The sequence below is a fragment of the Nicotiana tomentosiformis genome, chromosome 6, assembly GCF_000390325.3.
Source record: "Nicotiana tomentosiformis chromosome 6, ASM39032v3, whole genome shotgun sequence".
In the NCBI taxonomy this organism is placed as follows: Eukaryota; Viridiplantae; Streptophyta; class Magnoliopsida; order Solanales; family Solanaceae; genus Nicotiana; species Nicotiana tomentosiformis.
In genome coordinates this window covers 145,239,171-145,311,259 of record NC_090817.1, presented here as the reverse complement: position 1 = coordinate 145,311,259, position 72,089 = coordinate 145,239,171, and the positions used below count along the sequence as shown (strand labels likewise).

Here is a 72,089-nt window from a genome sequence, read left to right as displayed (position 1 = left end):
AATTAAAAGGGCTTAACGATGCCATAGTCTGTACACGCCTGACTTATCCCTTATTCAGGATTGGTTATTTTCTTTATTTTACTTAAAATTAAAACATTTTTTTTGAAATGCCTATTTGGTTCTAGTAGTTACTTTACTAGATTTTTCTTGTTCGCCACTTTGTTCTCAACTCTTCTCACCTCCTGGGCGAGACCGTGAAACACTTTGGATCTAAAAAGTTTGATCAATTCCAAGAAATTGCCTTTTCTTCGCTTCAATAGTGAATCACCTACTAAAGGGGCAGGCCTGTACGCCTTATTTGAGTCTACCTTTGTAATGTCAGGCTGAGAAAGGGGGGATAGCACTAGAGAGTCGGGAACTGCCTATCCTCCTACTTCTTATTCTGGGGTCTCCGCTCGCCCTCGATCAAACTATCAATTGAATAAGAGAAGAAAGCTCAAGATTCACCGTTTTCGAGCTCCCCCCCTTTTTCCTCAATTCGTAGATAGAGAATCGATTTTAATGGCGACCGGACTCCTCTTCTCTGGAAGTCTAATGGTTTGGGAGACGTCGATTCCCTGGATTTTTTGTAACTCAAAACCAAGAACGCTTCATTCGGCATGGTTATTATGGAGGACATGCTGATGTCTATAAGCCCGAGAACAAGATTCGGAGCAACGACCCCAACAGCTGCATAAATGACTAGAATTTATTTTTCAACTGTGAAACTAGCTCTCGCTTGATGACTGCTTTACTTTTAGCTTTTTCCTGTTATCTTGGCAAAGGTATGATCTATACTAATATTTAGTAGGCAAGGATCGGAACGGGCGGATCCCAGGTCGAATTCCTGATCTATTCGTTTCAGCCTTAGAGGATTGAGCTTTTTGAGAGCACCGCACTGCGATTGAATGGCGGATTTCAATAATGAAGAGAAAAGTCTAGTTCTCTTTTCATTTGAAAGGGGAATGGATGTCTTATTGAGAGTGATTACGGAAGAACCTTTTCATAGAGGAGAGCGATAGGCCGGTTTGAAGAGCAAGCTTGAAAATAAATGGAGAGGTCATTCATTCATAGCAGAAAAAGCGCTCACTCACTCGTATCTGAAAAGGCAGGCGGGGGGCTCTCTATCCTTAAGATAAAAAAAATTTCATTCTTAAAAGCCTTCTTTCATAGATAATCAGTAGTATTCCTCTCGCTAGCTATTCTGAGTAAGAGGGGGAGGACTTGATGTGACTACTATTAGACCTCCAACCCCGAGAGACTCTACAATTATTATGAGCGGATAACCCTTTCCCTTCCCTTCTATAGAGAGGTTGCCCCTTTCTCCCCGGGTAGTTCACTCACTCCCAGTGCGGTGCTCTATTCAGCAATACAGGAAGTCCCTGCATAACTTCTTGAAGGATTTCCCAAACAATCGGCTCTTTTTCTCGAAGTACATTCCCGATTCCAACATTTTTGCTGATGTCCGGATTCCTCCAAAGTGTCCACTATATGGTGAAGCATGGCAAGCCTGCAAAACAGAAGGTTGATCTTTCTCGGGGATACACCTCCGGATCATGTTATCTACACATATTTTAGACAATAGAGGTTCATCCCAAAAAAAGGCTCGACAATTGCGGAAGAACTTTTTCTTTTGAATTAAGGAGAGTTCATAACGTACAATACCGCTTGCTAAATAGTTAGCAATATCAGCATACTATGGCGCCCCCTCCATTGTCACAGCAAGTAACTGTTCATCCGAGAATGTCTCTGTTATGTCTTCAACCTCCATTCTTTTTTCAGCTCCCTCCAATCTTGGGAGGTGGTCTGCCACTTGATTGTCTGTCCCCTTTCTGTCACGAATTTCCAGATCGAATTCTTATAGCAAAAGAACCCAACGAATCAAGCGTGGCTTTGACTCCTTCTTTGCTATCAAGTACCTAATTGATACATGGTCAGTATAAACAATAACTTTTGAACCAATTAAGTACGACCTGAATTTGTCAAAGGAAAATATTACAGCTAGCATTTCCTTTTCTGTTATAGTGTAATTGAGCTGTGCACCGCTGAGCGTCCTGCTTGCATAGTAAATCGGGTGCATCGTCTTGTCTTTTCGATGTCCCAAGACTGCTCCTATAGCATAATAACTGGCGTCGCACATAAGCTCGAATGGTTGCTCCCAGTTGGGTGCAACAATGATGGGTGCAGTTATTAGTCTCTTCTTCAGCTCCTCAAATGCCAACCTGCAATCATTGGAAAACACAAAGGGCTGATCCTTTTCAAGAAGTTTACATAAAGGGTTAGCAATCTTGGAAAAATCTTTTATGAATCGCCTGTAGAACCCGGCGTGCCCAAGGAAACTTCTCACTGCCTTGACCGAAGTTGGCGGTGGCAATTTCTCAATCACATCAACTTTAGCATGGTCGACCTCAATTCCCTTACTGGACACTTGATTCCCCAAAACTATTCCTTCGTGTACCATAAAATAGCACTTTTCCCAATTCAGCACCAAATTTGTCTCCACACATCTTTTGAGCACTCTTCTTAAATTGTGAAGACAATCTTCGAATGAATCCCCCACCACGGAGAAATCATCCATAAACACCTCCATAATATCCTTCACCATGTCAGTGAAAATGGCTAACATGCATCACTGGAATGTAGCCGGTGCATTGCAAAGTCCAAAGGGCATTCTCCGAAAGGCAAAGATGCCATATGGACAAGTGAAGGATGTTTTCTCTCTGTCTTTCGGGGCTATTGAGATCTGGTTATACCCCAAATATCCATCCAAGAAACAGAAGTGGGACCGCCCAGCTAACATGTCCAACATTTGGTCAATAAAAGGCAATGGGAAATGGTCCTTTCGAGTGGCTATGTTCAGTTTTCGATAGTCCATGCAAATCCGCCACCCCGTGACTGTACGAGTCGAGATCAACTCGTTATTCTCATTTTGTACGACCGACATTCCTCCTTTTTTCGGCACACATTGGACAGGACTGACCAGTTGCTATCAAAGATGGGGAATATGATACCCGCATCCAGCCACTTGATCACTTCCTTCTTTACTACTTCTTTCATATTTGGATTCAGACGTCGTTGATGTTCCTTGGAAGGTTTGTGCCCCTCTTCCAGAAGAATCTTCTGCATGCAAAAGGCTGGGCTGATACCCTTTATGTCTGCCATGGTCCAACCAATGGTAGTCTTACATTCTTGCAATACCTTTAATAGTTGCTCCACCTGCACAGCTAGCAAACCAGATGATATAATAACAGGCAAAGTAGAATTAGGCCCCAAGAAAGCGTACCCGAGGTGGGTTGTAAGTGGTTTCAAGTTCAGCTGTGGTGGCTCCTCTATTGATGGTTTTGCAGGTGGTATTGCTCTCTCTTCTAAGCGTAGGGGCTCGAACTGAGGTTCCCTTTTCCAAAATCCTTGACCTTCGAGAGCCATGACCCACTCTGCCAACCCTTCATCGTCCATCTCTTCCAAATTCATCAAGCATGCTTCTAGTGGATCCTTGACATTAAGGGTCTCGTCCTCTTCTTGCAATATCACATATACAGCCTCCACTAGTGAGCAGTTTGCAAATTCACTGGGTCTCCTCATGGATTGTTGAACGTTGAATATTATTTCTTCATTGTTCAACCTCATTTTCAACTCTCCAGTCTCACAATCAATTAATGCTCTCCCAGTGGCTAAGAATAGCCTTCCCAGAATGATGGGTATCTCTTCATCCACCTGACATTCAAAAATAACAAAGTCTGCAGGAAATACAAATTTCTCCACTTGCAAAAGCACATCATCAAGAATTCCTGTGGGTCTTTTGACTGTGCGATCAACCAGTTGCAACAACATTGAGATCGGTCTAGCTCTGCCAATGCCCAGTTTCGTATAGATTGCCAAGGGCATCAAGTTTATGCTGGCTCCCAAGTCACACAATGCTTTACCAACATCATAACTCCCAATAGTGCATGGGATAGTGAAGCTACCTGGATCAGACACCTTTTGGGCCATAGGTCTTGTCACTACCGCGCTGCAGGTCTGTGTTAAAGTTATAGTGGACAGGTCCTGGAATATGAGGATTATGAGTTCTGGGCTACCGTAATTACCGTTCGATCAATTACGATAATTTACTAGAACTGTCGAACTACTCTAGTAAACAATTTATGCAACTCAGAATTATCCTACCAAAGTTTCGTTATTTCTAATCCCACTTTTAAATTCAAGTAATTAATCTCTTAACTTCCCCAAAAGTGGTATTGTTCAATAACAATCTAACCAAGTGTTCTTTCTCAAGCAACACAAGGTGAATAGACACGATTAATCTAGGGCCCTTTCAATTAACCACAATACAATACGTAATTGAACAATCATAGAACAAACACAGCTCAATTATAACAAAATAGAGTCAAGACTTCATCCAACAATTGGTTCCATCAACCCTAGATAACAGATTTAGCTACTCATACTAATGGAAAATAAATCACTAAAATAATTCATAATTAACAAATAGAAGTTTGAAGAAGAAGATGAAAACTCTTAGGAATTTATCCGTCTTCTCTCCCTCGTTCTTGCCTATAAAATCTTCTAAAAACAGCTATCCCCCACTTCTGGGCGAGTTTAGGTTTCATATAGGTTTAGGTTAGTCGCCTAAGAAATTACATAATTAACCTTGCGTGTTTGGCTTTCGTCCGCGGCCGCGGATTCGACCAAGGATCCGGCCGCGGATTTGGACTGCCTCTCTGCCTTGAGTTCGCGGACCAATTCGCGGCCCACTCAGCGGCTGCGCACCTAGAGGGGTCGTTTTGCTTGCTTTTCTCGCTCCTTTTCGACCGGGCTAACCTTCGATTGCCCTTTCACATTCCATGTTGACTCCAAAACACTCGTTAGCTCCCTCCTAGCTCGGAGTAGCTCCTGCAAAGCATCAAATTCTTAATTAGAGTATTTTGTTATCTTTTAGCATTCAAATATCAATAAAGTGCGGCTAAGTTAGAGTATAAGTAGTGTCTAAATTGCATGAATATAGCCTACTATCATTCCCCTTAAAGGAACATAACTTACAAAATTGAATTCTATGTTTTAGAGTTTTTTTGTTTGTTAGGTAAGGTGATATTTGGATCAGTTTGTACGTACTTGAATGATTCATCTAAAAAGTATTATGTCCACCAATATACGTACTGAATAACTTTATCCACTTAAGCATAACATCGCGGATGAAATCTTATAATGGAGTAGTTTATGTCACAGCGCAATTCCACCTATAGGTCATGATGGCGCCCAACACTACAGCTAGATAAGCCAACTAATAAGTCAAACGTACATTGGTTAAACTTTTATTCCAAGAAAATAATAAAATACTAATTTCTACCAATGTGTGTGCCAAGACCCGGTATCACAAGTGCATGAGCATCTAGTAGATTATACAAAACTCCAAATACTGTCTGAAATGAAGTAGACAGAATATAAATATAAGAAGAGACACTGGTAGCTGCAGAACGGCTCAGAAAGGCAGCTCACCACTATGCCTCGGGATGACGTGGGTATGTGATGATAGGTCCTCCACTAGTACCTGTCTCAGATCCTGCACAAAAAGTACAGCAAGTGTAGTATGAGTACGTAAACAACATGTACCCAGTAAGTATCAAGCCTAATCTCGAAGTGGTAGAGACGAGATGGCCGACTTTGACACTCACTAAGGGTCAATAATAATAACTGAAATAAAACTAGGATACTTAAATCAGCATGATTTACAGAATTTACAATAACCTATTTAATCAGCAGAAATAATCAAATTTCCTTCAAATGTAACAATTCTCAATATATTAATTAAATTCCCTCAATTCAAATAATTTCCAATGTATCAATTAAACCTCATTCACCGGAGTAAAAATTAATTCCTTAACAAGAAAAAATAATAATTCCTTAAATTTCAAAGATTTTCTAATTTATTAATTAGCTTCACAAGCTGAAATAAATTATTAAAGTATCGTGTAATTATTATTATTAAGCACGATTTCTGTCGAGGACGTACGGCCCGATCCAGAGTGTCGTGTACACTGCCGAGGGACGTGCGGCGCGATCCATAGATGCATCTATCTTGCCGAGGCATTCGGCCCGCTGCACAAGAAAGGAGGATATTTTCTTATGTGCCTCCGGAAGGAGAGTATATTTATTATAAGATAAATTCGGGAAGAGAACAATTTCTTTTAACAATTAATTGATTTAAACAAACAATCAAGCCTGTGAGATTTTCACCCTTTAATATCTTTATATAACAATTCACAATATATTCATACAGATATCAATTAATATAAATAAATTAAAGAATATAATTTTCACAAGTAAGGCATGTTTTGAGTCCTAAACTACCCGGACTTTAGCATTAATAGTAGCTACACACGGACTCTCATCACCGCGTGCGTACGTAGCCCCCCACAATTAGCAATAATTATTTAATTTTAATCACCTATGAGGTAATTTCCCGCTCATAAGATTAGACAAGAGACTTACCTCGTCTTGCACCAATTTAATCCACTATAAGGCCTTTTCCACGATTATCCAACTCCGTCTGGCTCGAATCTAGCCAAAATAATTCGATACAATCACTAAATATTGTAGAAATCAATTCTATAAGAAAATACTACATTTTAAAGAAAAGATCCCGAAATTAATTAAAAATTCGCCCGCGGGGCTCACATCTCGGAATCCGGCAAAAGTTATGAAATCCGATAACCCATTCAATTACTAGTCTAACCATACCAGTTTCACTCAAATCCGACTCCGAATCGATACCGAAATCTCAAAATTTCGTTTCTATGAGATTTCTAAACTTTTCAAAATTTCAATCTCAAAACACTAATTAAATTGTGAAAACAATGATATACTTGTATATGTAGACCAAATCCGAGTTAGAATCACTTACCCCAATATTTTTCCCTTGAAAATCTGCCAAAAGTCGTCTCTTCTCAAGCTCAAGTTCGTTAAAAATGGCAAATGGGACGAATGCCCTCTTTTTATAAAACTGCCCAGCAGCCTTCGGAACTGGTCCTCGAACTGGGCCTCGATCGCGGCTTCGATCACAGGCTCGAGCCTGGACCTCGGTCATGGCCTCGATCAGGGCATCGAACATGTGCCTTCGATCAGGGTATCGAGGTTGTGCCTTCGATCAGGGCATCGAGGTTGGGCCTTCGCTCAGGGCATCGAGCTTGGGTCTCGATCTTAGTCCTCGAGCCTTACCTTCGATCATGCCCTCGAGCCTTGCCTTCGATCGATGCTTCGATACTGGTGCACCCCAAGGCGATACACTCGGTCTAACAAACCCTTTGGCTAGTAACTCTTAAAGCTGTTCTTTCAATTCTTTCAATTCTTTCGGAGCCATGCGATACGGTGGGATAGATATAGGCTGGGTATCTGAAGCCAAGTCAATACAGAAATCAATATCACGATCAGGTGGCATACTGAAAAAATCTGACGAAAATACATCAGGGAACTCCCGAACTACAGGTACTAAATCAATAGCCAGAATCTCTGTAGTAGTATCTCGAACATAGGCTAGATAAGCCAAACAACCCTTCTCAACCATGTGTTGAGCCTTTATAAAAGAAATAACTCGATTAAATGAACTAACAGGCGAACCCTTCCACTCCAGCTTAGGCAATGCTGGAATAGCCAAGGTAACAGTCTTGGCATGACAATCTAGAATAGCATGATATGGAGACAACCAGTCCATACCCAGAATAATTTCAAAATCGGTCATCTCAAGCAATAGGAGATCTGCTATAGATTCATAACCACAGAATGTAATAATACAGGACCGGTAGATCCGGTTCACAATAACAGAATCGCCCACAGGAGTGGACACATAAACAGGAGCACTCAAGGACTCACGAGAAACACCCAGGAATGGAGCAAATAGAGATGACGCATATGAATACGTAGATCCTGGACCAAATAATACTGAGGCATCTTTGCCACAAACAGAAATAATACCTATAATCACGGCATCTGAGGCCTCTGCATCTGGTCTAGCCGGAAAAGCATAGAACCGAGCTGGAGCGCCAACTGTCTGGCCTCCGCCTCGCTGACCTCCACCTCTAGGACGACCCCTACCCACCTGTCCTCCACCTCTTGGTGGTCGGACTACTGGTGGAGCAACTGGTCCGGTAAGAATAGGCTGCTGACCCTGCTGTACTGGTCTACCTCGAAGCTTGGGGCAAAACCTTCGCATGTGACTGGGATCCCCGCACTCATAACAACTCTTCGGTGCGATGGACTGCTAACTAAGTGTCTGGCCCTGGGGACCTGAATACCCACTGGGAGGACCCTGAATAACTGGTGGGCGGTAAGAACTCTCTGGGATAGCACTGAGATAAGGTCACACTGGAGCACCTCGAGGAGGTGGTGGTGCTGGATATGGGGGTCTGCTGGACTGCCCCCTCACGAACTGACCTCTGCCCCCGGATGGAGCACCTCTGAACTCTCCAGAGTACCTGAACCGCTTATCTCTCATAATCTGCTCTCGGCTCTGCTGACGTACACCCTCAATCCTCCGGGCTATCTCCACAACTCGCTCATAAGAAGTACCCATCTCAACCTCTCGAGCCATAGTGGCCTGAATACCAATATGTAAACCGGCTACAAACCTTCGCACTCTCTCCGCCTCAGTAGGGAGTATCATTAGTGCATGGCGAGATAATTCAAAAAACCTCGCCTCATAATCAGTCACTGACATCTGACCCTACTGGAGCTGCTCAAACTGAAACCGCAACTCTTCCCTCTGGGAGGGTGGAATATATATGTTCAAGAAGATACGGGTGAACCTGTCCCAAGTCATGGGAGGAGAATCTGCTGGTCTGCCAAGAGCATAAGACTGCCACTATCTACGAGCTCTACCCTCTAGCTGAAAAGTAGCGAAATCAACCCCATGGGATTCCAATATCCTCATGTTATACAGTCTATCTTTGCAACGATCAATGAAATCCTGTGGATCCTCATGTCGCTCACCCCCGAAGACAGGAGGATGTAGTCTAGTCCATCTGTCCAATAGTTTCTGAGGATCGGCGGCTACAGCTGGCCTGGGTTCAGGTGTAGCTGCTGCCACTGGCTGGACTCCTCCCACGGGTAGTGCACCCTGGGTCTGATATACAGCAGCTGCCTGTCCATGAGCCTGCGCGGTAGGGGTCTATACTCCCCCGCTCGCCTGAGATGTGGCTGGGTCTGCCGGAAATAAACCGGCCTGAGTCATATTGTCCATGAATCGCAGCATACAACCCATGACATCCTGAAATCCCGGTGCAGATGTGAAGCCCACCGGAGCTGGCTCTGCCACAGGCACCTCACCCTAATCCTCAATAATGGGATTCTCTGCTGGATCCACTGGCGGCATAACTAGAACAGTCCTGGGACATCCTCGCCCTCTACCACGGGCTGGAGCCCTCCCTCGGCCTCTAGCAACTGGGGGAGTAGCTCTTCCCTCGTCTGGAATCTCATTAGAGCGTGTTCTCACCATCTGTAAGAGAATAAGAGAAGGATATTTAGTACTACATCAATTGCACGATGGAATATGAAGAAAGGTAGATTCCTAACACCATATAGCCTCTCGAAGATAAGTACAGACGTCTCCGTACCGATCCGCAAGACTCTATTAGGTCTGCTCATAACTTGTGAGACCTACGTGAACCTAGTGCTCTGATACCATGTTGTCACGACCCAATTTCACCTATAGGTCATGATGACGCCCAACACTACAGTTAGGCAAGCCAACTAATAAGTCAAACGTACATTGGTTAAACTTTTATTCCAAAAAAATAATAAAATATCAATTTCTACCAATGTGTGTGCCAAGACTCGGTGTCACAAGTGCATGAGCATCTAGTAGATTATACAAAACTCCAAATACTGTCTGAAATGAAGTAGAAAGAATATAAATATAATAAGAGACACTGGTAGCTGCAGAACGGCTCAGAAAGGCAACTCATCACTATGCCTCGGGATGACGTGGGTATATGGTGATAGGTCCTCCACTAGTACCTGTCTCAGATCCTACACAAAAAGTGCAGCAAGTGTAGTATGAGTACGTAAACAACGTGTACCCAGTAAGTATCAAGCCCAATCTCGAAGTGGTAGAGACGAGATGGCCGACTTTGACACTCACTAAGGGTCAATAATAATAACTCAAATAAAACTAGGATACTTAAATCAGCATTACAATAACCTATTTAATCATCAGAAATAATCAAATTTCCTTCAAATGTAACAATTCTCAATATATTAATTAAATTCCCTCAATTCAAATAATTTCCAATGTATCAATTAAACCTCATTCACCGGAGTAACAATTAATTTCTTAACAAGCAAGAACAATAATTCCTTAAATTTCAAGGATATTCTAATTTATTAATTAGCTTCACAAGCTGAAATAAATTATTAAAGTATCATGTAATTATTATTATTAAGCACGATTTCTGCCGAGGACGTACGGCCCGATCCAGAGTGTCGTGTACACTGCCGAGGGACGTGCGGCGCGATCCATAGATGCATCTATCTTGCCGAGGCATTCGGCCCGCTGCACAAGAAAGGAGGATATTTTCTTATGTGCCTCCGGAAGGAGAGTATATTTATTATAAGATAAATTCGGGAAGAGAACAATTTCTTTTAACAATTAATTGATTTAAACAAACAATCAAGCCTGTGAGATTTTCACCCTTTAATATCTTTATATAACAATTCACAATATATTCATACAGATATCAATTAATATAAATAAATTAAAGAATATAATTTTCACAAGTAAGGCATGTTTTGAGTCCTAAACTACCCGGACTTTAGCATTAATAGTAGCTACACACGGACTCTCGTCACCGCGTGCGTACGTAGCCCCCCACAATTAGCAATAATTATTTAATTTTAATCACCTATGAGGTAATTTCCCGCTCATAAGATTAGACAAGAGACTTACCTCGTCTTGCACCAATTTAATCCACTATAAGGCCTTTTCCACGATTATCCAACTCCGTCTGGCTCGAATCTAGCCAAAATAATTCGATACAATCACTAAATATTGTAGAAATCAATTCTATAAGAAAATACTACATTTTTAAGAAAAGATCCCGAAATTAATTAAAACTTCATCCGCGGGGCCCACATCTCGAAATCCGGCAAAAGTTATGAAATCCGATAACCCATTCAATTACGAGTCCAACCATACCAGTTTCACTCAAATCTGACTCTGAATCGATACCGAAATCTCAAAATTCCGTTTCTATGAGATTTCTAAACTTTTTCAAATTTCAATCTCAAAACACTAATTAAATTGTGAAAACAATGATATACTTGTATATGTAGACCAAATCCGAGTTAGAATCACTTACCCCAATATTTTTCCCTTGAAAATCTGCCAAAAGTCGTCTCTGCTCAAGCTCAAGTTCGTTAAAAATGACAAATGGGACGAATGCCCTCTTTTTATAAAACTGCCCAGCAGCATTCGGAACTGGTCCTCGAACTGGGCTTCGATCGCGGCTTCGATCACAGGCTCGAGCCTGGACCTCGGTCATGGCCTCGATCAGGGCATCGAACATGTGCCTTCGATTAGGGCATCGAGGTTATGCCTTCGATCAGGGCATCGAGGTTGGGCCTTCGCTCAGGGCATCGATCTTGGGTCTCGATCTTAGTACTCGAGCCTTACCTTCGATCATGCCCTCGAGCCTTGCCTTCGATCATGCCCTCGAGCCTTGCCTTCGATCGATGCTTCGATACTGTGCCTCATCCCTGGCTTCGACTCAGAGCTCGATCGTGGGCTCGATATCTGGGTTCGATCACAGCCCAGAATGTTCAGGGCTCGATCGTGGACTCGATATGTGGGCGCGATCACAGCCCAGAATGTCCAACAGAAGAGGAAAAATTGCAGCAGCTTTTTAACTCAAATTTTTGATCCGTTAACCATCCGAAACTCACCCGAGACCCTCGGGACCTCAACCAAATATACCAACAAGTCCTAAAACATCACACGAACTTAGTCGAACCTCTAAATCACATCAAACAACGCTAAAACCATGAATCATACCCCAATTCAAGCTTAATGAAACTAAGAGTTTTCAACTTCTACATTCAATGTCGGAACCTATCAAATCAACTTCGATTGACCTCAAATTTTACACACAAGTCATAAATTACATAACGGAGCTATAAAAATTTTCAGAACTGGATTCCGACTCCGGTATCAAAAAGTCAACTCATCGGTCAAACTTCCAAACTTAAATTCTTGTTTTTAGCCATTTCATGCCTAATTTAACTACGGACTTCCAAATAAAATTACGAACACGCTCCTAAGTCCAAAATCACCATACGGAGCTGTTGGAATTATCAAAATTCTATTTCGGGGTCGTTTTCTAAAAATGTTGACCGAAGTCAAACTTAGCACTTTAAGGCCAACTTAAGAAACCAAATGTTCCGGTTTCACCCCAAACACTTCCAAATCCCGAACCAACCATTCCCGCAAGTCATAAATTATTACAAGCACCTACGGAAAGTTTTATTTTAGGGAACGGGATTCTAAAAGTTAAAATGACCGGTTGAGTCATTACAGTTTATCTCTGCTACGATTTTAGTTCTAAGTTTCTAAAGTCTTTACAATTTCGTTAATCAATAAACAGTGCAATTGACTGCATCTGCCTTAGCACGATTTCAAAATAAGAAAGTTTTAAGTAACTATTTGGCCCCCTTCGACCGCTCTTTGGTCGCCCAGTAGAGAAAAAAGGTAAAAAGTTCATAAACTTTTAATAAGACTGAAGCCTTACACCAAAATAATTGAGGTAGAATTGCGATAAAATCCAACAAACTCCTGTTTTGGGAAACTAAGAGCCCGTTTGAACATAAGAATTTTTTTTTTTTTTTCAAAAATATATTTTAAGATAATGTTTGGATATGAAAATTGTACAATTTTTCAAATCCAACTTGAAAATGCATTTTCGAATTTAAAAAATTGTTGGGAACCAGTTTTTCAATCGAAAATTTGGAAGTTGGTATTTTTAAGTTTTACAAATTTACTCTATATTTTTGAAATTTATAAAAGGACCCCAATCAGATTAATCTAGGTAAAACCTATAACTACCCTCCATCTGATTGAGTGGACTTGGAGTATATTTTGACATCCACCGTTGAGATCTATGATTTACACTTTTACTTGAAGGAGCCACTACAACTTCTATTAGAGATTGTTCGTACAGTTAAACAATCACTATGTTTGACTGTTTGTTTCAAGTAGGATAATCAAGCCGGGGTGGTATTGATATTTTTTATAAATTGTGGGGTAGAAATCATATTTTATGATTTTGAAAATAATATATCCAAATATGTTATAAAAATTATAACCAAACACAACTTCATTTTCAAATAAAATTTTAGTAAAATTTTAAATTTGAAAAAAATTCTTGAAATTTATGTCCAAACGCTACTAAAACTAATACTGCAGTCGAAGATCAGCTAGCCTAGAAATATGGAATGAATAGAGGGGGCGGCACCTAGGTTAAAGAGAATGCTTAGTAAAAGTAATAATAAGGTGTACGGTTTCCAAGCGGATATACGATTTGAACATTTTGATTTTGAGTTTGAAACTTTTTTCAAAATTCTTTTTTTTTATTGGATTTGAACTCTATTTTATTTATGAAAGCTGCTAAACGGCCACATTAATTTGGCCCAAATGTGGCCACACTCGTAAAAAGACTATCATGACCTTATTCAGTTTTGTAATCTTTCCCCCAAAATAATTTTTCCTCCAAAACACACTAATAAATACAGTAATTTATCTCTATTCCCAAAATACATTGAGCAACTAAAATTGATACATGTTTCCATACATATGAAGATGAAAATTCTCTATATACTTTGTGAATTTTATGTGTATAGCAAATTATACTGTATATTTAATAAAAATTAATTATATACTTAATTTAATAAAATATACGATCTACACATCAGGAAAACAAACCTTTCATTTTTTTATCCTTAAACTAAACATGAATTCAAACCAAGAAACTTGGTAGTACAAGAAACATTAGTTTGTTTAATTTAATATTTATTGCACCACACTCATTTTAATATAATACAAATAAAAACTAAAAATTATTTTAAAAGAAACTTTGATTCTATTGCTCATATCAAAAATATGATTTTTCTTATTATATTTTTAAAAAAAAATATCTCATCTCAAATTCAAATAAGTCATATCCTTTTATTTTTTAAATTGGACCCCATTTTTAAAAAAATCATCTTATGCGTTCAGACTTAAAGTAATCGCTCTCAATTAAGATATTAATTATAAAAAACTATTTTCTTTTTTTTAAACACATTATATACAATATTGTAACAACGTTCCTACTATTATTATTTTTCTCTATATAATATTTTTTTAAAATTATTTTAAAAAAAAAAGTGGAATGGAAAAAAACGGATCACATGGTTAGTGAATAGCTATTAAAATAAGAATCTTAATTTTTGAAAGCTTGCAAAAGCTATTTACTATAAAAATAGGAGTCCATCATAATTAGTTTTTACCATAAATGAAATTTGATCAAAATTTATTTTCTTAATTCTTATTAGATTTGTCTAATTTTTCTTAGTCAATGGACTTATATGGTTGCTATGAATAACTAGTGGCCGATGCGTATGACCTTAATAAATGAAATTATATATTGGCTATTATATAAACGGTCAATTCAATATAAGAATGAATCGTGATGATGTAATTAACATAAGTTATATGACTAAGACCTTAGTCAATGGACTTATATAGTTGCTATGAATAATTATGGCCGATACGTATGACCTTAATGAATGAAATTATATATTGATTATTATATAAATGGTCAATTCAATATAACTATGAATCGCAACAATGTAATTAACATAGCTTATATGACTACGACCTAAGTCAATGAATTTATATTGTTGCTATGAATAACTAGTGGTCGATACGTATGACCTTAATGAATAAAATTATATATTAACAATTATATAAACGGCCAATATAACTATGAATCACAACGATGTAATTAACATAGGTTATATGACTATGACCTTAGTCAATGGACTTATATGGTTGCTATAAATAACTAGTGGCCGATACGTATGACCTTAATAAATGAAATTATATATTGGCTATTATATAAACGGTCAATTCAATATAAGAATGAATCGCGATGATGTAATTAACATAAGTTATATGACTAAGACCTTAGTCAATGGACTTATATGATTGCTATGAATAATTATGGCTGATACGTATGACCTTAATGAATGAAATTATATATTGATTATTATATAAACGGTCAATTCAATATAACCATGAATCACAACGATGTAATTAACATAGGTTATATGACTACGACCTAAGTCAATGAACTTATATGGTTGCTATGAATAACTAGTGGCCGATACGTATGACCTTAATGAATGAAATTATATATTGGCTATTATATAAACGACCAATATAAATATGAATCGCAATGATGTAATTAACATAAGTTATATGACTACAACCTTAGTCAATGGACTTATATAGTTGCTATGAATAACTAGTGACCGATACATATGACCTTAGTGAATGAAATTATATATTGGTTATTATATAAACGGCCAATTCAACGCAACGATGTAATTAACATAGGTTATACGACTATAACCTAAGTCAACGAACTTATATGGTTGCTATGAATAACTAGTGGCCGATACGTATGACATTAATGAATAAAATTATATATTAGCTATTATATAAACGACCAATATAACTATGAATCGCAACGATGTAATTAACATATGTTATATGACTACAACCTTAGTCAATTGAGTTATATAATTGCTATGAATAACTAGTGGCCGATACGTATTACCTTAATGAATGAAATTATATATTGGCTATTATATAAACGGTCAATATAACTATGAATCGCAACGATGTAATTAACATAATTTGCAAGAAACGTTGAATGTAAAAAATTCTTTTTTTATTCATGTCATAAATAATCATGGCAATAGTTTGCTTAATAACTATAATTATTTGTTATGATAAGATAATATAACCACAAAATTCGAAGAGACAATAAACTCCGCTAGCTAGTTATAACTTTCTGTTATGCATTTACCATATCAATAGTATTATTTAACTACAATAAATAGTTAAATAAATATTATTCTTTGATTACCAAAGTCATTACAAGAGCTAGTCCAAAAAGAAAATAGAGATATTTTAGGAATAATGAATTTTAAATATAAAAGTTAGATTTTTCTAAAATATAAACTATTTAGTAATTGTATTTAATCAAAGAATTTACTAATTCTCAAATAATAAATTTTAAAATATAAAAAATAATCCTAAGCAATAGATCAGTATACTTAAGGCCTCAAAGCTTATCAACTGACTCCTTGACTTATCAAGCTCATATATATATATATATATATATGAGTGTGTGTGTAAGTTTGGTCCTTTATTATTTTTACATAAGTATTTAGAGTAATTTCTTATATCTAAACTCTTATTTTATTAAATAAGTATTTGGAGTACCTTTTTTATATCTAAACTCTTAATTTAAGTACCCATATGGTGAAGACTTTATATATTTATTTATGTATATGTGGTCCTGAATTATTTTGAATAAGTACTTAAAATAATTTCATATATCTAAATACTTATTTTAAATAAGTACTCATATATTAAAGAATTTTATGACAGTTTTAGTGCAAGAAAAACTAATTTTAGTGGTTGATGACGTTTCATAACTAATTATCTATGAAATAATGTTAGATTTATGATTTCATCACTAAATAAAAAGAAAATATATTAATTTAAATATGGATTTTTTTTACAAAAAAAAGTGAAATTCATCGCTAATATAGTGGCGCTAACATTTAGCAATAAAATATCGAAGCTAACAATATCTTATTATTCATCTTAATTTTTAATAACTATCTTTTTATTATTATATCAAATATAAAAATATATTTTCTTTACACTAAGAATTAAGAAGTATTATAACTCTCTTTACTAAAAAGAAGTATTATAACACTAAGAAGTAAGAAGTATTATAAATCTCTTTTCTAAAAAGAAGTATTTTCTCTAAAAATATATGTATATAGATGAATAAATTCGAAATATATACGTGTATATTACAAAACAATGATGAAAAAATACGTAAAAAGATTTAAAAAAAAGGTTTGTGGGAAAGAGGATTTGAATGCTTGATATTTTTCATGTATTGGGAAGACAAGCATTAAATGGGTGTGAGAGAATCATGGAGAGAAATTCAAACCTAGCGGTAAGGGCATTTTCGGTATAAAGTTTGTCCAGAAATCCTAATTTGGGTGTAATTTTACTTTAATAACCCCATTTGGATCATTGTGGCCAAAAGTGGTGTGGCCCAAAGAAATTTTCCTTTATTTATTTAGTGAATCTTTTAACACGTCCTATAATAATTCAAGTTAAATTTACTGAGCATTATTAGTGCTACATGCAATAAGGCTTGGATTCTGGCAATGGTTAGAACATGAAATTTAGGTATATGTCTAGATGACTAATCCACAAGATAATTAATAACTTGATGTAAGAGACTTCATTCGAACGGTTTTACTAACTTCAATAACAGAAAATTAAATGAGTCTCCCACGCATTCAACTTCTTATGTTTTAGTTCTGTTCTTCATTAATTCTATTGTTGACCTACTCTTTTCTACCAGTCCTAAAAAGAATAATCATCACTAATTTCTGAACTAGTAGTAGTTCACGTTCTCTACCATGTGAATTTACCAAACAAATGGGATTCTCAAAATGCCATCATTTATCCATCAATACTAAACAAAAATACAAATTCATTTCGATTAGTTCTTCTTTTTCTTTTTTCATAAAGATTCTACTCAAGGATTTTTGATGAATGATCTAAGAGTTGAAAGGTCTTTCTCTCCGTATATAAAGGGCAGCCCAGTGTATAAAACATCTCTCATTCTGCAGGTTACGAAAAAAGGCCACACTCCTAGAGCAAGGGCGGACCCAGGATTTTAATGCACAGGGGCACAATATTCTGTTCAATCAGTGCCCTTAAAGACTTTTAGCGATCAAGGTGTCGAGTGATTTAAATTAGTCATTTTCAGGGTATATACATACATAAGAATTCTACCGAAATTTACAAAATCTGGTGACCCCTCGACATAACACATAAGACCGCCTCTGCGGCTCGAACTGTAACCTGTAGGTCACACGAAGACAACTTTACCATTGCTCCATTGCTCTCCTTCTTTCAAGTTCGACTGGCTATGATAATTTTACAAAAAGTATACTGTTATAAAGATGAATGTTGTTGTTATAGGTTAAAAGATGTTATAGAGATGTAAAATATAATATAAAAGTCAGTCCGAAAAAATTTGACTTTTATAGTAAATGGTATTTATATAAAGATGTTATAGAGATTGTATTTATTTGTTGTGTTCACAAGTCATATATATTCTCAAAAATCTAAACACATGCAAGCAAATATTCCATCAAATAATTAATAGATAATCAATCATCAATTAAGGATTTAGTTAGTCACACTAGATCATCCCATAAGAAACGTTTCTATAAATGAGGATTCTCTGAATCTTTCAAAACCTATAATGTTCCCATCTAGATTTTCTCCAGATTTCTTCATTTTCTTTTTTATTTCTTTCTTTTGTTTATTATCAACTAGTATTAGCACCCGCGCGGACACTAACCATATTAAATATTTGAGTTATTTGGCTTATATATAAATAATCTTAAAATTTAAACCTTCTCGATAAATATAGATAATCATTGGATATTAATTAAGAAACACTACATGAAAATGATTAAACATTTCTCTTTACTACTGCTTGAACTCTTATTTGGTGTGTTGATTTTTTCAAAAAGTATTTCTATTTTAAAATTTTAGTTTCTAAAACTTTTTTTTTCAATAATAATTATTCTATAATAATGTAAGTGAAAATATTATTCTTAATTCAAAACTCATTTTAATAGGTTATCTAAAATTTAAAAAATTCTTTAGCCAGTGATTTTTTTTCTAGTATGACTCCATTTTGATATTCGACATTAACCATGTTAAATATCTGAGTTATTTGAATTATATGTAAATAACCTTAAAATTTAAACCTTCTAAATAATTATAGATAATCGTTAGATATTAATTAATAAACACTACATGAAAAAAGGCTAACATTTTCTCAAATCTCGTAGTGATAATTTTATTATTGCACCATTCTTATTGGTGTCATTGGAACCTAAAAAAAGTCACAAAGCGAAATAATAAATCGTATTTATGAGCTATGGCAAAGCACAAAGGTTGACACAATATGAACAATTCTTTGGTTACGAAGTGACTCTTTTACTACGACTTGAATTCTTATTTGGTATGCTGTTATGTTTAAAAAAATATTTCTATTTTGAAATTTCAATTTCTAAAACATTATATATTTTTCAATAATGATTATCTTTATAATAATGCAAGTGAAGATATTATCCTTAATTTAAAATTCACTTTAATCGGCTATCTAAAAATTTAAATGATTCTTTGACCGATGAAACTTTATTTCAGTATAACTCCATTTTGAGTCTATCAATATATCTAGCCACAAATTTTGAATTTTGAATACTCTACATATACATAGGTTTTGTTATTTGAATCATTAAATGTTAGATTAATTGATTGTTATTATATAACATTGCATATATTGTCTTAAAATTACCAAGTAGTTTTTTCTCGACATCATACTTGGCTTAACCTCAATGCAAACTACTTAAATTGCATTCAAATTCAAATTCGAATATCATATCAGTTTGTTAGTAATAGTGATTTTTAAAAAATGACACACAATGTGAATAAAAAAAATATTCTAAAATATCCTTATCTTATAATCTATGTATTTGAGTTGAAAAATAATATTTGAAATCGATGAGATTGGCTTCAAAATTTTTACACTCAACAAAGATGAAACAGAAGAAGAAATTTGTTGTCGTCTCTTATTTCTGGTTTTTAGATTTTTCACACATTTTTTTCTATATTTATTTTCTTTATCTTATTTTTTTTATGTCTTTCTTTCTTTTGTTACAAAAAAATAATTTATTTCGTAATAAAAGGATGAGTTTTAATAGAAATTGCATACATTAAAACTTTATTTATATTTTTAGTCTTTAGTTGAAATTCTGTCATATTTTTCTTTTGGCTTTATCTTATCAACCTAAACAGGTGCTCACCCAACCACTTAAATTAAAAAGTTGAGGAAGTATAATTTATATATAATTCATATATAACAGGTGTATAATTGTGTGTTGTCGGTATATCATTTATGTATATTAGCTATAAAAAGTAAACAATAAATCTGGCTGGATATTTATGTAATAATTAGTAAGATTCCGGTTTCTTGATTTTATCCATGATATGACTTCTATTATAATTATTTTAAAAACTCTCTACTAAAATTTAAAAATATCTTATATTTTATTTTAAAAATTATATTTTAATTTAAAAAATAACCATCTCATGTCATACCAATTTATTTTTTTAAATATACTTTTTGTTACACTTGAAAATCGCTGTAGAAACTATCAATTAGAAACCAATACCCATTTTGTTGAATTTGAGAAAATAAATCTTTCACATAATCTAATGATTTAAAACTAACATTCTTCAACGAAAAAAATACTATGCCCTTGCAATGTTGGTTTTGACTGCAGCTAAATGAGGAGGTTTCGGCTTATACCCTTCAATTCTTTGAAGGTGTTAAATAGAAATTAATGATATCAATTGTATAGCCAAATTTTTGTTATTTGTTTGATGTCCATTTATACAATTTGACTCTTCAAACAAACATCTTTCAAAAAGAAAAAAACAACAATTTGTTTTGAATATTGATTGATTTTTGTAATGTTTCTTTCTCCAGCATGTACATAGTTTTACTTCATTATATATGTAAGTAAATTTTTATCAACTTTTTAACTTTTTTTTGTTATCTGGATAATTACAGGATTTTAAATGTAAAAGAGTTTTATAGTTATATGGAGTATTTTGTTTTCTCTTTTTTGCCAGAGGCGAAGTAGTATTTAAATAATTTAAATTAAGATAACAAAAGTTCATAATATGATTGCATATGATCATTAACTGAATTAAGTATGATAACATGATAACAAAAGATAAATTTCTTTTTTATTTTAATTCAAATTTAAAAACTTTATCTATAAATTCAATATTATCATATATATATATAAATTATCCTTTAATATATATATATTTGTATTTGACTAACATAGTCAAATATAGAATAAAGTTACCATATACTATTGATATTTATAAGCTACAACTTGACTTAACCACAATGCCAATTATATATAGTAACTTTATTACTTTAATATATATATATATAGATTGAGTTTTTATTTTCCCTTTATTCTTTAGAGGTTCTCAATTCTCATGATGCCATGTGATCCACCTTTTTCCTATGGAAACTAACACGATTTTAAATGGAGGAGTTGCATCTTTAATATTCCTTCACTCTCTAAGCTGACTATTATTCCATTTCCCCTACCTAATAATGACCAAATAAGTATATTTATGCATGTCTATTATATTTACCTAATTCGGTTTCTCTCTAGCGTGTTATCTATAGACGGGACCAGAATTTAAATTTTATAGGTTCTGAATTTTAGGATGCAGCCTCAAGTGCTAGCAATTAGGTTTTTAATTTATTTTTGTGCATATTTAGTGATTTTTATTTCACATATATCGGGTTTGGATTAAAATTACTGGTAATTGTCGAACCCATGTTCAACAGTATTCATTCACAATAATGAGGAGAAAAGGTTACAACAACAACAACAACAACAACAACCCAGTAAAATCCCACTAATAGAGTATGGGGAGGGTAGTGTGTATGCATACCTTACCCCTACCCCGAAGGAGTAGAGAGGCTGTTTCCGAAAGACCCTCGGCTCAAAAAAATAAAAAGACAAAATGACAAAATGACAAAAAGGAAACAATATTAGTATCACAACAACAATCATATGATAAATAGGAACACCATGAAATCCAGAAGAAAGATGCAAAGCAAAGGGAGACAATATTAGTAAATATTAGTATCACCACAACAATCATAAGAAAAATAGGAACACCATAAAATCTAGAAGAAAGATGCAAAACAAAAGCAATAGCTAGTAAATAGGACATGCACTGAAAAGCGAAATAGTAAGCCACAACATTGCCAATAGCTATCTTAGACAAAACCCTACATGGCTAGTCCCACAATGGTACGAAGTAAGGCACGACTCAACTACCTCCTAACCTACAACCTTAATACTCGACCTCCACATCTTCCTATCAAGTATCATGTCCTCGGAAATCTGGAGCCTCGCCATATCCTGCCTGATCACCTCTCCCCAATACTTTTTAGGTCGCCCTCTACCTCTTCTCGTTCCATCCACAATCAGTTGCTCACACCTCCGTACCGGAGCATCTGGGCTTCTCCTCTGAACATGTCCGAACCATCTAAGCCTCGCTTCCCGCATCTTGTCATCAATAGGAGCCAAATGCACCTTCTCCCTGATATCATTATTCCTAATCTTATCTATCCTAGTGTGCCCGCACATCCACCGCAACATCCTCATTTCTGCCACTTTCATCTTCTGGATATGTGAATTCTTGACGGGCCAACACTCGGCCCTATACATCATGGCCGGTCTAACCACCGCTTTATAAAACTTACTTTTGAGTATCGGTGTCACTCTCTTGTCACACAGAACTCCAGATGCTAACCTCCACTTCATCCATCCTACCCCAATACGGTGTGTGACATCCTCGTCGATCTCCCCTCCCCCCTGGATAACCGAACTAAGGTACTTGAAGCTGTCTCTACTCGGGATGACCTGCGAATCAAGCTTCACATCCACGTCCTCTTCCCCTGGCTCAGCGCTGAACTTACACTCCAAGTATTCCGTCTTCGTCCTGCTCAGCTTGAAACTCTTAGGCTCAAGAGCCTGTCTCCAAACCTCCAACCTCTCGTTAACACCGGCTCGCGACTAATCAATCAGAACTATGTCATCGGCAAATAGCATGCACCATGGCACATCCCCTTGAATATGGTGTGTTAACGCGTCCATCACCAGAGAGAATAAGAACGGATTGAGCGCAGAACCTTGGTGTAACCCCATTACAATCGAAAAATGCTCAGAGTCGCCTCCTACTGTCCTAACCCAAGTCTTAGCCCCATCATACATGTCCTTAATCACCATAATGTAGGGAACCGACACACCTTTTGCCTTCAGGCATCTCCAGAGAATTTCTCTAGGAACCTTGTCATACGCTTTCTCTAGGTCAATAAACACCATGTGCAGATCCTTCTTCCTCTCTCTGTATAGTTCAACCAACCTTCTAACAAGGTGTATAGCTTCTGTAGTCGAACGACCCGGCATGAACCCGAACTGGTTATCGGATACAGACACTGTCATCCTCACCCTCGCTTCAACCACCCTCTCCCACACTTTCATGGTATGACACAGTAATTTGATACCCCTATAATTGTTACAACTCTGGATATCACCTTTGTTCTTATACAATGGAACCACCGTACTCCACCTCCACTCATCCGGCATCCTCTTCCCCTTAAAAATGATATTAAACAACCTAGTCAACCACTCCAAACCTGCTCTCCCCACACACTTCCAAAATTCCACCGGAATCTCGTCTGGCCCGGTCGCTCTACTCCTACTCATCTTACGCATAGCTCCCACGACCTCCTCAACCTCGATACGCCTGCAGTACCCAAAGTCACGGTGACTCTCGGAATGCTCCAATTCGCCTAGCACAATATCCCGATCCCCTTCTTCATTCAGAAGTTTATGAAAGTAAGTCTGCCATCTCCTTTTAATCTGGGCATCTTCCATCAATACTCTACCATCTTCGTCCTTGATGCATCTCACTTGGTCCAAATCCCGAGCCTTCCTTTCTCTCAACTTGGCCAGCCGGAATAACTTTTTTTCCCCACCTTTTTTCCCCAGTTCCTCGTACATATGACCATAAGCCGCAGTCTTAACCTCTGTGACCGCCAACTTAGCCTCCTTCTTAGCTGCCTTATACCTCTCCATGCATACTCGCCTCTCCCCCTCACCTATGCTCCCCACTAACTTCAGGTACGCTGCCTTCTTTGATTCCACTTTACCTTGGACCACTTCATTCTACCACCAGTCTCCTTTGTGCCTACCAGATACGCCCATCGAGACCCCTAACACCTCTCTCGCAGCCTCCCTAATATAATCTGCTGTCGCTGACCACATAGTGCTCGCGTCACCACTACTCATCCAAGCTCCCATAGCCGACAACCGCCCCTCCAACGCTTGGGCTTTATCCTTAGTTAAGGCTCCCACCTGATTCTCGGTCTTCCTCGAGTAGACCTTTTCCTCCTCTTTAACATAATACCAACGTCCATCACCAAGAGCCGATGCTGCGTCGCGAGTATCTCACCCGGAATTACCTTGCAATCCTTGCACAACCCTCTGTCACACCTCCTGAGGAGGAGATAGTCAATTTGGGTCTTCGCCACCGCATTTTGAAAAGTAACCAAATGCCCCTCCCTCTTCTGAAATCTAGAGTTCGCAATCACCAACCCAAAAGCCTTAGCGAAGTCCAACAACGATGTACCTCCTCCGTTCCTCTCCCCAAAACCAAAGCCTCCATGCACCTCTCCATAACCACCTGCGGTCGACCCAATATGCCCATTGAGGAGAAAAGGTTGAACTGGTTAATTTTTGCCTTTCGAAATTAATCTTATAATTGCGTCTCCTATTTATTTTGTTGTTTGATTGAGTTTAATAGATGTATAGGAGACTTCTTATGTCTCCTTTTATTGTTGTTCTTTTATGTGATTGAATTGGTTAAATAACAAAATTTCAGTTATTTGTGTTAAACAGAAATAAAAGGGAATATTTGTATATCATGCAATTTTAGAAGTATTCACTTCACACATAACAAACAAGTCTTTCTTCATTCCCCAATGATTGAAATACCTAAATATAATTGACATTAGTAAATATAGTAAGTTCGGCGCTGAATTATTCTGGAAATGTTATTTTTGCAATGAGTAGGATTTGCAAAATAAATCATTCGCCAAAATAATGAAATTATGGTGGAGTAAGGGGGGAGAGAGAGATTAATATAGGCATAGCTTAATCCTAACCACATAAATGATAAATATGTTATACAATTATAGGAGTTAATTATATGGTGATATATGTTTTGTTTATAACTTTATATGAGTTTCCAGACCAAAAGATGACCTTGATTTGTAGGATTAACTAAATGATAATGATCTAATTGAGACTATAATTAGAACAGTTAATCTAATTATTATGTGATGAAACAGGTGGCCAACTTACTAATATAGGAGACTAAAAATTACCTCCATCTGTTTTATATTCTAAACTGAGTGAGTGACCTGTATCCAACATTCCAACTAGATGATTATTTATGCTAAAAGTTCCTATTTTCTTAGTTTCAAGAAAATTGTCTGATTTAAAAAAAGAAAAAGGAATTTGTCTCATTATCACTAATATTGTTTGTCCTGCATTACTTCCTCGAAACTTCTTTTTTTCACGTACTCACTTCATGTAGAATCAGAAATTTAGTTAGATATGTTGATGTGGGCTATAATTTCATAGTTTCGTACATTATGTGCTTTGTATTTTATATGTTTTAATGATAAATTATACTTTATTTGCGCATAATGAAGTCTATTTTATGTGTAGGTGAATTGAAGATGAAAGTAGAGCAAAAGGGATATTTAAACATTGAAAGTGTGCTCGAGAACAGAAAAGGAGAGACCTGACGAGGCCAGGCAAATGCCAGCTTAACCAGGCTTTAGCTTGGCGAGGCCATCCAAAAGCCAGACTGAACCAGGCGTTAGGCTGGCGACGCCGGGCTTGGGGCCAGGTCCAATCCGAGTTTTGAAGGCTTATTTTGTCTCCTGGTTTGACTAGAACTTGACCTACACGTTTAGGTCTTTTCCTACACATATAAATAGACTTAAAAACGCCAATTGGGGGGAGACCGAGATTAGGAGACGGAGATTGGACAGAGAAACCGACATTAGACTGCAGATTCGACCTAAGGAGGAAAGAACACACTAGGAGCAAGGCGGAGAATTCTTCTACGAGTTTTTCACTTCCTTCTTTCTATTTTCATTATTGGTTATGAATTCTAGTATTGTAGTTATGCATACTATAATGAATAGCTAATTTGTTATCTAGGGTTTTGATGGAACCTATTGAAGGATGATTTTCTTGTTACGTTAATATAAATTTGCCATAGTATTTTCTCTATTTGTTCAACTATATTATTCATGAGGTTGATTGAAGGGCCCTCAATTAGCTGTGCCTATTTAATATGTATTACTCGGAAGAGAGTGCATATTTAGATAGTTGTTGAACAACATCACTCATAAACGTATATGAGGGATCAATACGAAGGTTTAATGGTTGGACTAGGGATAACGAAACCTTGGTGCGATATGAGTGAGTTGTACTTAATGCCAGCTAGCATAATTCAGGAGAATATGCCTAGTAAATTGTGGTAATTACTCGGGAGAGAGTTACGATAGTTAGAGTGCTCATGGTCGATAGAGAAAACTTAGGCAAATTTATAGAAAACGTAGCGGAAAAGATTCCGACAATTGGAGAAATCATAACTCTAGACCACCTTAGTCTTGTCTCAAATTTCATCATTATTAGTTGATAATTTTACTGCTTTATAATAGTTGTTAGTTACTTAGTTAGAAATAAATATTACTATAATCTCTATAATTAGGAAATTATTTGGACTTGTATTTCTTAGCAATATTGAACAGTTGTAGCTAGGCCTTAGTTCTCTGTGGGATTCGACTCCGGACTTGTAAAATAGATTATATTTGCAACGACCAATTAGTCCTTTTTATAAGGCATAGTTGGGCGTGATCATATGTTAAGACATGTCTTTCTTTCTTTACCAAATACATTAGCGAGTTCAGATATAGAGCCAGGATTTAAAGTTTGTAGATTTAAGATTCTAGTCTTTTTAACGTACTGAGTCGTAAATTAATAATTTATACATATTCTATGAATATTTTAAGATAAATATAGGGTTTGAACCAAAGCTATTGAGTTCAGCCGAACCTGTAATGGAAGCTCTAGCTCCGCCACTGCGCGAGTTCATGGGATCGATAGAATCTAGTACTTCAGCGTTGAATTTTATATTTGTACTTTTTATAGCTCACTTTTTAATTTATAAGTTATAAAATTTAAATTTTGAATTCATCGCTGGAACGTGTTGGTGTCTTTTCAACTGTGCCAAAAGGAGGGTTCTTTGTTGGAAGAACGAAATGTATCTTTTTGACACGGTTTTCTTTTAATTTACATGGACTAATGCCATGCATGTGAGATATCTTCTGAATTTCCTAGTAAGAACTAAGAAGTAAGAACTAAGAAGCAGTGGAATCAGTGGAGAAAAGTATAGTAGTAGTAGTATTTCCTCTTATTCTTCCCTACTTTTTCATGTACACTTGGTGTTCTTTAAAACTTAACCAATAATGACAACAAAATACCTTAGTTGTTAATTATATCTTTCTGAAAGTATTATTATATACACATAAAGTGGCCAGATATACAAAACCATGAATTTCTTTTTTCTATATAATTTTAGCGCCGCGTTCTTATCTTCATATATACAGAGGAAAAGCTTTGACGTGGAACTTTCAAATACAAGTGTATATATCATTATATATATACTATGTACTCCCTTCGGTTCACAATAAGTGATTTTTTGACCTTTTTTTTGTGGTCCAAAATAAGTAATTTTTTCAAATTTTAAAAATGAATTAACTATTTTTTTCCTACATTGCCCTTGGAGTAAATAGTGTTGGAATATGTGTTAGGAGTGTTTATGTGAAGAGATAGTAAAAGTTAATATGGTCAAATTCATTATTAATTAATGTTAAAATGTGAATTTATTAATCTTTGTTAAAACAGACAAAAAATCAATTATTATGGATATGAGGGAAGAGTTAATTAGGAAGGGAATGTATGTTGTGCAAAATTCCAATAGTTACTTTAATTAGTACTGTGATCAAGTGGCATTGAAAAGATTCTGTAACTTTTAGCTATGATAATATTTGTTATTGATTTTCAAATTCAACTTTCTGCCGAAAATGAAGAATCAGAGAGTTGGCAAATGCACTAAAATATAGAGAAAGAAAAGCCAATCAGCGTCTTGGTACTTTAATTTGCCAACTTTACGCGTGATTGAAAGTTGAAACTGACTAATTATAGAATTCATAAAAAGCAAATCTTTGTAATGTATTACAACTAGTGCCTTTTCATTTTTAAATTTTCATTTAGTTACCAAATACCACTAAAGGTATTCTTTCCCAATACCTTCGATCTTGCTTCGTAGTGTCCCACGGAGAATTATAGTGTGAAAATATTGTTAGAATTGTGTGATTATCTAATCTAATAATTTAAGCTATGTTAGTGAGTTTACTCTTTGGTTTAATTAATTATGTCTTAACATCGTAATTCACGTAAATGCCTAAAAAAATTTCAAGGGTCAAACACGTGAAATATTTTTTGATAATGAGTGATAGTGAAATTCGAATACATGACCTTTATCTATTTTCACACCATGTTGAATTATGTGACATTCAAATATTAAATTGTTAGAATAAATACACTTTAATTTACTTAATTATATATTTTCAACAAAAATAATGCGCAGGTACTACTAAAAAATGAAATTTGGTCTATAGTGACCAGAAAATTGGTCGCCAGCCTCTGTAATATAATCAAACTATTTTTAAAGCTTCCTGACTAGATTAATATTGTTCGAAAACGAGGGATTTTATTACTAAAAAGATAGAGAAAAATAAAAAATAAAAAAATAAAAAGTTTTCGTTTTTTAGCAAAATAAAAAGTAATATTCCTAGAAGTAGTAAACTATCCAGCAGATCCTTGGGTCACAATCACAAGCTGGCCAAATTAAAGCTGGTGGGAAAATCGGGGTAATATATAACACATATCTCTATCAAATCGTGCATATGGATATCATTATAATTTTATCTCTATATCTTCTTTTCAATTTTTTATAGTAACACCTTATATAGGCTTTTGCTTTTATATACTTATCATTTTGGCCTTTTGGGATTTGACCACGGGCCATAGCAGAGTTGGAAGAATGATAGTATTGATCATTTCGAAGCCTATTTTCTATTTTCTATTTTCTCTTTGGGCAGGTCCAACCTATAAAATTATGAGTTTAAAATTTAATATTTATTAAAAATTTATTTTTTTCATATACAATATTTATTTATTTTCGGTTAAAAAGTACTATGATTTTACCTAAACAAAATCATGCATATGCTGAACATCCATATAGCTAATTTCTTGAGATAAACATTTGTACAACATTTTTTTTTCTCTCAGGTTTTTTAATTAGCTGAGAATGATTAGTTTGATAAAATAGAAACTGGAGTATCGAGCATATATATAAAATCTGATTCTCTTTAATTCTTGGAATAAACTTAATTACAAAGAATGGGCAGAGTTTTTTCATGTGTGGTCTAGATCATAGGGTGACGAACGTAGAGTTGATGATAATACCTACTACATCCCAACTTGTTTGGGGAATTAAATTTTTTTTTAAATGATTCTTAGAAATATCTTTAAATATAATTGTAAAGTATATGCTACTTTAGTTTTAGGTAAAACTTCTAGTTCTGTAGATAATATTTCAAAAAAGTTAAAAGAGTTGATGTTCAATGCTACAGCAAAACTTAGATGAGTTGATCTTGCAGTTATAAATTATAATCTTTGAGCTCTTTACAAGACGAAGAGGGAGAGAGATATTTGCTGAGATTAATTAGAAAAATAACCTCGATATTAAACTTGTTATATTTATCGTTGTATATATACTGCATTTATATTGATCTTTTCTTTGGTATAAGCAATATCCATATTATTTTGTACTGCAATTCCGAAATTATTTTTCACGAATCCAATATATATGAAATAATTTACACGGAAATAAAACACATTAAAGACCAAAATAACCTTAATTTTGTCTTTTATTTTTTATTTACTTCAAAAATAAAGATAAAATAGTAAACTATTATGTTATACAATATATGTACGCCATATGTTCATTTTTTTATGCGAAGACCTAATCATTTGCCTAGAAAATATACACCAGATATTTTAGTGAAAATTACTCTCTATATTACGACCTTTGTATTATAATTCTTGCATAATTTTACCTGCGTACGGACGACTCGAAATAAATGGGAGGGTCAATACATGGTGTGGAACCACCTAGGTGTTTCAGCTGGGAAGGTATGGGCATTTTAGGGTCCAATAGCCTTAGCAGTCAAATCACAACTCTCGGTCTAGGAGCGGATTCCGAATTTGATATTTATGGATTCAGTATTTTAATTTTTTTAGGTTATTATCGTATTTTAAATTAATATTTTTTATATATATATATATAATAATTTTTTTAAAATAAAATACAGAATTTGATCAAAATTATTAAATTCGGTCGAACTCATAACCATCCTCCTCCATAGTTGTAGCTATATCCTTATGTGGGGACTTTTGGACCAAAGGGTCCATTAGAGATAGGGATTGGGTGAAGTTAAATCAACCCTTCAACACCCTATCCACGTGGGCGTTTCCAATGGTTTTATTCGTACAGAGACATCCGATAAAATTGAAATGATACAGAGAAGATTAACACGGTTCTTGCACAAAAATAACACGTACAAATGGAGAAATAGTCCGATAGGCCAGTAAGCTTCATACCTTCTGAAGATTTTTCTGTGATCTTCAGTGGGGCTTAGCTTCACAGTAGGACCATTAGAATCAGTCTGAATTATTGATCTCTTAATTATTTCTAGTTCGAAGAAGCATGTTTAGTTATTTTCAGTACAACAAAATGCATTTCCCCTTGATAGGAAGCAAGGAAACTGCTTACTATTCTAACCATCATTATATTTGAATTCACCTAATTACTATCATTAAGTTTGTGTCACCTAATTACCATCATATGAAACGTTGTAACTTATAATTAAACACAATGTGAAAGAAATGGGTTCACCTGTATAATCTTATGTATCCATTCTATTCTATTTAAAAGACTATTAAGAGGATTTAATCGGATGGTGGCGATAATAAAATCTAGGACGGAGGACTAATTGTAGTATCTATAAGAGGATTTAAATAGATGGTGGCGGTAATGGAATCTAGGACGCACGACTTGTATTATCTATCTAGATCCAACAAATACAAAAAAAAAAATATTGAACCCACTCTCTAGTCTTTCCTTGCATATAGTAGGTAAAAAAGCTTTTTCGATATCCTTCATATTAATGATATTTTTCTTTCTCTGACTACTTAGTATGTTTCGAGAATCAAGTTTTTAAAAAGAAGAGAATTTTTTACCAGTATCATATTCGAGAAAGAGAAAGACATTAGTGAAAAGATAGATTTATTCGATCTGACTTGAATTGAACAATGAAAAGTCTTGCCAACGAAAAACTTTATATATACATACACATTAAAAGTTTTTATTATTTGAGCTAACGATAATATATGTCTCAATACTCGGTATTGAACGTCTTACCCCATAAAGCCACACTAATTCTCAAACTATACAACCGAAAAAAAGTAGTCAAAAACAAAAGGAATAAAAACCAGGAGCTAAACCCACTCAAACCAATATAAAATTTGAGTGTAATATTTTAGTAACATTAATTATGTAAGAAATAAAATACTAGTAACAAGTAAGCATATGATAGCTTATGATTTGAGAATGACCCGTCAAAAGCATTTACTTCCCATCTTCTGTCACATGCCCCTTTCCTATGCCACAGGACAAAATAAAACCCTCTATATAAGGCTACTTCTACACTCCTCTCTTCAAACAAATTCAATTGTCTTCAATTCTCTCTTCACAAAATTCTCTATACTCACGTACAAAAGTTCAAATTTTACACTACAAAAACCAAAGATCCAACACCCTTTTCACAAGAAAGCATTTGTCTATTACAGCCATTTGTCGCTCTGATTCGTTTAAAAAAACATCATTTTCACAAGAAAGCAAAAATGTTTACCATCTCAGAACAAGATTTCTTTTCGCGAAGATGTGTTTGGGTAAATGGACCTGTTATTGTAGGTGCAGGTCCATCGGGATTAGCTGTAGGAGCTTGTTTAAGAGAACAAGGAGTTCCTTTTGTAATTTTAGAAAGAGCTGATTGTATTGCATCTTTATGGCAAAAAAGAACTTATGATCGTTTAAAACTTCACCTTCCAAAAAAATTCTGTCAACTTCCCAAATTCCCATTTCCAAATCACTACCCTGAGTACCCAACAAAGAGACAATTCATTGACTATCTTGAATCTTATGCACAACACTTTGACATTAAACCACAGTTTAATGAGACTGTTGAATCAGCTAAATATGATGAAGCTTGTAAAGTTTGGAGGATTAAGACTGTTTCTCCTCTTGGCTCTGAAGTTGAGTATATTTGTCAATGGCTTGTTGTGGCTACTGGTGAAAATGCTGAGAGAGTTGTGCCTGATATTGAAGGATTGAAAGATTTTGGAGGTGAAGTAATTCATGCTTGTGATTATAAATCAGGAGAGAAATATCAAGGGAAAAAAGTTGTTGTTGTTGGATGTGGCAATTCTGGCATGGAAGTTTCTCTTGATCTTTCTAATCATAATGCTCAACCATCTATGGTCTGTCGTAGCACGGTAAGCAGTACAGAAACGAATCTAGAATTTAAATTTGACATTTAAACTTTTAGATTCTTACCACTAACATGTTACCCTTTGAAATAACGGGTTCAAATTTAAATATTTTTGAATATATAGATTTTGAAATTGGCACATACTTAAAGAGCGGAGTCCACTAACTCTAAATTTTGAATCTGCCACTGGCATTTCTTCCCTTTGTTTTGAGCAAAGACAAAAAAAAGTAGCAAACCATTAGGTTTTTGCTACTAAACCATTACACTTTTAAAATTATGAGTTCAGAATTTATATTTTTTGAAATTTTGGTGATTTTTCTAATATTTTTTTGCTCTGTTTTTTCTTGTTCAGGTTCATGTTTTGCCTAGAGAAATCTTTGGAAAATCAACATTTGAGTTGGCTATGTTTATGATGAGTTGGTTGCCACTTTGGCTAGTTGATAAAATTCTACTTATTCTTGCATGGTTTATATTGGGAAACATTGAGAATTATGGACTTAAAAGGCCATCAATTGGTCCACTTACACTCAAGAATACACAAGGAAAAACACCTGTTTTGGACATTGGTGCCTTGGAAAAAATTAGATCTGGAAAAATTAAGGTTATCCCAGGAATCAAGAGGTTTTCATGTGGCACTGTTGAACTTGTCAATGGTGAAAAATTAGAAGTTGATTCTGTTGTTTTGGCTACTGGTTATTGCAGCAATGTCCCTTTTTGGCTACAGGTGAGAAAATGTCCTAATCCTTCTGGACCTTTTTTAATAATGTGGACAGTTTTGGAAGTTTCTTATAATGATTTTGAAATAAGTTTAAGTTATATACACAGACAATATACAAGATATTTTACGCTGTCAGTGCAAGAATAAACACTTTTTGCAAAAATAGCCGAAAGAAAGAGGTGGTTATAGAAGGTTCTTGAACAGTGGCCTAATGACTACAGTAAGTTTAAGTTACATATACAGACAATTTAAAAGAATTTTTACGCTATCAGTGCAAGAATAAACACTTTTGCAAAAATAGACAAAAAAGAAAGAGGTTATTATAGAAAGTTGTTGAATAGTGGCCTAATGTTATTTTTGTTATGTTTTACAGGAAAGTGAATTTTTTTCCAAGAATGGATTCCCAAAGGCACAAAATAACTGGAAAGGAAAATCTGGGCTATATGCAGTTGGATTTACAAGGAAAGGGCTAGCTGGTGCTTCTGCTGATGCTACAAAAATAGCACAAGATATTGGCAAAGTTTACAAAGATGACCTTAAACAAAAGAAGCAAAAAGTTTCTACACACAGAAGATGCATCTCAACTTTTTAATTCATCTCAAGCATATACAAGTTCAGAAATTCCCTTTTTTTTTGGTTTTAACAGGGGTCATGTATAAAATAAATGTGTAAAAAATATATATACAGAATATACAAAAGGAAAACAGCAGAAGACAGCATATACAGAGATCAGCCCTCTCCAAAAATTAGCTCAAGTTTTTGCTAACTGTTTGGGCGTTTTACCTTGAGGATGAAGAGGCATTTCTCTATTCTTTTTTTTTTTCCACAATTTTTTTAAAACATTGGTTTTGTTTGTATTGAATTCCCATACAAATTTGTACAATTATTATCGCTTATTTATTACAATGACAAAGATATTCCTTTATTGTTATCTGTACTCTTCATAAAATTGTTCTAAGTTTCTTGCTTAGCTTTCATGACAAATTGAGCACTAATGCATAAGTGGGCACATATATTTATTAAAAAAAAGAATTAAAGTGTATACATATATGATTTGATCATTACGTATTTTGAACCTATTGACTCTAAATTTAGAGTTCGCCTCTTATATGAACAAATATTGGGTTCATTGTTAAATGAAAATGAAATTTTAGTGAGAAAATGACTTGAATTACCCATTTTGCGCATACTTTAAAAAGGAATTGACAGAACACGTAGTACTGGAGAAGGAATGTGCTAGTATTTCTCAAGTTCTTTTAAAGTCATATTCAATACAGTTTTGGCCTTTTGGGGTTCTGATAGCAACCAGTCATCATTTCAACACCCTTACTTAGCATATACATTATTGGTTTAGGTACATTAAACAAGTCCATACCCCCAAAAAACAAAAAATAAAAAAATAAATAATAATAATAATAATAATAATAATAATAATAATAATAATAATAATAACAAAAAAAGGTACATGACATTTGAGCTCAATTTTAAAGAATCGTGTAGACGGGTCCTTACCGTCGTATTCATTCTGAATTCACTAACTTTATATTATTTGACTCCGATCATATGGAGCCAAAAATTTGAGATCTTTCATACAGGCAGATCTAGGATTTCTAAAACATCAGTATAAAGAAAGAAAAAATACTAAATGAAAATTGATCCATATTCCTTTAAATAACCAACTTAACATGAAACCAAGTGAATCATTCAGTCTTTTTGAAGTATAGGTGTCAGTAGGTAATATTAGATCAATTTTAGAAAATATGATTTGACGGCAAGAGCATGAGTTAGTGGTCACTTTTATTTTGGGCTAAATCCGCCCCTGATCTTTCATAATATCTCACTCATTATCATTATTGTTATTCTTTTCCATTCGATTCTGAAATAGAGAGATAATCATTGCTTTCTTTGTGATGATGATCAGATTTTTATTAGAGTTTGACTCAGCTCTAATCATAATTAACTGGTATCAACTCTCTGTTGTCTAGCACATGGACAGACTCATGCTTTTAATAAATTTTTTACAGTTAAATCTTCTCTGTAAAGCACATTAAAAAACTCGCCACATTAAAGTAATAAAACGTTTTATCAGTATATATAATATTCCCATAATTAAGCTGTCTACTAAATTATTTTTTGTGACAACATATACTATTACTAACAAAACAAATCAGGATTATCGAAGAAAACAGATAAAATGACTTTATAGTTATTGCCATAAGTTGTCTTCAAACTAAATTTGGTCACAGAAAAAAATATTCTAACAAATCTAAAGGTCCGAATAATCGAATCGAAGAAAAACAGAAAAACAACAAAAGAAAAAACAAATGGCTTCGCCCGGACTCGAACCGGAGACCTTCAGTGTGTTAGACTGACGTGATAACCAACTACACCACGAAACCAGGATGTGGAAGTTTTGCACCCCTAATCTTTAGGAGCATTTCGTGTTTTTTGAATTTTTTTTTTTTTTTTTTTTTTGCTAATGAATTTATTTTATCACTTTAGCATCAAGTGATATGTATCTTTATTTTAATTTGTATCTTTTTAGATTTGATTGGTCTAATGTAATTATCGGGTTGTGGTACGTATTTGACGTCTTTTAAGTGCCTTGTTGTTTAAGGCTTTTTCGACTCGAAACAAATCTTATCTATCATCGTCTCAACTAGGGGCGGAGCTAGCATGCAAGATACAGGTTCAGACGAATCATTAGCATTGGTCATTGTCTTAAAAAATTCATTAAATATATTCAATTATAAATTTAGAACCTAGTAACATAAAGAGACAACTATCTCAAACCTATAAATTTCAAATCCTGGCTCCGCCTCTAGTCTCAGCTGATTTTAAATCATGTTATTTCGAGGTCATATCTAGTGTTCAGAGCTTGTTCTAGCTGAAGTTAGCTAAAGATGATCTTTGAGCTGTGACGACATTTGTATAAAACCACATATGTAGTTAGGATTGAAGTTTTGTCTTTCTAAAAATTGAAATGAATATAACAGGATAAAAAGCTTCTCAGTTCTCTGGAATGATCCTTTGAAAATGTTTTACATCCACAGACGAATAACTAGCTATGCTACAATATGTAAGAATGTCACTAACACCAGAAACGTTGTTATCATTTATCAATAGAAGTTTCTCATATCAGTGGTCCATATATGATTGTCACCTTAACAGATGTTCAAAGAAAAGTTTAATTCTCACTTTAGCACTTAGAGCAAGAAGTTTCTACAACATTTTAGTACTTTTAATTAGTTAGAACTTTGTACGTATAATATAGTTCCAAGTCAGACATGAGTATACACATTCTATTCACATTTAATTTCTGTTGGTTGATGAAGTTTTATGGCGACATGTGAATATATAGACACAGACTTTCTGCTTTCTACCTAGTTGAACTATGTATATATAATAAAAAGATAATTTTATATATTTTGTGTTTTCAACTAGTTTGGACCTAAGACGTAATTGATTGAACTTATACTAAATCAGCACCAGAGGCAGATGGAGTGTTGTGTGGCCGGTTAATCTGAACTCAGTACTTTTGATGCATGCGGAGCGTAAATATATGTGCAAAATGTACTAAAATTGTAACAAATAGTAGGTCTGAACCGATATATAATTTTAAAAATATAATGAGTACTTCAATGCTAAAAACCTTAAAAGTTAAACCCGTAGAGCTTATCCGCCTCGGGTCTGCACTCATTGACACAAAAAAGGAGCAGGTGTAGCAATAATCGACTCTTCTAATAGTACTGTTTTCTTCTTCCTTCTTGTTTAGTTCATGACATCCCCTCCTGTCAATATTGGCAGATTAGCACATGGATAGGTCATTGAAATTCTACAATTGCCAGGCCCCTTGAATTAACTTCCTCTTCTATATTCTAACAGACAACAACAATATTTCGTGCCTTTGTTTCCTAATCAGTGCTAATGAATTTAGCTTGGAAAGGTACACTGACACGATCATGCGATTTTGTGGTTACGACTGTACCTTGTTGACATTAATTCCTCAAATATATCAAAATTGAGAGTGTATTTGATACTATGGAAGTCATATTGGATGAATAATTTTTTGGTGTTTGGTTGATGAGTAGAATACTTTCGTGAAATATATGTATATCAATAATATTTGCAACTCAACGCGTGTTTTATTGAAAATTTTAAGCCATAAAGATTAATAATAATGTATAGTCTATTATTTGGAAAAACTTATATGAATTGAAAGTTAAGATGATTGTAAAGAAAGTAACATCCGCGCATAAGTGAGGGAAGTTATTCTCCCCTTCCATGAAAAATACTTTTTCTTAGTAACCAAACACTAAAAATTGATTTACTCATGAAAAATATTTTGTTGTAAAAAATAACTTCAAACATACCAAACAGACACTGAATGTCACGAATTTTTTTTGCTAGTTATACACTTGTTCTTTCTCTTTCCTCCTTTTGAATATATGTTCCTAGTATAACATTTGCAGCCAACAATTTGGGCCTGCTTGAGGCCTATATACTTGTGGTCTCGTAAAAATAGTACGGGCTAGCCAGTTTTCGAACTGGTAATTGAAAAATAGTCAGCGTTTGCAAAGTCATTGAAAAATAGTCACTATTTTGCTGCAACACGAAAAGTTCCAGCGTAATATACTTGAGATTGGTGCACCTTTGTATGAACATCCAGCATATTATGCTGGAACTCCAGCACACGGAAAGTTCTAGCATAATATACTGGAGATTGGAGTACATGCGTATGAACTTCTGGCATATTATGTCAGAAATTTACATGTAAAAAATTCGAACTCCAGTATATTATGCTGGAATATTTTTCGAATTTTGAACAGTGTTTTCGTTCAGATTTATCTTTACAAGAAAAGTGGCTAAATTTTGATTACTTTTGAAACTGTGGCTATTTTTCAATTATTACTTGTAAATATGGCTATTTTTGAATTTCACCCTGTGGTCTCCGGTATTGGTCTGTCACTGCAGCCCAGTGACTGCTTTTTTTTGGGCCCAAAAGGTGCCCATTAAGTTTGGATAAGATAAAAGGTCGGGTTGTGAAAGGAAACACGGGCACAACAATGCTTACACAAAGATTATTTTGCTTTCTTAAAAACTTTATTTTAAATGTTAAAATACTGTCTACTATCAGAAAATTCTGAATATTTCAACATTATTTTTTCAATGGTTGGAAGGCTATGAATAGGGGAAAAAAGAGATAGTCTTACGAAAATTTTACCTTAAATCAGTTTGTAAGACATCACTCTATCAATAAACTATCATTCAATTTTCAACAATTTGTCAATTTCGACTAGCAGAGTAATAGCTTACGAGCCATATCAAGATCATCAACATTAAATCATTCTTTGTGATCTTTACCATTAAAAAAAAAATTGGACCCATAATAAAGCTACTATTATTTTTTTGATTAAAATTGGGGTAGGGAAAGGAGAAATGGAGAGGAAATTATAAGGTGGAGAATCGAATCCGAATCCGTAACAAGTTGAAAGTTTTGGTGGCCAACCAATTGAGCTACTAAGATTCTCTAAATAAAACTATTCTTTTTATCTAGTCGATAATTTATTTATACAAATCCTCGCGGAACAAAGCCCCTTCCAACTTTTTGGGGAAAAGAGCACAAATAGTCATTCTTATGACTGTTATTTAGGAATTAACCAGTATTTATATTGTCCTTAATTTGAATTAAAAAATTTAATTTAAGACAATTCAAAATATTTGTGTCCAAAAAAAATTGAACTGAATAATTAAAATTCAGGATATGTTGGTTGATTCCTAAATATCAGCCTTTTAGAATGGTTATCTAGTGTAACACCCCGTACATTCAGACTAGGTGTGGATATGTTAAATGGGTATTAATTTAATATTTTAGACATGTGAAGTCCTATCGGGATAGTATGGGTGAAAATGTCACGACCCAAAATCCCACCACAAGCGTCGTGATGACACTTAGTCTCTAGGACTACGTAAGCCAGTTTTAAATAACAATTCAAGCCCCCATTTTTTTTTAAATCGAAACCAATAGAGAAAATAATTATAACAACCTCCAAAGACTAGTAATACTGAGTCATGAATTCTAACTGAATACATGAAATGATCTCAAGGATCGAATATACAATATCGTTCGAATAATAGTTAACAGTACAATAAAATGGGAAGACTCCAAGGGACTGCGACGATCAAGCAGCTCTACCTTGAATCCTTGCGATCAACACACTAACTCTTTTCGAGTCTGATATCTCCAATACCTGGCTCTGCACAAAAATGTGCAGAAGTATAGTATGAGTACACCACAGTCAGAACCCAGTAAGTATCAAGACTAACCTCGGTGGAGTAGAGACGAGGTACAGTCAAGATACTCACTAGTCAAATAACTTGTGCAAAATAGCATACAAAATAATAAAAACAAATAGTAATGATAGAAACAATAATCAACTAGTGATATAAACAACAAGGCAACAGGAACACCATAAATATTGCTCAAACGAATAATAAACACAAGTACATCCAATTAATCAAGTCCTTCAAAATATACATATTTTATCTATAAGTTTTTCAATTAAAAATCTTTAGAATGTAACCCGTACAATTAAATATATCCCGAATATACTTCCTTCAAAAAAATATCTTTCGAATATAATTCTTTCAAGTAAGTATCTTTCGAATATAATTCTTTCAAGTAAAAGTCACCATGTGACACCTCATTTAACTTTCCTCGTGTAAGAAATATATTCAAGATATCACATCAAATGGCACGGTAACACCTTCGTGCATTTATCTCATTAAATTCATAACTTTCCTGGTGTGAATAATATATTAAACATATCACATCGAATGGCAGGTAATACCTTCGTGCACTTGTCTCATTCTCACCCAATATATATATATATATATATATATATATATGTAGATCAAATCAATTAGCACGGTAGCACCCTTCATGTATTTATCTCTTTCTCACAAAGCATACATATAACAGTACCAACTAGGTGGGAGAATGCCAATAATAATAAAGAAATAAAGTGGGAGGCACACAGGAAGCAACAACGACTACAAGTCACATAGAAAATATAGGTGCATAATAACATCTTAAGATAAAGGCATGAATGCATACACAACGAAAAGATATCACATTATAATGTATGTCTCTTATCCTCACCTGCACGGAAACACCCTTCATGCCATGAATATATGATAATATAAAAATAATGGCACGGCATCAACCTTCGTGCTTTTACTCTCATCCTCACGTGATATTATAATTGAAATGGCATGGCATTATCCTTCGTGCATATTAAGAATGACACGACATCACCCTTCGTTCTTTATACTTTTTCTCACATGGTAATATAACTGAAATGGCACGGCATCACCCTTCGTACTTTACACTCTCAAATGGTACGACATCATCTTTCGTGCTTTACACTCTCAAATGGTACGGCATCACCCTTCGTGCTTTACACTCTCAAATGGCACGGCATCACCCTTCGTGTTTTACACTCTTCCTTATCAAACACATGTATATTATTAACAAGCAAGGTAGGAAGCATAAATAATATCAAAGGAGAGTGTTTAAACGACAACACAATACAACAATTCATATCCCAATTTGCCCACCTTCCACAACCAACTCCAAAAATACAAAAAAATTTATTTATTTTCAAAGCAAATAGCCCAAGGCTCCACACATCGTATATAAAAACCTCAAAAACAACAACAAAGATGGGAAAGTAACTCAACATAGGACAACACCTTCTTTAATCCAAATTTTTGATAAATGTATATTAATGCCTCATTTTAAACTTATTTAATAATTATTTACAGATAAGGAATCCATAATGAAATTATTTTCAAGAAATGTCAACCCAAATAACCACGGTATTTCACATAAAAATCAAAGTGACAATCACACCAAATTATCATATAAAAATAACCTCGGCAAACAAGGAATGAGGAATGACAAATACATGATTTAATAAGTGCCAACAATTTCAAATTTCATACATAAGGAAGTCAACGAATTTTAACCGATATAATTTGCACATTTAAACTAAGTACGTACTCGTCACCTCACGTACATGGTTTTCAATTACACAATTTCCACATAAGACTCAATACCTAAGGGGTAATTTCCCCAACTCAAGGTTAGGCAAGATACTTACTTTTTTGAAGTTAGGCTGATATTCTAAAGTAGACTTCTTGCTTGAATTGACCTCCGTACAGCTCAAATCTATCCAAATTGATTGTATAACTTCATTAAAATTCATAGAAAATAATTCTGGATAATAAAACGCCGACTTAAAATTTCACATTAAAACGTCAACCAAAGTCAACGTGGGGCCCGACTCTCAGAACCCGACAGAATTTTACCAAAATTCGAACACCCATTCCGATACGAGTTCAACCATACCAATTTTATCAAATTCCAATAACGAATCGACCTCCATATCTAAAACTTTCATTTTTGAAATATTTTGCAAAAATCTCAATTTCTTCCATCAAAACTCGAATTAAACGATAAATATAATCATAGATTCATGAAATATAATCACAAGGGAGTCAAGATCACTTTTCCCAAGTTGTGTGGTGAAATTTGCCTCTGAAAATCGCCCAAACCGAGCTCCCCAAGTCTATTTTTGTCAAAAATGGCAGAAAACTCTCGTTTATAGACCCTCTGATGTTTGTAGCACCACAGGTGGCATGGGCCACTGCCTGTGGCATCATTTCCAGAACTCCAAAAGTCCCAGTGCCAGGGATAGCGCCCCACGCTACCCTGGATGCTGACGACGACGGAAAATATTTTTCGACACGGAAATGGGCATAACTCTCTCATACGATGTCTGAATTCGACGATTCTTTTTGTTGTGGCTCCGAAATTTCAATAAGGATCTAATTATTCAATCAAAACTGAATTTGGATCTCATTTTATTAATGTGAAACCACTTATTTTGAAGAAACGACGTCAAAACATCCTAGAAATATCCAAATAAAATTCTCTTAACCATCCGAAATCCACCCGAGGCCCTCGGGACCCAACCAAATATACTAACAAGTCCTAAAATATCATACGAACTTATTCGATGCCTCGAATCACATCAAAAAAAACTAAAAACATGAATCCCACCTCAATTCAAGCTTAAATGAAACTATCGAATTCCAACTTCTACATTCGATGCCGAAACCTATCAAATCAAGTCTGATTGCTTCAAATTTTGCATACAAGTCATAAATGACATAATGGACCTGTTCAAATTTTCGGAATCGAATTTCGAACCCGATATCAATAAAGTCAATTCTCGGTCAAACTTTCTAAAAATCTTTCATTTTTCAACTTTCGCCAAAATGCGTCAAATTGCCCTACGGACTTCCAAATACAAATTCGGACATATGCCTAAATCCGAAATTACTATACAGAGCTATTGAAACCATCAAAACTTTATTTTGGAGTCGTTTACATAAAAGTTGACTCTCCGGTCAACTCTTTTCTTTTAAGCTTCTTAAATAAGAATTGTTCTCTCAATTTTATCCCGAATCGTCCGAAAACCAAACTCAACCACACATGCAAGTCATAATACGTATTACGAGGTTGCTCGAGATCTTAAGCCTATGAACGGGATGCTAATTCCTAAAACGACAAATCGAGTTGTTACAGTATGGGTGGAAATAGTCGTTTGGAATCAAGACGGAGAGTGAGGTACATAAGATTCGATAAAATCGACTAAGTTTATGGAAGGTCTGTATTGTAGCCTGATTGCATGATATTTTGTTAGGAATTGGATGAAACTCAAAACATAACAGTTGTATCTCTCTGGAATAGCTTTCCAACGATATATTGTGGCTCCCAAACGGATCTCTGTGCAAAGAGTTATGTGCATTTTACTGAGCAATGCGCAGTATGCGCGCCCGGATGGTCCCATGCGTGGCCGCGCACTTGTGGCAGTGCTACTGACTTTCTGTGCGTTAGGTGCGAGGTTGGGGCCTTCAGGTGCATGGGAGCGCACCCGGGGGGGGGGGAGGAGGGGAGGGGGTCATTTTTAAAGCCCTACTTCCTCCCCCACACCCCAAAACACAAAAACTTGCTCTAGAAAGGGAAGCTCTCAAGAACCTCACTCCTCAAAGGTCCCTCCACCATCCAAGGTGAGTTCTAATGGTGATTCTTAGTTAATTTCAATTCTTCAACACCTTATTAACATGTATAAACCCTTCAAATCATTAGATATTCGATTGGGGCATCATTGTTGAGAGAAGAAACCCTAGAATTCGAATTCAAGAGGACTGAACATCAAAAGGTAATATCTTCACCCTCTAATTGGTTATAACATTGGATTAATGATTATAGACTCTAAGTTCATAAGCTATGGGTTGATGGATTTGATAGAAAAGCATGAACCGTCATAGGTTTGGGTTGTTGATTGTTGATTATTGATTAATTGTGTTGTTTATCTTATGGATGATGAAGAATGGTATTGATTATAGCAAGTTGAGATTTTAGAATTTTCTAGGAGTAAGAGAATGGGATGTTGGGTGTAGAAACACCATTAATGAGGGTTATGAAGCTTTATACCCACCAAGTGTTTGATAAAATGCCTAAGTGACCTAAACATGAGTATTGTTGCTAATTTGGAATCCCTTTAACTTGTATTGATATAGATTAAAGTTGAAAGGGGTTGGCGAATGTTGTATTACGCTCAAGAGCAGAAAGTTAAGGTATGTGAGGCTAACTCTCTATGTTTGGGAATGTTAATGATTCTCCCTACACTACGTTTGTTTTACGATGTTACTAAATGCCTCATAAATATAGTTACGCCTAGTTCCTTGAATAGTTCAAGAACTTTTATTCCCTAGCCTTGTAACTCGTTCATGACTTTCATCCTGAACGTTGTGAGCTCAATGCGTAATCAATATAGACTTGTGTTTAATTCTCATGAGTCTCAGCCTAGATTACCACCATGTCATAAATAGTTGAAGCATAAGTTCTCATAATCAGTTCATGAATACATGTCTCGGTCCAGTTCTATTCAGCATTCAAGTATCATGTAACTCAATATGTTCAGTATTTCAGTATCATGTATTACAGCACGATTCTCAGTTCATGTTTTTAAATCCATGAATGTTGAACACATGTATTTGGGCCTGAGGCCGCAGTTTATGCTTCATGCATGTTTGGGCCTGAGGCCGCAGTTAACGCTTTATGCATCTTTGGGCTTGAGGCCGTAATTATGTATACGTATACTTGCGCCCGAGGCCGCAGTTTGTGCACATATATATTGGGCCTGAGGCCGCAGTTTATTTATTCAGATAAACAGGTTGTTCATCATTCAGAAGAGGGAGTATTCATATCCTTACTTCCTTTATCAGTTATCAGTTATCATTTCAGTTTCAACAGTTATCATTTCAGTTATCAATTATAAATCCTCAGTTATCAGCTCAGTATCAATTTCACCATTTATATTTCTTTCTTTCAGTTACTTTACATATCAGTGCAATTCAAATGTACTGACGTCCCTTATGTCCGGGGCCTGCATCTCACGATGTAGGTAATGATTTACAGGTTGACGATTCAGAGCACTAGGATCCTCGTACCAGCTATTTGGTGAACCCCAATTCTTTCGGGGCATTACCATTACGTTACAGTCTTTATGTATTTATAGACGGTCAGTGTTTTCAGTACTTCATTAGAGACTTCATGGACTAAAGTAACAATTAGACAGAGTCGCAGGCTTTTCATGTTAAGCTATGTTAGCTACAAATATATTTCAGAATTGTATTAGTGTTTTCGCCTTTTGATTTATCTCATTCAGACTTTCAGTATATCAACATGCGTTAGTTTATCTTTCGCATTCAATATGTTATGATATCACATGTTGAATAAGTCTGATTCTCGCATGTAGTCAGGCACCGTCTACCGTGCCATGTTCGGGCGTGACATCTAGTACCGTTTCTACAACCTTTAGCTCCTTATCTTTTAAATAAAGTTATACAGTACTTTATTATTTCTGACGCAAATGAGACAGTGCCTAATGTCAGCCAAAAAAGGTTAATACGTAACTTTTGATGCAAAGGACACACACAATTTGTGTGTTTTTTAACATGTAATCCACGTTCCTTGGTAAAAAGTTGATACTATCAGATCCAATCGAGTTAAACTGTAAAAATTTATTTTTCAAATTAATAAAGTACAAGACATTACGTGTAAAACTTCAAGCTGAATTTAGCAGAAAAGGTGACTAAAAAGTGAACTCTTGTGAATTTGGCAACTAGATAGAACAATAAAAGAACTGAACTGAACAGATAAAGAGTTTCCTCAAAAAAATGGCTGCCACTTCAAATCTAACGAAAAGCTTCAGCACTTTCTCTATCTCTCATTCTCTTCACCCTCGAATTCACACTCAAATTCTCTCACAGTTCCAGCACATTCCCAGTTACAACTGCAGCGTTCCAATTCACAAATTTGCGTCCAGAATTGAAAACAAAGGACCTCGGAAAATGTGTCGGGTCCAGATTCGGGCGATGTCGGGTTCATTCGGGTTCCGATTGGAGGAAAGTGTGAAAAAAACCATTACTGAAAACGCAGTTGTTGTTTATTCCAAAACTTGGTGTTCGTAAGTTGTTGAATTTTAGTACTCGTTATAATATTTTAGGTAAAAATGGAATTTTTATGCCTAATTGTCCGCTTTATTTGAGCTTATTTTGAAGTGGGGTTCTTAATTTTTTGCTGTAAAAAGGTACTCAATGGAGGTGAAAGCTTTGTTCAAAAAACTTGGTGTAGATCCACTTGTTATTGAATTGGATGAAATGGGTAAGTTTCTTCCAAAGTCAACAACTTTTACTACTTTACTTGAAAGAGTTTAAGTTAAATGTGTGAGCACGTAATTTTTGCCCGATATGAAAATCACTCCTAAAAAATAAATGTAATTTCAAGTAAGTCGAAATAATTGATCTTTGAAGGGGAGTCTTATAGCAACGGTAAAGTTGTCTCCATGCGACCTATCCATGCGACCTATAGGTCACAAGTTCGAGCCATAGAATCAGCCACTGATGCTTGCATCAGGGTAGACTCCCTACGTCACAACCTTTGGGTGCGTCCCTTCCTCGGACCCTGCATGAACGTGGGATGCTTTGTGCACCGGGCTGTCCTTTTTCGAAATATTTGATTGATTGGTTCTTTAATAGTAGATGATAATTAACATGTAACAGGTTAAATTACATTAATGGTGTAAACAATTCATCAAACTGTTAGTGCATATAACTTTAATCCTACTTAAAAACATCTTCTTTTCGAGTCTCATGCTTTCAATGTTCATGAATTGACTCCAAAAGAAGTGTTTACTTTTGTGGGAATCATATCTACAGACGTATTTTTTCTTAATGTGAATTAAGAAGGTGAGCTTTAAGTGTATTATGTATACAATCTTAGTATGATTGTGAAACCAAAAGTAAGGCTTATAAATATGACTATGAATCTAAGATGATTAATTAGTTGAATGTATATATACAAATGGAATATTAGAGATACTCATTATGGATATTCTACTAGCATGGGTTTATTTTGGTTACATCAAATTCAGTGGAGTACTTGAGTTAAGTTCCTGATAAATAAGAAAGTCAGTTATTATTAAGTATATTAACTGCTACTCTGCAAAATTGATGTTGTCAAACAAGAGAAATGGCGGTTGCAGACTGTTTGTGTTACAAAATTATGGAATCTCGTTGACAAGAATTTCCCTTGTACAACAAGGTTTTGGCCAAAATGCTTGTTGGTCGAGTTAGTGGTATTTCTGGGTATTCGAAACAATTATTTGAGATCTTGAGCTAGACGACAATTCTTGTTACATATGGTAACGCTAGCTAATATTGTTGTTTTGACTTCATGAATGAGAAACATCGGTGGCCAAAGGTTTTTGAGTAGAAGGGAGCCGAGCTTGCGTTCACATTGTCTAGACTATTTGTTTTTTACCTAGGCCTGAACCTTAAGGACATCTTAAGACTGGTGCCTACTTTGACGAGAGAAGTAAAAGGGACTTCACCTTGAGAGTTGAATCCCAGTTACAGTATGAAGGAAAAAAAGGGGTAGCTTGTGCTTAGAACCTCACGAGTATATCAATCAAAATTTTGTGTGGTGTCCATTTAGTTGGCTTGATGGTGGTCAATAATGAAAGCTTGAAGTTCCCTTGTTACCAGTATTCCTTTAGTTTTGATTATGACGCGTGCAGATTCTTCAGAAAAACCATATATGCAAGTAAACACCGTTCCACTACACCTCTGTTTGGGGAATTTGACAAAGTTCAGCTGGAAGTGGTTGTATGTAATTTACATGAATATTTATCTTTTAATGCATGTCTCCTTTCACCATGTCCAAAAATACAAGCAGATGGTGGTGCTAAATTGTTATCTGAGATGAGGGTAGCAACACACTACCTTGTGTTGCAAGTAGAACTCTCATCGAACAAAGAGGAAAGTTCAGAAATTGTGTTGTTTCTCATATTGTTATTTAACCATAAATATGTTCTGGCCTTTGTATATTTTTCTACTACCACACACTACCCAGAAGAAGGGAAATCTAAAAAATTTGGGAGAAGTTCGCACAGTTCACACCAAGTCTGATTAGTTCATTTTGATTGTCTGCATTTGAAAGTATTTCCCATTAACTAAGGTTATCTAAGTTGCAACTGTGGCATTCCATGCTCTAGTCATATACAAATGTATACCTTTTCCCAATTAGTTGATGCTATCTCTAAATTTGTGGTTTCAGGTCCCCAAGGACCACAGCTGCAGAAAGTGCTGGAAAGACTTACTGGACAGCATACGGTTCCCAATGTATTCATTGGTAAGAAATGTCGTATTGTGGAGTTGTTGACCTTTACAAGTTTTTGGAATATGACAACAGGTTCTTGGAGCTTATTTATTTCCTGGTTATATAATTCTTAACGTAATAAGCAGATAATTTGCTTCCATAATGAAAACAAACTTCTTTATGTGTGAAATTTTCAGAAGTAATAGCCGTCTTCATGGAGAGCACCATAAGTATTTGGAAATATTTCTTCTTTGAGAGGCAATATGTTTTGATAAGACAGTTTATATACCTTGGTTTAATATCATGATGAAAATGTAAAGAACTCCTTTGAATTTACAAAGCCAAAAAAAAGAAAATAGGGACAAAAGCTTGAATAGTTTGACAGTTTGCATACTGCCTCTTAACGAAGAGTGCCTGTTTTCAAGTTCTGTTGGCATTTGCTGCTGATTTTTATTGCGTTGTTTATGTGAAGGACTTGTAATAAATGAGTTTTTCTCTATGACCAGGGGCCAAACACATTGGTGGTTGTACAGGTACATTCTCTGATCAGTCTTATGCTTTCACCATAGATTTGCAGAAACAAAGTATTGCTATTCTGTGTTTTTTCCTTGAAAATAATGATTTGACTTCATTCCCAAGTTTATAACCTATTACAACATTTTCGGCCTTGTGAAGAACTCTAGTTATTAAGTATCTTCCCGGACTGTTTGTTGAGTGTTAACAGCAGGCTCTTCTTGCTTACTGTAAAAAATGAGTGGTTGGTAGTGTATGTCCTACCTACAGAAGTTGTGCTGAATTAATGAAGAAAAAGCTTTATAGCTGATGAACACTAGAGTACCTTTTCTAGTTCAATTATCTAGACATTCTTTGCAATCTTGCAATTAACTCTAACTACTGTTGAATAATTATTGGAACATGAAAAAACTTGTCGGAGGAGTTGGATTACTGTTGTTTTTTTTCTTCTTTGGGTACAGATACTATTAAGCTGTATCGGAAAGGAGAACTTGAACCTTTGCTATCGGAAGCTAATGCTGGAAAAACAGAGAGCTAGTCCCCCTTGAGCTATCCATGCCAAAGCGATCCTATCTCATGCTCTCCTTGTACGCATTATTCTTTCAGATCTCTTTGACATTCATATTTGATTATGTTGTTCCTTTACAAGTATATCTTGCTTCTGAATGTTAAACTCACTGTTGAAGCAGAAAATTTATGTTGATGTAACTTCACCTATGACCATGAGCTTATAGATGATTTTGCTTCGTCTCTCAAAGATTATAGTTTTATACTTATTAAATTTGACTAGCACTTACACTTATCTTACTTGAGAGAAACCAAATCAATTGAAAGCTAAACAAGAATTTGGTGTTCGTGTGTCAAATTTACTTTTTTTTTTATGAAGTAATATGTTTCATTAAGAAGGCATCAAGAAGATGCAAAGTTACAAGAGACATATGTGCTAAATAAACAAAAATATTACAGGAGAACAATGTTTGCCCCAAAACAAAGTCTCAATCTAGGACAAGAGAGCTAGTAAAGTCCAACAGGTGTCCTGTACTATTTACGGGGGACAACTTTGTCCAGCAAAAAAGATTGAGCAGGCATTTAGATTTGAGTAAGTGGTTTGGGGTTGAGGTGCCATCAAAGCATCTTCTATTCCTCTCGTTCCATCAACACCAAAAGATAGTTGCAGGGATCATAAGCCAGATCTTCTTGATGACCTTATCAACCTCCCAAAGACTCCAGCTCATGTGTGCCTCTCTCAGGCTCTGTGGCATGACCCAGCTTAGGCCAAAAATACAAAAGAACATGTTCCATAGGTCTGTGGCTACTGGGCAGTGTAGAAGTAGGTGATTAACTGTTTCCTGGTGTCTCCTGCAAAGGTAACATTTGTTGACCAACTGAAATCCCCTTCTGCATAGGTTATCTTGTGTTAAGCAGGCTTCGTGAAGGGCAATCCAGTTGAAGCATGTCACCTTCACAGGTAATTTTGTCCTCCATATCCGTTTCCAAGGCCATGAATGCAATACCTGATTCTGATTGTTAAGTTGCTTGTAGCAATCTTTAACAGTCAAATTTACTTATTTGAGACTTCAAATATGACAAGCTTGCCTAATATTATCGGCTATCATTTTCCAACGGGTAGTCACCCCCCCCCCCCCCCCTCTTCCAAACCCAATGTCTTCCATGCGACAAGGTTGTAGAGATGCATCGTGCATATTGAAGTTGATTGATTGAATTTATTCATGTTAAAATTACTTATTAAGCATTGGGCCAGAGCCGAGATGTGTATAAATTCGTCATGCATATTGGAGTTGATTGACTGAATTTGATTGCGGTCAAATTACTTATTAAACATTGGACCAGACCCAAGAGCAATCAAATTACTTATTAAACATTGGACCAGACCCAAGATGCATATAATTCTGTCCTTGGCCTTTTCCAGTAAGAGGGGTCCTTTCAAGAATTACAGTGTGAATAAAAGAGAAGATTGCAAAAGTTGCTAAACTTATTAAGAAGTCTCAAACCGAAGCTGCATTGTTGTACTTTTGTGGTGCATAATACGTTTCTCGGGACATCCTGAAGACTCCAGCCTTCGTTTGTCGACTACTTTATCTTGGGATTGGGAGGAGTGACTTCTATCCTCAAGTTAGTATTGTTAATGAAACAAAAGTAAAGAGTATAAACACTTATTTTTGGATATGGATTGTAAACAAACAAGGTCACTAGCCTCATCCATGAGTATAGTCATTCCTCTACCTCAAGGGTGTATTGTTTTGTCGATAAGTGTATCCGCTTGTGAATGCCATTCTTGTCATATGTTTTACCTTGTCGTGTTCGCGTATTCTGTGCCTCATCGTCATGTCCATCAATCTCCCTCCTTTCTGTTGCGACAACCCTATATATGTTTGTAAGTAGGTATGCTGCATCTGTTTCTAACTAGTCAGCTTTAACGGTGTTCTTGGGTTTTGAGATGGTAGTTACCTCCTATGTTGCACGGACTCTTCAAAATGTTGTCTCACGCGTGTCAGATCCTTCAAAAATACATTACTTTTGAAGGATCCGACACGCACCTGGAGAAATTTTCGGAGAGTTGGAGAAACGTAGGTTACCTCTAACTGGAGGTCAAGATCCTTGCAAGCATTCATTTCTCCTGTCTTTGATTTCGATATGCTTTTTCTTGATCTTCAAAAAGATAATATATACATTGATGTACCTTTTCTTTGATAAAAAAAGGATCAAGTTATGACTAAACATATGTTCCTGAAAGAGTGTAAATTAGTTACATTTTCTTACTTAGTTTAAAGCCATATTGTTAACTTGAATTCCTCAAATTGTGAAATTTTCTCGAGATCATTATCATCTGGAAATATTTTTGCTCTGTTTAATACAACTTGCATATATTCAAGCTTGGCCAAATCTGCCAAATGACACTCGACTTGAACTATGTGCCCGGGATCGACACAATACTAATTATGTGGGGATTATAACATATGAATCATTTATGTGGTGATTAATAATGAAGTGATTGTTATCCCATTAATTATGAAAGGATTGTTATGCAAAAGAAATACTCGTAGGATTGTTATGCAAAAGTTAATTGTTTTAAGGGCATATTTGTCTTTAATGTGGTTAATCATTGTATTACTAACTAATGCATATTCGTATTTCACATTTTAATTCGCATAAAATAATATATAAATTCTTGCTTAACTTAATTGGGATATTATTTAATACTGTCAATCACACATTGCATCAAGTAATTCTATGATTATTTTTTGTTATGCGGCCAAACAAAGGCTGCTTTTGTTATGTAACTATTTTTTTTTCTTATGCGATCAATCAAACTCTATCTTATTTTTACAAAAATTGATTATGATTTATTCCTGCACAATCAACAAAACGACTCCTAATGTTAAACACTCAATGTCTTCAAAACTTGGATCCATATCTACTTGATATTGGAAGATTTATGCTTTGAAAGAATTGGATTTGAGCAATGGTAACAATAAAAATAGAAAAGGGATGGGATTGCGAATTGCCACAAACTATAATTGACATTCATTCACAATCAAAGCCAGTATATAACTAGAGAATAAACATAGAAACCAAAGGGCCTTGCATTCTACAAATATACTAGTAATTGGTCGCCAACTCTCATTTCACTTCTTCGATTTCATCCAATGCGTAATTGTTGGTTGAAACATTAGCATAATTCACTTTGTTAAATCGTACAACAACTGGGTAACGAGTATTTGGATCCTGAGATATTAACAACAAAATGGAAAACATTAAAAGTTAAACATCATTTTTAAAGTCTAATCGAAATAGATTTTATATTAAATTTCTTACCTGATCACAAGCTACAACTGAACCTGTGCCCTTGTACCAGTAAGATTCCTTCCTAAGAATTCTCACCTGTCAACAATATTATCAGTAACATATTAGATGATTCTACATTCAATCATGATCCAGATAATAATAACATACGCAATGTAATCTCACAAGTGAAATTAATCATGATCCAGATAAGTCTAAATGTTACTACAATCACTATTCTTTTGTGATAATGGATGTAGAATAACTTGAATAGTATACAGGAGTTTAACTTACTATACACCGACAATATAAAAAAATATTTAGATAAAGTAAGAGTAACCGTCACTACAAGCGAAAATAATAATAACCTGAAAAGGAAACATGTTAATTCTTTACACTGCAGCAGATGCAGAGACGGTGTCGTAAAAGTAGAACAGCCTATGATTGTGAACAACTATATCAAGAAAATATAATATCTATAGGATAACTTCCATCTTGAAAGTTTTATGACTACTACTTTATAAGATACTCATGATTTCTCACTATTTGTATTCCCATACAAATATCAATTGGATCCTCTAGCAATATGTTGTGAATACTAAATTATCAACATATTTGCACAAGTTTAACTTCTATACACTCATAATATAATTATTTTTAATGATATTAAATCACCTAAAAAATAATCGCGTAATCGTCGTCTATTAACAAAGTGGAAGCAACAACCTAAACAATAAGACAAACTACCTGCTACAACAAGTTAAAATATATTAACTGTGTAAAAATTCTTTATGCCTGTGTATACAAGTTAAATCCTTTTTGCATTAGGTGGCAAGATGATATATTGAACACTTATATATAAGGGATTTTTACACAAATAGCCGGTCATATTTATTGTTTACTTTTTCTAGTCATATACATAGATTATACATTGAATATATATAATTATACACATATTATACCTAAATTATACATATATTATATATCCACGTGTTATTTTTAGTTTAAGCAATTGGATGGACGACTATTTGGATTAATTCTTCTATATATAACATGGGGTCTTTAATTTCCTTTAAGCAACTTACTTTGGTTCCTCTCTTGGGTCCAATTGGAGGTGGCTTGGCAGCTTTGACCGGAGCTTCAGCCGGTTCAGCTGTAGCGGCAGCAGCCGGTGGCGCCGCCTCTTCCGCGGCCCTTACGACGAGTCTCGGGGCGGTGCTGCCGTAGTTCTTGGAGGAGAAAAACAACATAGTGGTACGAGAAGTGTTCGTGTTAGAGGCAACATTAGGAGTTGCTACCAAAAAGTTTGATGCAGCAGAAGCCATGTTACAACTTGCCATAGTCTACTTGATTGTCTTACTTCTTACTTGTCTGAAAATTTTGATAGATATGAGGTTGTTGAAAAAGAAGAAAAAGCAATCTTTGGCAAAACAATAGAGTAGATTTTAGAGGTTTTGAATTAATTGGATATATTTTTCATGGACAAGGAGAAACCCTGTGGCCTCCAGTTATTGCTCTAGCCACTAAGGAACTGCCACGTAGTTACCATATCCCATTCTTTTGGATAATGTCATCACTTCTCTTTTGTCTTTTCATTTTTTTCATAATCTTGTATTTTTTAAAAAAAAACATAAAATGGTATCCGAGCTAGTTTACGCAGAGAGGCGGATTCAAGATTGAAATTTAATGAGTTCAACTTTGTACTGAATTTATGAGTTCAAATTTAATATTTGTTAAAATTTTAGTAGTTTTTTTTCTTCTGATTTTATATGCATATTTACAATTCGTATCGAAAGTTATGGATTCAGATGAACCAGTAGCCGAAAGGCTACATCCGCCTTTGTTTACGCGCACCTCAATTAATTTCACAGGATATATGTTACCTCACACCAGGGGTGGATCAATGGATTTCGTGGCCTAAGGCGAAACCATACGAAGAAGCCCTTATAAAATATTTACACTAACAACAAAATTTGCTTTTAAATATCAAATTAATCATTTAAGACAGAAAAAGCGAATTTCAAAAAAAAAAGGAAGAAGAGCACAAAAAATAAAGTGGTAGACTATCAGATGTTGAGGTCCAAAATTCAAAGTGAAAATTTTGATTTGGCTATCATCATCACAAACAAGAAAAAAAAATAAATGTATATAACGTAATAGCTTAAATTTTGAGCATTAACGGTGTCAAAAATATTTACTCCTTCTGATCAATTTAAACAGTGATTATAGTTCATTCTATTAAATAATACTTATTGGTGAATATCTAAAATAAATTGTAAATAACCTAATATAATATGTTGCATTACACTAAAAGAAAATCAGTGCATGAATGCTTTTGTGTTCATGCAATTTCAGAGTTCATTGTAAAAGAAATTTATTTTGTTGTCGATATATATAACTTAATTCCTATATAAAAAGGATAGAATTAAATTAAATTGAAGAGTGAAGCAAATATACTAATTAATGATGAAGAAAATTATCATAATTTATAAATTTATAGTATAAAATAACCTCAATCAAGTAACAAAAAATATACTGTAATATTTTTTAATTATTTATATAAATTATATAGTATATAATAATAATAATAAAAATTTAAAATAAATTTGGGGCCTTCAAATTTTTGGGGTCTAAGGCAACGGCCTCACTGCCCAAAGCCTTAGAGCCGCCCCCGCTTCACACCAGCATAGAGACCAAGTCTGTCCACAAGGCTTGGACAAATATGTATAAATTACTTAGTATTTATATTTACAATATTAATAACTCCTTTTTTTGGATTGATAGTTTATCCTTTACATAATTTATAGAAACAACAATTAGATAACAGTGGCCATAAAGTCACTAAGATTGCAACTCGTAACATGATTTATATTGTAATCTCTTAAGTCTTAACCATTAAACAGTACAATTTGTTGTCACGAGATTTACAAGATTATTGCTATTACAAAGATGTGCAATTGTCCATTACGATGTGAAAAATGTTAGACGGCATTTTATAAATCATGATTCATGACTAATGCGTTCATATTTACGAAAATATTCTTAATTGTTTATGGCAGGTTAGCAAAACCCCTTTTAAATTTATTTTAACCTTCATAAAATACAATTAATTCTTTAGGAAAGGTCGGTAGCAATAAGTATTCAACCCTTCAAACAGGTTATTTAGAAATTAGTAAATAATGCATACATTTAAAATTTTGAGAAAACATACTTTTCCATATTCTTGTAAAATTTGTGATATAAAAGATCTCTTAAAAGCATAAATTTCAAATCAATAATACTATGCTAGATTTATGTGGTTTATTAGTCGGAGAAAGTCTCTAAAGTGTTCATATTATCTTTATTTGAGGATAATGTATATCCTCATGTATAGTATCTCTTTTCCTGAATAATTTTCAGTCATTTTTAGGATATGTCTATCTTAGCTTGAATGGTAAAGATTCTTTGACGTAAGTTAAGAAGGATGTTTTACTGACATTTGTTTTAGTTTGAATAAAAGAAGAAATTTCTGCTATTTTTTATTATTATATAAACATATTCAATGAAGATAAATATATATTACTTACCAATTGGAAGAACTAATATTGTTTTTTTTATAAAAATTGAAAGATTTAACGCATACTTGATGAATACTACTAATGAGCAAAATCAATAGTCTGATTTCTGAAATTAGATGAACAGATTAGTAATATATATTCAATTATTTTTTTCCTCTCCAATCGTGGTCTTACTCAAATATTTAATTACTTCTCTTTCGCCAATTCTATAACATATTGATTCCTGACTCACTAACATTACTTTTTGGTGTTCTTTGTTTCATTCTTGTCACGACCCAAAAATCAACCGTTGTGATGGCGCCTATCGTGGTACTAGGTAAGTCGCTACTCAATTATATCAACACAGTAAAAGCTTTAAAATATAGGCGGAAATAATTTAATATTTAAGAAAACCCCTTTTAAAACCGAAATAAACCCACAACACAATACAATCTATCCCAAAATCGGGGTGTCATCAAGTACATGAGCATCTATGTCAGAATACAGTCTACTACAATGTCTAAGGAGTAAAAACTGAAGTACAGGTAAAGATAATGAAGGAGAGTCAAGGCCTGCGAACGCCATGCAGCTACCTCGATAGTCTCCGAGATCCTATCACCTCAATCAGCAGCCGCTGTAATCAGAAATACCTGGATCTGCACACGAGGTGCAGGGTATAGCGTGAGTACAACCAATTCAAGTAACAAACCCAAACTGTGGGCTGAAAGTAGTGACGAACTCAACCGGCACAATTCAATACAGAAAATAACAGTGCAGAAATATAGACATGCTTTCAAATTCGGTAGATATCTTAAAACAGTAAAATGGATCAATCTGAATAATAGGAAAAATATATAACTCCTCAACCTCTACCATGCCAATGCAATGCTGTATGTGATACACCATGCTGACAGCCTCATATGCTCACACTCTCGAATACTCAACAACTCGGTACTGTATATGGCCTATACGGCCCAGGAAAGATCCATCGCGGAACATATACATCACTAACTATAAGTCACCCAGTACCAAAGAAGGCCAATCCAGCCCTGTGGAGAAGATCCATCTCCATATAATATCAACTGCGCTCACTGGGGTTGTGTGCAGACTCCGGAGGGGCTCCTTCAGCCCAAGCGCTATCATAAATCAATATTACCACTGCAGCATGCAGCCCGATCCCATAAATATCACTTATAATCAGGCACTCGACCTCACTCAGTCATCAATCTCTCCAGTCTCTCTCTCACGGGCTCACAATGTCATGATACTAGCCCGAAAATAATGATATGATGCATCAATAAATAACAACAAAGAATGCGATGAGATATGAAATGAATGAATATGACTGGGTATGAAATATCAATGAAATCAATATGACAACAACAAGAAACGACCACTATCGGTCCGAACAGTACCGGCATAAAACCTAAACATGATATCTAGCATGAGTGACAACTCAATTACTTTATCACATGATGAATACGAGGGTATCAACAAGATAAAATCACTATACGGTGCCATGGAGTCAACCGGGTCATAATTCTCAGGGTGCACGCTTACACGCCCGTCACTTGACATGTGCGTCACCTCAATACCAATCACATAACACCAAATTTGGGGTTTCGAACCCTCAAAACCAAGTTTGAAAGTGTTACTTACCTCAATCCGGGCTAAATTCTACTCTAAAATGCCCTTGCCTCTTAAATCCGTCTCCAAACGTCCTGAATCTAGTCACAAGCAGTTCAATACAATCAATATAGGCTAAAGGAATTAATTCCACAAGAAAAATATGAAATTATAGCCAAAATCTGAAATCGGCCCAAACCCGGCCCCCGGGCCTACGTCTCGAAATCTGACAAAAGTTACAAAATCCGAAAGCTCATTCACTCACGAGTCTAACCATACCAAATTCATCAAAATCCGACACCGATTGGTCATTGAAATCCTTAAAACCAACTCTCCAAATCCCTAGTCGCAAACCCCCAAATTTCACCTCAACACCACACAATCTAGGTGGGAAAATAATGGGGAAACAAGATTTATGATTAAAAACGAGTACAAGAAGCTTACCTCAACAATCCCCTCGAAAATCCTCTCCAAAATCGCCCAAGTCCGAGTCCAAAATGTTGAAATGAGACTAAACTCGTGAAGTCTCATATTTAAGGAGTCTGCCCAGGCCTTCCGCACCTGTGGCCATGTGCCCGCATCTGCGGCTTCGCGGGTGCGAACAGGTCCGCTTCTGCGAGGAATTCCGCTCCTGCGGACCAAAATCAGGCTCCTGCGGGCTCGCTCCTGCGAGGAAAAATCTGCTTATGCGAAGCCCAACCCACAGTCCACTTCCGCTTCTACGGTCCTCATGCCGCATATGCGGTCACGCAGGTGCAGGAAAAGCATCGCACCTGCGACCATCTGCTGCCTCGCCTCAAGTTTCGCACCAGCGCTGCCCTCTCTGCCTATGCGAGTTGTCCTTCAACATCAAACTTTGATCCGTTAGCCACCCAAAATTAACCCGAGGCCCCCGGGACCTCAACCAAAAATACCAACTAGTCTTATAACATTATACGAACTTAATCGAATCTTCAAATTACCTCCAAGAATATTGAAAACATAAATACATATGGATTCAAGCCTAAGAAACTTCAAAATTTCCAAATTCTACAAACGACGCTGAAACCTATCAAATCACGTCTGATTGACCTAAAATTTTGCACACAAGTCATAAATGACCCCAAGAACCTACTGTAACTTCCGAAATCGAAATCCGACCCCAATATCAAAAAGTCAACCCCCGGTCAAACTTTCCAAAAATTTGACTTTCGCCATTTCAAGCTTAATTCCACTACGGACCTCTAAATAATTTTTCGGACATGCTTCCAAGTCTAAAATTACCATACGGAGCTACTGGAATTATCATAATTTGAATCCGGGGTCGTTTATACATAGATCAACATCCGGTCCATATATGGTTGATGTAGTTCCCCATGGCCAGTGTCATCCCTTCCGATATTAGCTGTGTGATCACGTCCAAAACACATCTCAATAGAGATATAAAACGGTTGTATGCAATAATACAAACCCAACTAAGAGTCGAGGTCGAATCCACATGCAGCTAAGATGGGAGTTAGTGGTATATATTTCAATTTGCACAATTGGATTATCCAGATTGCACTTCCACAACAAAGATTTATTTCTGTATCTAATGTTACTCTAATGATTGCAAAATAAATAAAGAAGACTAGAGATAATTGTTTTTAAGATTTTTTCAAATGGATAAAAAGCCTAGGGCTGTGACCATGACATAGGTGTCTGCCTAATGGGATAAAGACTTTAATGCTTGTTTTATCGATTGGGGTTTATTATATCCCTCAACTCTAAATTACCCACTCAATACCTCTCGGACAAAGAGTGGTTTTGCCATTACCCAAAACAGTTGATAAGAGCTCAAGTCGGGTTATTTCTATCTCTAGGTTGAACCTTTTAATTGGGTTAATCAATCTCTCAATTGACCTAATTCCTTGTTAGCCTAGTTATCCTAGACTAAGTCCCTCTTTCTCAAGTAGAAACTAAGTTAAATAGGCATGAATCAATGTTTGCAATGATTAATTCTAAAATTGAATTATGAACTAAGCTAAATAATCAACATCCAATCTCAAACAAATATAAAATTAATCACCCATAAGGTTTATACACTAGGGTTGGGTCACAACAGATAAGTGAGGATTTTGACTACATATTAGCGCCTTTTAGCTTTCGTTTTAGTCCAAAAATGATTAATTGTGTTCCCGAAAGCTGGTGAAATGTGCTTAATTGCAGGAATATTGGAATATGAGCTCCCAAGATGAAATCCAACTCAAGAAGGAGTTATCTGAACTCAAATACAAAAACAAGCACAAAAGCTCAGAAGTGCGGACCACATAATATCATCTGCGGCCACAGGTTATGAAGAAGTCCCCATCAGAGAAATGTGCAAAGTGCGGTTCGCACATAAATTGTGCGGCCGCAGAAGCTGGGTTAGAGCAAAAGTGGCAGAAGAAGAGCCACGCGACCGCACTCACATTTGTGCGGACCGCAGAAGAGCAAGGTGCGGTCGCACTCAGAATTATGCTGACCGCAGAAAGAAAGCAGTACGGCCGCAGGTCAGAATTATATGACCGCAGATTTCCACTTCCGTCAAGCTGAAGAAAAGTGCAGACCGCGCATGGAATTGTGCGGCCGCAAAAACCTCCGAAATGGCATTTTTGTCCGAAAATTTTAACTTTGTATAAATAGAATAGTTTCACTTTTTTAGGTTTACTTTTGACATCAGCTGCTGCAGTAGACAGTTTCTTTTACTTTTTTTTTTAGTAGTTTTTGCTATTTTGAGCTTTTTGAATATTGATTTCATCATTTTAATTATCAATATGGGTTTAATTATCACTTCTTCGCCTATTTCTTCTAGTATAAGCATGAGTAGCTAAATTTTCACTTGGGTTGTGACTCAATCCTAGTGTGTAAACTTAATGGGTGTTTGATTTATTGCTTGTTTATGGTTGGGTGTTTATTATCCAGCCTTGTTCTTATTTTTATTTGAATAAAAATGGTTGCAAATATTAATTCATGCCTATTTGACTTGGTCTCTACTTGAGAAAGAGAGACTTAGTATAGAAAAACTTGGCTAGCAAGAAATTGGGTCAATCGAGATATTGATAAGCCCAATTAAAAGGTTGAACCTAGAGATAGTAAAACTCGACTTGAGCTTCTTATCAACTATTTTGTTCAATACCCATTTGGACTTGAGAAAGCCAAATTGGGCAAAATCACTCTCTGACTGAGAAGTATTGAGTGGGTACTTGAGTGTTGATAGCTATAATATACTCCGACCAATAAAACAAGCTTTAAAATTTATAACCCGTTAGGCAAACACCTAGGTGAAGGTCATAGCCCTATGCCTTTTATATCATTTGAAAAACAACAAAAATAATTTCCTAGTTTCATTATTTGAATCGCAATCGTAGTTTAATTTAGATTTTCAAACAAAATAAAATATTGCGGAAGTGCAAATTTAGATATACAAACTCACGTGCTAAGATATATACTACTAACACCTATTCATATATCTCCCTGCGGAATTCGACCCTAACTCTTGTTGGGTATTACTATTGCATCGACCGTTTTCATAACCTCAAAGAGAGGAGTGATATTGGACGAGATCAATTTTTGGCACCGTTGCTGGGGAGCTAAAAAATGGTGTTAGCTATATAGTTAGGTGTGTTTTGGGATATCTTCTGTTCCTTCCTTGTTACTAACGTGTGAGTGTTGTAGGTGCAATCATGGCAAATAACGATCTCAAAAACATAGATGTAGGGGATGTGGATGTTGAGGATGATCAAATAGATGAGGTCCCTCTTGAACCTCATGCCAATAGACGAGGCCGACTGCCTCAAGACAATGTACCCGCTCTACTCCCACCTCCACCACGAGCGGCTCCACATCGGGTGTTTCCGAATAAAGGGTATGCAAGTGCTATAGTCCCTCCCCGTAATAGGGCGGGCAACTTCCAAATAACCAACGTGATGCTCACTTTGCTCGAGCAACGAGGGTTCTTCACAGGTGCACCGAGTCAAAATGCATATAAACATTTGAAGGGGTTCGTAGATATGTGTTGGGGGAGAAAACAAACATATGTCTCTGAGGATGCTTTGAGGTTAAGGAATTTTCCCTTCTCTCTACGGGGAAAAGTTTTAGATTGGTTTGAACGTTGGCCAAATCATTCCATTCATACCTGGGATGAACTAACGGAGAAATTTATTTCAAAGTACTTCTCTCCCTGGCACATGGCTATTCTTCGGGATGAAATTCTAGCATTCAAGCAAGAGCCCAATGAACTACTGCACGAGATATGGGAAAGGTATAGAACAACAGTGAAAGAGTGCCCCAACAATGATATGACGGAGAACATGATTCAACAAACTTTCTATCGGGGGATCAATACTACCAACCAATGTGTAGTGAACCAACTTGCCGGTGGGAACTTCATGATTATGCCTATGCAGAGGCGTGTGATATTTTGGCTGAGATGGCGGATACTTCATTGGCGTGGCAATCTAGAGCCAATATTCCACAAGGTGATCCAAATGCGATTCTTCTTCATAAAGAGTTACATGACCATGGGCAAGCCATAGCCGAGTTGACAACCACCATGAGCCAATTGGCAAAGGCTCAATTTTAATAAGTGCAAAACCCGAGGCAAGTCAATGCTATGGAGGGAGTCGATATAATGGTAAACAAGAGAAGAACAAGAAGTCCACAAGTGCAACAAATAGTGGACAATTTTGTGCAAGATGATAGTAGATTTGATCAAGGTGATTCTTACAATGATTAAGAAGAAGAGGTCCAATATATGAACAACTTTCAAGGGAAAAGAAACAACTTCCACGGCCCTAGTCAACAATAATGAAGACCTTCAAATAATCAAGGCAATTGGAATTCTAACAACCAAGGTAATTAGAATAGTGAAAACAATCAAGGCAATTGGAATAACAACAATCAAGGCAATTGGAGTGGAAGCAATAACCAAAGGAATTGGCAAAACAATAACAACTAAGGCAATTGGGGAGGCAACAACCAAGGCGTGTGGAACAACAACCAAGAAATCGAGGGTCGGGGTTTCAAAGGCCCCCCGATGAATCAACAACCGAGCAAACCACCTCCTTATCCTTCTCATGGTCCTAGTTCCTCCAACAATGAAATGGGTCGTTATCACGACCCAAAATCCCACCACAGGCATCGTGATGGCACCTAGTCTCTAAGACTAGGTAAGCCAATTTCTATTACATTTTGAAGACATTTAAAAAAAAAAAAAGTAACCAAAACTAACAGCGGAATAAATATGAATATATAACCTCCCAAGACTGGTAGTACTGAGTCACGAACTCTAACTGAATACATAGAATGATCACGAGGACCGAATATACAATATTGTTTGATTACAAATTAACAGTACAATGAAATGAAAAGACTCCAAGGGACTGCGACGACCAAGCAGCACTACCTTGAATCCTTACGATCCCGCTTAAACTCTGCTCAAGTCCGTTATCTTCAATACCTGGCTCTGCACAAAAATGTGCAGAAGTGTAGTATGAGTACACCACGGTCGATACCCAGTAAGTATCAAGACTAACCTCAATGGAGTAGAGACGAGGTACAGTCAAGACACTCATTAGTCTAATAACCTGTGCAATATAGCAGTATACAATAGTACTGGAAAACAACTAGCAATGATAACAACAACTCAACCAGTGATATAACAACAAGGCAGCAAGAACATCATAATTATTGCTCAGGCGAATAAGGAACACAAGTACAATCAATAAGTCAAGTCCTTCAAATATAAATCCTTCACATATTACTCTTTAAGATAAATATCTTTCGAATATACTTCTTTTGAATAATTATCTTTCGAATATACTTCTTTCAAATAAAAATATCTTCAAGTAAAAGTCATCATGTGACACCTCATTTCAAATCATAAAAATTATGGGTCTCAGCCCACTTTCATATTTTTCACGACACCTCGTGCTCATATTTCTATCACCATCACACGGACAACTCACGCGTCAATAATAAAATTATCATATTTTTCCCCGGCACCTCATGCCCATATTATTTTCATAACTGCACGGACAACTCACGTACCAAAATATCAATGTATATAAGATTTGCAAGATAAATTTATTTTCAATAAAGTAAGGTTAAAATATTTAAATCAAGTAAGAAATCAACAAAAAGATAAGTTTATTTTAGAAATCGTTTGAGAGAGGAAAAATAACATTTCCTTTAAAATAAAGCATCAGATAAACTACTGATTTGGATATAAAATTTATTAAATTAAACATACTGGAAAATTTTTTTTATTTAAAACAACTCAATCATCAAAGACAAGTACAACCCAAAAATATAAATCCTCAAAGTCTCGTACGGAAAAGTCAAGGTCAACCCAATACATCAAGAAATACAAAATACTTAATATTAAGTCAAATAATACATCATGGAAAATACAAAAATTTACAAATTACGGAAAAACAAAATAACCAAGGGCAAGTGCAAACATAGTCCCGAAGTAAGTGCTCAACAGGGGATCTCCCGAGGTACTGCCTCGTAGTCCCAAAATAAATATGCAACAACAACAATGTCCCAAGGCCATCACAAATCAATCCCCAACATAGCCCCCCTTGTCTCGCCACATGTGCAATAGTAAAGTAAATGCCCGCCTTGTTTCGCCACACGTGTATAATAATGTTCCCACCTTGTCTCGCCACATGCGAAAATCGATATATATATATATATAGCCCGCCTTGTCACGCCGCATGTGCATAAATCAATAGTAATAATAGCACGACAGAAACCTCGTGCAAACACCCGAACATAACTCCCACAACATAACGTGCCAAAATCACATCTCATAAACTGCACCTCAAGTGCTAAGATATTACAACATATTACAGATTGCACATCAAATGCTCAATTATTACAACTTATCACATATTGCACATCAAGTGCTCAAATATTATAACTTATCACAAATTGCACATCAAGTGCTCAAATATTACAAATTATCACAAATTGCACATTAAGCTCTCAAATATCACAACTTGCCACAAAAATCAACAATACCTTATTTTCCACAATAAGGAGCTCATGGCTCGACACAATGTATATAACACCCAAAAACAATCAATAGAGATAAAAATTACTCAGCATAAAGCAAAGCCTTTATTAATGCAAATTTAGATAATTATATTAACACTTCTTCTTAACCTTGCTTAATTAATTATTTACAGAGAAAAAAATCCATAATGAAGTTAAATTCCAAGAAAATATTAACCATCAAACTCACGGAATTCACATAAATATACAAGTAATAATTCTATCAAATTGTCATATAAAAATAAATTCAACAACAAGGATTTAGGCATGGCAAACAGATGACTTAATAATTATCCACGATTATCCAATTTACTACACAATAATGCCTAAGACTTTAATCCAATAAAATTTGCACATATAAGCCCGAGTACGTACTCGTCACCTCGCGTACACGACTTTTCACATTTCACAAACGGCACATAAGACTCGATGCCTAAGGGGTAATTCCCCCACTCGAGGTTAAGTAAGACACTTACCTTTTTGAAGTTATGCCAATATTCCAAAATCGCCTTCTTGCTTGAATTGGCTTTCGGACCGCTCAAATCTATTCAAATCAGTTGTATAACTTCATTAAAATTCATCGAAAATAATTCCGGATAATAAAGCGTCGACTTAAAAATTTATTCAAAAAAGTCAACGCGGGGCCCGCTCCTCAGAACCCGACATAATTTTTATGAAATCCGAACACCCATTCCGATACGAGTTCAACCACACCAATTTTATCGAATTCCAATAAAAATCGACCTCTAAATCTTAAATTTGTGGTTTATGAAGTTTCTATAATTTTTCCCAAATTTTCATCTCAAAGTACTAATTAAATGATTAAATCAGTGATATATTCATGTATATTAACCAAATCCGAGTTAGAATCACTTACCCCGATGAATTTCTTGAAAAACCCTCGAAAGATCGCCACAAACCGAGCTCCCTAGGTCCAAAATGTGAAATAATGCCCTAAACCCCATTTATATAGTGCACCCTCTGAACGCCCCTACGCGGTCTGCGAAATTCCAACCGCGGCCGCGACCCAGGTCCCGCGGTCGCGAAAAAATGATGCGGCCGCGAAATTCTTGGGGTAGCACTGCCAGGCTCTAGTATTTTGGCCATAACTTTCTCTACCAATGTCTAAATGATGACTTCTTTATCTTTCTGGAAACTAGACACGAAAGGCTACAACTTTAGCTTTTGAATCATCTCAAAATTCCTTGTAGATCAAAAGATATAGGCTTCCGAAGTCGGACCAGCGGGTCTGCAGAACTTCCTGGAGCGCGGCCGCGGACATAATTGCGCAGTCCACGAAATCTTGAGCGCGGCCGCGAAATTCTGCTGCTGTCCGCGCCCCTCCTTCTCTTCAGCACCCAAAAATACGTGGCCCACGTCCCCAAAAGTGCCAGAACAATATTAGAGTGCCGAAATGCCCCGATTCGCTCAAAACTCACCCCGAAACTCATCTGGAACCTCCCGGACACAAACCATATATGAATTTCAATCATAAAATATGCCACGAACCTGCTTGCGCACTCAAAACACTGAAAAGAGTTCGTCTTGACCCGATACTGTCCATGGTCAAACTCCCAAATTTTTTAACTTTACTAATCTCTCAACCAATGATCCAAAAATACACCCAAGCCCCTCGGGACCTCAACCAAATATACCAACACGTTCCATAATACAATACGAACTTAGTGGAGGCTTCAAATCTCGTCAAACAGCGTCAAAATTATGAGTCGCGCCTCGAATCGAGTTATGAGTTTTCGAATCTCCGAACTTCTATGTTTTGCGCCGAAACGTATCAAATCAACCCGGAATGACTTCAAAATTTCACACAAGTCATAATTGACTTAATGGAGCTATTCCTATTTGCGTAATCGAAATCGACATCGTTATCAAAAATTCACCCTTCGGTAGGATTTTTTAAAAAATCTTCTGTTTTTCAACTTTCGCCAAAATGCGTCGAATTGTCCTACGGACTTCCAAATCCAAATCCGAACATACGCCTAAGTTTGAAATCATAATACGAAGCTATTGACATCATCAAAATTCTATTTCGAGGTCGTTTGATCAAAAGTCAACTCTTTCCATTTAAGCTTCAAAATGAGAATTTCTCTTTCAATTAAATTCTAAATCTTCCAAAAATCAAACTCGACCACACCCGCGGGTCATAATACATATTATGAAGTTTTCCGGGACCTTAAGTCGTTAAACGGGGCGTTAATTCTCAAAACGACAAGCCGGGTGGTTACAGTCATATTGAGAACATGTTCAAGCAAATGATGGAGAAGAATGCCGATTCGATGCCCAACTTGCTTCACACAACACATCAATCCAAAACTTAGAAGTGCAAATGGGTCAAATCTCTCAAGCTTTAAATTCTTGTCCTAAGGGGGCACTACCAAGTGATACGGTGGTGAATCGGAAGGGTGGGAACAATACGGGGAATGCCATGGCCGTTACTACGAGAAGTGAAAGAGGTGGGAATGCACCTACTTCAAGTCAAAGGCAACTTGTGGATGATGAGCAACTGGTAGAGGAAGAGGAGATCCCAAACAATATTGTGCATGCAAATGAGGAAGTGTGGATTGATATTGATGACACGGTGGAAGAGACTCAAGAGGATGTGAACCCGTCTAGGGTTCATGTGATTGACATACTGGAACCGATAGTGCAAAAAGCTAAGGCACCATTGCCTAAGCTGTCACGACCCAAATCGATGGGTTGCGATGGGCACCCGGTACCTTACTCAACCGAGTACCAACGTAACATATCTTTCGTATCATACTATCATAGGTAAATGAGCCAGAGAGGCTGTCGTGATATAAATAGAATAAAACATGAGGAAATACTCAATATAGGGTGACCCAACTTGATATACTGACTTATACATATGACGTACTGGCCTATTAGGCCATACCAGTATCTGTATATATGACATCTGTCTACAAGCCTCTAAGAGTACATAAATATCATAAAGGTCGGGACAGAGCCCCGCCATACCAATCAATACATATTCAAATCATACTGACCAAATAGGCAACTCCGGAGCAAGTGGAGTGCACAAACACCTTCTGCTGAGCTGATAGCCTACTAGGAGAACTCTCAACCTATCTATCGGGACCTGCGGGCATGAAATGCAGCGTCCCCAGGCAAAAGGGACGTCAGTACGAATAATGTACTGAGTATGTAAGGCATGAAAATCAGTACATAAAAGACATAGATGAAACATGGAGTACAAAATTTCACCTGTGAGTCTAAATAACTTTGTGAATACTGAAACATTTATAATGTCATGCACGTGCGTGTAAATGTCGTATCATTCATAGGTATAGGTGTACGTAACATCATCAAGCCTCTGAGGGCATCCCATCATATTATCTCGGCCACTGTGGGCAAATCATCAACGTATACTAGCTGATTAGGTGGTGCTGCATATATAACGCCGTAACCTTTTTCCATATTCCATATACATATAATATACGCGTATATAACACCTTCCGGTCATGGGTCAATGTATAAGTATAAATGCATGAAATGCATAAGAAATACGTTAATAGGATTTCTCGTCTATCATAAAATCAATATGCCTTTCGGACAAACTTTATCAAATACGTATTTTTCTGAGACCCATGAACAGATGATATAATAATAATTCACATGGGGAATAAAAAATATAGACACCTCTAGTATTTCTATGAATAGAGTCATTTATGAAAGTTGCGTATTTTGCTCATTTCGTTTGTATCATTTGGATCATGCCAAAAAGAAAGAAGGGATAGCCTTAACATACCTTAACTTTGTTGAGTCTTTAATACCTTCAAAGAAATTTTGATTTTATTAATGCTACGGTTCGTTCCAAAGGTGTTTTGTGTGAACTGGGTGACCCTTCCCAACGATGGATGGTGTGATAACCTTCTTAAGGGATTGAGCCCGTTTTTGGTGTTTAGGTAAGAATAGTAGTAATAATGAATAAAAAGACCTAATTGAGTCATGCTCGAAGAGTCAAACATACTTCACTTGGTACCAATATACTTAATTATATGCTTATGGTTAAAAACAAGTTATTTTGGAAAGAAATAGCTCTAGTTAGTGACCTTTTAACTCTTGTGTTGACTTAGACAATCATTAAGTGGTTTAGTCGAACCATAGTGATTCTCAATCTTGAATATGGTCATTGTGGGCCCTCGACTATATCCTCTTAAACAATCCAGCTGCATGAGAGGTGAGGTGTTGTTGTTTTTAGTCCAAGTACCCGTGCGAATGGTCTAGAACTTGCCCCGAATGCGTTTATAGGCAAAATTTTAAGTTTTGCTTGGCTTGAGAAGTGGTTGTAGGCTCTCCTTGACCCGCTTGAAATTTTCCATTGCCCACCAATGTTGTTATCCCTAGTCAACCCATTTGAGCCTAAAACCTTTCTGATTTGACAACCATGTTACAAGCCTTTACCCGTTTTGTCGTGACCCTCTCTTGGCAACTGATCTTTCCTTAACACTCTTGTAAAATAATTGGCTAAAAACATAAGTTTGGGGGAGAGACGGGGAGTTTAAAAAAAAGAGGTATCAAGGCACAAAAGAGAAAAGAAATGAAGAGAAAGAATGACAAAAAAAATACAAAAAGAAAGTGAATAAGTTGAAAAGTTGAAGGGATTCAAAGAAAAGTAATGATGCAAAGCATGGAGAAATCAAAGAAAAAAAATGAATATCATGACCAAGGAAGAGTGATGATGTTCTCTCTAGAAAATGGAGTGCTTAAGGAAAGATGAATCCATTCTATCATAGCATATCCAACCTTAGTCCAAAAGCCTTCATTGCATTTCGAAAAAGCCCTATATGATTTCAAGCTGAGTGAGCTTACATTAGTGGTGATTTACATGAGGGGCAAGCCTATGGTACTTAAAGCCGTACTTGCGACATTCTTTTGAGAGAGATGAGCGAACCTTTCGCAAATCTGTGGATTGAGTGCTAAACTCTTAAGTGAGATAGGAAAACAGAGATTAGAGGAGGAGGAGTTTGGGATCCATAATGACCTACATGAAAGAGCGAGCTTCCTTGATGAATAAAGTCAACTCTTGATGCTCAAGTGTCACATTAGAACTATTTGTGCTTAAAAGTTTAACTTGTTGCCTTGTTAATAATTCATAAGTGGTGTGGATAATTGTTGCTCCCAATTGATGTGTGATTGATTCACCTTTGATTAGTTGGAATGGATCTTAACTCATGGAGGTAAGAACAACTTTATTTGCTTGAGGACAAGCAAAACCTTAAGTTTGGGGGAGTTGATAAGTGGGGATTTTGACTATTTATTAACGCCTTTTAGCTTTCGTTTTAGTCCAAAAGTGGTTAATTGTGTTCCTGAAAGCTGATGAAATGTGCTTAATTGCAGCAATATTGGAAGATGAGCTCTCAAGATGAAATCTAACTCAAGAAGGAGTAATATGAACTTAAGGATAAAAACAGGCACAAAAGCTCAGAAGTGCGTACCGCAAAATATCATCTGTGACCGCAGGTTGTGAAGAAGCCCACATAAGAGCATTGTGCTCAGAATTGTGTGGACCGCAGAAAGAAAGTAGCGCGGCCGCAGATCAGAATTATGCGACCGCAGATTTCCACTTCCGTCAAGCTGAAGAAAAGTGCGGACCGCGCATGGAATTGTGCGGCAGCAGAGCCTCTGAAAGGGCATTTTTGTCCGAAATTTTTTAACTTTGTATAAATAGAAGAGTTTCACTTTTTTAGGTTAACTTTTGACATCAGTTGTTGTAGTAGACGGTTTCTTTTACTCTTTTTAGTAGTGTTTGCTATTTTGAGCTTTTTAAATATTGATTTTTCATTTTAATTATCAATATGGGTTTAATTATCACTTCTTCTCCTATTTCTTCTAGTTTAAGCGTGAGTAGCTAAATTTTCACTAGAGTTATGACTCAACCCTAGTGTATAAACTTAATGGGTGTTTGATTTATTGCTTGTTTATGGTTGGGTGTTTATTATCTAGCCTTATTCTTGTTTTTATTTGAAGAATTAATGATTGCAAACATTAATTCATGCCTATTTGACTTAGTCTCTACTTGATAAAGAGAGACTTAGTCTAGGAAAACTTGGCTAGCAAGAATTGGGTCAATCGAGAGATTGATAAGCCCAATTAAAGGGTTGAACCTAGAGATAGTAAAACTCAACTTGAGCTTCTTATCAACTATTTTGTTCAATACCCATTTGGACTTGAGAAAACCAAATTGGACAAAATCACTCTCTGGCCGAGAGGTATTGAGTGGGTATTGAGTGTGTATTTGAGTGTTGATAGCTATAATACACCCCGATCAATAAAACAAGCTTTAAAGTTTACAACCCATTAGGAAAACACCTAGGTGAAGGTCATAGCCCTAGGCCTTTTATATCATTTGAAAAACAACAAAAATAATTTCCTAGTTTCATTCTTTGAATCGCAATAATAGTTTAATTTAGATTTTTTCAAACAAAACCAAATATTGTAGAAGTACAAATTTAGATATACAAACTCACGCGCTAAGATATATACTACTAACACCCATTCATATAGCTCCCTATGGAATTTGACCCCGACTCTTATTGAGTATTACTATTGCATCGACCGTTTTCATAACCTCAAAGAGGGGAGTGAAATTGGACGAGATCAACAACCCTAGTAAAAATCTCGCTACTCATTTGAGATTTGAAGAAAATAAAGATGAAAAGCTAATTAAAATCATAATGGAAGATTAAAATGATGAAATCTAATGTTAAAATACTCAAATAAGCTAAAACTTCCTAAAATAGCAAAGAGAAATGGCTACAACTTTCTATGTTCAAACTTGACCTAATTTTATGAAACTCGTCTATTTATACAAAGCTGAAAATCTCGGATAAAAATGCCCCTCGGGAGGTCTTGTGGCCGCACAATTCCCTGTGCGGTCCGCAGATTTCTTCGAACTGGAGTTCTGCGACAGTACATTTCTGAACTGCGGCCATGAGGCATTCTTCTGTGGCCGCATATTTCTAGAATGCGGCCGCAAGGCAACACTTCTGCGGTCTGTACAATTAGGACTGCGGGCTCAAGGCACTCTTCTGCGGCAGTACAAATCTTGTGCGACCCGCAATTCACAAAAGCTCATGGACTTGGTCTTTTTGCATACTCTGTGATCTTCGACTCTTAGCCTAGCTTTGCGGCCGCACAATTCATGTGCGGTTCGCACTTTGCGCAAATGTCTGCTAGATTTTTCCTCTTTGTTTGCGGGTGCAGATGGAATTCTGCGGTCCGCAATTTGTTCT

General features: G+C 35.7%; 4 protein-coding genes and 2 non-coding genes across 6 annotated transcripts; 3 read left to right on the top strand and 3 right to left on the bottom strand.

The window, feature by feature from the left end:
* Window positions 1–1,675: 1,675 nt before the first annotated feature.
* Window positions 1,676–3,606, bottom strand: LOC138894894 (uncharacterized). Its single transcript, XM_070179629.1, has 3 exons — window positions 2,960–3,606; window positions 1,899–2,201; window positions 1,676–1,811 (listed from the first exon to the last, which is right to left on the bottom strand). Exons 1-3 carry the CDS (start codon window positions 3,604–3,606, stop codon window positions 1,676–1,678), a joined length of 1,086 nt encoding a protein of 361 aa, XP_070035730.1.
* Window positions 3,607–30,694: 27,088 nt separating this feature from the next.
* LOC117280111 (U6 spliceosomal RNA) lies at window positions 30,695–30,802 on the top strand. The gene has a single exon (XR_004510568.1). It is a non-coding gene; the product is annotated as a U6 spliceosomal RNA (small nuclear RNA).
* A 1,119-nt stretch (window positions 30,803–31,921) lies between these two features.
* On the top strand, window positions 31,922–34,414 carry LOC104110445 (probable indole-3-pyruvate monooxygenase YUCCA9). Its single transcript, XM_009619949.4, has 3 exons — window positions 31,922–32,769; window positions 33,118–33,489; window positions 33,857–34,414. Exons 1-3 carry the CDS (start codon window positions 32,119–32,121, stop codon window positions 34,073–34,075), a joined length of 1,242 nt encoding a protein of 413 aa, XP_009618244.2. The 5' UTR covers window positions 31,922–32,118; the 3' UTR covers window positions 34,076–34,414.
* A 1,394-nt stretch (window positions 34,415–35,808) lies between these two features.
* TRNAV-AAC (transfer RNA valine (anticodon AAC)) lies at window positions 35,809–35,882 on the bottom strand. The gene has a single exon. It is a non-coding gene; the product is annotated as a tRNA-Val (tRNA).
* Window positions 35,883–45,693: 9,811 nt separating this feature from the next.
* On the top strand, window positions 45,694–49,550 carry LOC104103662 (glutaredoxin-C5, chloroplastic). Its single transcript, XM_009611581.4, has 5 exons — window positions 45,694–46,088; window positions 46,212–46,285; window positions 48,239–48,313; window positions 48,787–48,813; window positions 49,255–49,550. The coding sequence occupies exons 1-5, from the start codon at window positions 45,799–45,801 to the stop codon at window positions 49,329–49,331; spliced, it is 543 nt and encodes a 180-aa protein (XP_009609876.1). The 5' UTR covers window positions 45,694–45,798; the 3' UTR covers window positions 49,332–49,550.
* A 2,766-nt stretch (window positions 49,551–52,316) lies between these two features.
* Window positions 52,317–54,256, bottom strand: LOC104086526 (photosystem I reaction center subunit IV A, chloroplastic). Its single transcript, XM_009590813.4, has 3 exons — window positions 53,683–54,256; window positions 52,631–52,696; window positions 52,317–52,540 (listed from the first exon to the last, which is right to left on the bottom strand). The coding sequence occupies exons 1-3, from the start codon at window positions 53,935–53,937 to the stop codon at window positions 52,436–52,438; spliced, it is 426 nt and encodes a 141-aa protein (XP_009589108.1). The 5' UTR covers window positions 53,938–54,256; the 3' UTR covers window positions 52,317–52,435.
* Window positions 54,257–72,089: the final 17,833 nt, after the last annotated feature.

Coding starts and splice junctions, on each gene's coding strand:
- LOC138894894 (XM_070179629.1), bottom strand. CDS start 3,606: ATGAGGTTGAACAATGAAGAAATAATATTCAACGTTCAACAATCCATG. Junction 2,202..2,959: donor CCCATCTTTGATAGCAACTG/GTCAGTCCTGTC, acceptor CAATGATTGCAG/GTTGGCATTTGAGGAGCTGA. Junction 1,812..1,898: donor ACTGACCATGTATCAATTAG/GTACTTGATAGC, acceptor AATTCGTGACAG/AAAGGGGACAGACAATCAAG.
- LOC104110445 (XM_009619949.4), top strand. CDS start 32,119: ATGTTTACCATCTCAGAACAAGATTTCTTTTCGCGAAGATGTGTTTGG. Junction 32,770..33,117: donor CTATGGTCTGTCGTAGCACG/GTAAGCAGTACA, acceptor TTTCTTGTTCAG/GTTCATGTTTTGCCTAGAGA. Junction 33,490..33,856: donor ATGTCCCTTTTTGGCTACAG/GTGAGAAAATGT, acceptor TATGTTTTACAG/GAAAGTGAATTTTTTTCCAA.
- LOC104103662 (XM_009611581.4), top strand. CDS start 45,799: ATGGCTGCCACTTCAAATCTAACGAAAAGCTTCAGCACTTTCTCTATC. Junction 48,314..48,786: donor GGTTCCCAATGTATTCATTG/GTAAGAAATGTC, acceptor CTCTATGACCAG/GGGCCAAACACATTGGTGGT. Junction 48,814..49,254: donor ACACATTGGTGGTTGTACAG/GTACATTCTCTG, acceptor CTTTGGGTACAG/ATACTATTAAGCTGTATCGG.
- LOC104086526 (XM_009590813.4), bottom strand. CDS start 53,937: ATGGCAAGTTGTAACATGGCTTCTGCTGCATCAAACTTTTTGGTAGCA. Junction 52,697..53,682: donor GACCCAAGAGAGGAACCAAA/GTAAGTTGCTTA, acceptor TATTGTTGACAG/GTGAGAATTCTTAGGAAGGA. Junction 52,541..52,630: donor CAGTTGTAGCTTGTGATCAG/GTAAGAAATTTA, acceptor TTAATATCTCAG/GATCCAAATACTCGTTACCC.